General features: G+C 49.8%; 1 protein-coding gene across 1 annotated transcript; it reads right to left on the bottom strand.

The window, feature by feature from the left end:
- Positions 1–3,122: 3,122 nt before the first annotated feature.
- On the bottom strand, positions 3,123–35,985 carry IGFBPL1 (insulin like growth factor binding protein like 1). The gene is given in 8 exon segments (XM_043515474.1): positions 3,123–3,370; positions 4,603–4,755; positions 5,117–5,236; positions 6,618–6,725; positions 34,633–34,829; positions 35,185–35,222; positions 35,469–35,655; positions 35,658–35,985. Coding segments are annotated over 7 exon segments (1,092 nt in total). The 5' UTR covers positions 35,971–35,985; the 3' UTR covers positions 3,123–3,370; positions 4,603–4,626.
- Between the last annotated feature and the right edge of the window lie 24,963 nt (positions 35,986–60,948).

Raw genomic sequence — 60,948 nt, 5'->3', positions numbered from 1 at the left:
AAATGCATCCAATGCATCCGATGAAGTGAGCTGTAGCTCACGAAAGCTTATGCTCTAATAAATTTGTTAGTCTCTAAGGTGCCACAAGTACTCCTTTTCTTTTTGAGGATAATGACAGTGTGCTACTAACATATCAGGAGGTAGCTGTGTTAGTCTGTATCCACAAAAACAACGAGGAGTCCGGTGGCACCTTAAAGACGAACAGATTGATTTGGGCATAAGCTTCATGGGTAAAAACTGTACTTCTTCATATGCATGGAGTGAAAATTACAGATATAGGCATAAATATACTGGCACATGAAGAAAAGGGAACGGAGTTATCTTACTAATGGGTTCTCATTGCTAAAACACTACTCCCAGGGGAATGTGCTAGAGGTGCACAACTCATCCCCTGGCCCACACTGGAGCCCACCGGCCCGGGTACTTTTGGGTTGTGCCGTTCCACGGGTGGGAGCCACTGAATGCACTCTCACCCCCTGCAGGGACCGGTGCTGTGGGCCCCAGGCTGCGGGGCCAACCACATGCCCCAGAGCTATCTGGGCGGTGCGAGGCGAGGTCCGGCCTGGTCCCAACGCTGCACACCCAGCTTTGGAGCCACACGGCTCAGCCCAGGGGCCGGCGAGGATCGCCCCACCACACCTGCACAGCGTGCGGCTGGTCCATGGGAACAGGACCCGGATCCAAGAACGCAGCACAGTGCATGCGCATCCACCCACCCCCACGCCAAGGCCTAGAGCGTGTCCTTCCCCTTGCGCATGTGCCCTACAAACGCCCACAGCCCCGAGCGAGATCACGTGTGGTAGCAGGGAGGGCAGAGCGATCTCATGGCGGGTCCTGCCCCTGGCTCTAGGAGGCGAATCAGCCCGTGGCTGAGGCGGGATGGGGGGGTGCGTGGCCCGGGGCGGGATATGGGAGTGTGTGGCCCAGGATTGCCAACGTTTTAATTGCACAAAACCGAACACCCTGGCCCCGTCCCTTCTCCAGGGCCCCGCCCCCACTCACTCCAGCCCCCCTCCCTCACAGTCACTTGCTCTCCCCACCCTCACTCACTTTCACTGAAATAGGGCAGGGAGTTGGGGTATGGGAAGGGGGTGAGGGCTCCGGCTGGGGGTGCAGGCTCTGGAGTGGGGCTGGGGATGAGGGGTTTGGGGTGTGGGAGGGGACTCAGGGCTCGGGCATGGGGTTGCGGTGCAGGAGGAGGTTTGGGGTGTGGGCTCTGGCTGGGGTTGTAGGCTCTGGGTTGGGGCCAGGGATGAGGAGTTTGGGGTGTGGGCTCCAGAAGGCAGTTGGGATGTGGGAGGGGGCTGAAGCTGGGGTTGGAGTGTGGGGTCTGGGAGGGAGTTAGGATGCGGGAGGGGATTCTGATCTGGGCAGGGGGTTGATGTGCAGGAGGGGGCAGGTGCCACTTCTGGAACTCCCATTGGCTATGGTTCCAGCCAATGAGAGCTGTGGCGCTGGCGCTGGGGGGGGGGGCAGCACGCGGCACTTCCCTGATCACCCCTGCACCTAGGGGTCACAGGGACATGCTGGTCACTTCTGGGAGCTGCACGGGGCCAGGGCAGGCAGGGAACCTGCCTTAGCCACGCTGCGCTGCCAACCAGACTTTTAACGGCCCAGTCAGTGGCGCTGACGGAGCTGCCATGGTCCCCTTTTCAACCAGGCGTTCCGGCCGAAACCGGATGCCTGGTAACCCTAGCATGGCCCCATGGTGGAGGCACGGTGGGGGGTGCGTGGCCCTGAGGCAGGGTGTGCGGGGGTGCATGGGTGACCCAGTGGGAGGCTGGGCAAAGTAACCCCCTCCCCAGCTGCCACGTCCATAGTGGGGGATGTGCTCAGGTAAGAAAGGACCCTTCCTACCACAGCTGAGCCGTCAGAGCATCTTCTGGGCCCCCCCACTGGCTGGGCACAGCCCTTGCATGCACTCTTGCTAGCACTTGTCGTACCTGGTGTTTTTCTGAGAGGTTTTTCTCTAGGAACTTTAGCCTCCACTGAAAATAAAATTTTCTAGCTCTTATGATTGCAGAGAAAAGCTTTACGATGTGACATAAGTGCCCCCACAGCCTCAGAATCCAGCTGGCAAATGAGAAAGAGAATTACGATTTTTAAGTCAACCACGAGTTTCTGAACACTTGGGGTTGACAGTGCTGCTGTATGAGAGGATTTTTAAAACCCTGGCTAACGCAGACCAGAGTGACTTCCGTCCTTGTTCAGAGTCTCAGCATTCAGCCTGCGCATCCCTTATACTGGACTTTACTGATGCACAGCACAGATTTCATGCATCACATAAGTCTCACGTGGTGCATTACTCAAGTGCAGAACCTCTGCACAGGCTCAGTGTCACTCACTAGTGACTGGGCCACCTAGTGTTAATTCTTGAATGACTTGTGTGAGACAGAGAACACAAAGGGTTATCTGAAAAGGGTCAGGGGATGTGGCTGTTGCATAGGAACCTATCACTGCCTCTCTTATACCACAGGTATGTTGGGGTGGAGTCCATTTGCTCAGAATCTCTGCTTTGGTCAGAAGTGCAGTGAAACACATTATTTCTGCTGCCCTTGGCAGACTAGAGAATCACTGTGGTCTTTTCTTTCTCCATGCATCTGCAGAAGTGGGTTTTTTACCCCGAAAGCTTATGCCCAAATAAACGTGTTAGTCTTTAAGGTGCCACTGGTGCCACAGGTCCTTGTTGTTTTTGTGGATACAGACTAACACGGCTACCCCTCTGATACTTTTCTGGCCTTGGAATCTAATGAATCACTGCACCCCTCTCAGTAGACTGAGTACTGGGCTCATAAAATCAGGGCCCCGTATCTGTTTAGACATTGGAAGCCATCCATTTTGACTATAAACCTTCTTCAAAACATGGTGTTCTAGTTAGAGTCATGTTCTAGTGACTGTATGTACCCAAAAGCAACAATTGCCAAAGCTTCATTAAATGTTCAGCTTTTTTCCTAAGAAGTGGACAAAAAGAAGAAAGAAATTGTTATATTGCTATGATTTGTCTTTCGGGCCAAGGACTGACATGCCAGAAATTACACTAAATGGTCTCTTCCCTAATTGCTGCCCCTTACTGTTACAGTTGAACATGAACAATAAAAAGCAACCTTGGACAGTATATATATTTTTTAATGGTTTAAAAAATGTTTTATTGCTCATTTATTCCTGTTATAAACTACAGAATTTTAATATTAATCTAATTGATCTAAATGGGAAAATGTACAAAAAACATGTCATTAACCACATAACAAGAATATTAATGCAGTTTCCTAATTCTATAATATGAAATGGCAAAGGAAGCCATAATTGAGTTGTTTTTAGCCTGTGCTTGACAATCTTTGTTTCCCTGGAGTGAAGATTGAATCACTTCTCCCTAGAAGAGAAAACAAAGCACAGTTTGAGAGATTATTATCCAGGGATTTGTAATAACTTGTATAGAAAACTGAACTGTGATGGAGACATGGCCATGGCTGCAACTAGCACAAAATATATACCTTGCTTTGAATAATATATTTGCTAAACTGGATGTATCTTTTTTCATAACAACACTCTTTCAGCTAATACATAGGGATCTCTCCTAGAAATAAGCATTAATTTTCATGCACAGAGCTGCATTTCCAGGTCAATTCTGTACAAGACACTGATCACTGTTCACCCTCTTTGCTTCACAGCCTCGGCCTTGCTTAGAGTCACGTATTGGACACAATCACCACAACTGTGTTTACTCCAGTTATTCAAAGGTTCACTGAAATCCATGGAGTTGCACCAGTGTAGAAATTGGAGTAATGCAGTGGAGAATCATGCCCTTATACTAAAACTTCTGGGAACAATGAAGCTATCAGCGGAAGGACGTTTTTGGTTGTTTTATTTAAATCTGCGGCCACACACTTGTTTATCTGCTTGGTGTCTGCTCTCCTTTCTCTGGGTGAGATTCACCCTGGAGGTGCAAAGGGTCAGCACAAGGCATATGCACTGCTTAAATCCCATTTAGAGGACTTAAGTTGGATGAAAGTGTGGCACAGGTATTGTGCTGTCCCCCTGCCCTGGGGTGAATTGCATCCATTTACATGAGACGATATTACAGAGAAGAGATGATGACTGAGCTAAACTGGTCATAGAAGAGGGAAGTCGCTCTGTCTCCTTGGCATGTGACATTAGCATCATCTTTAGAATATGGTACCAAATGCTGGTTTTTGATCTGAAGATGTCAAGCATTCTGATCATGGACAGTATGTATTTACACTGCAGTCATTAAATGTTGAATTAAAAACAGCAATTATATTTATATGCTCATCTACCGAGAAATGTTCAGTGCAACAGTATCTGCTTTGAAAAAATCTAAGGTACTTAGCACATTGCAATGCCCTTCCTTTATCTTCCTACACTTCAGCATGGATTTAGTAAGGCAGACAGAAGAAAATTACTTATTCAAGATAATAGTGAGCCAATGTTTCAATCTCTAACCGACTCCAGGCTCCTCCAAATTCACTGTTTCTAGGCCATGCTTCCTCTACTTCTGTATTTTTAGACCAACAAGAGCAAGTGAATGCAAAAAAGAGTAACAGGCTTCTGTGGTACTGAAGTGGATTGTAATGTTAAACTTACCCTGCTATATCATGTCATCTGATTCTATGAAGTTAGTCCTCTTACTTTACTGTGCTCACTGACTTTAATATTCCCTTCTGCCTGTGTTTCTCCAACCATGTTGGTAGCATGACATTGGTAAACACCCTCATCTTCCTTCATCAGCGGGTTAATCTGACAAAATGAAAGGGGGAAAACATCACACTATCAACAAGTTAACAATAAGCACAAAAGGGCAGCCAATAAATCAATTCTTGATAAGAATGAAAAATCTAAAGGATTTTTAGATTTCCTCCTTCAAAACCAGGACTAAAATGTCTGGTTTAATTTCAGTCTGCTAGATTGTAGGAACTTTCATTCTATTTTAAATTCTGCCTCAATCACTCTTCTGAGTTTCTTCTCTTCAAATGTCTCCCCTAGAAACCATACCATCACGTGCTTGCAATGTACTGTATGTTCTGTATGGAAAACTTCCAAAATCTGCCTGCCCTCTCTTTCCCCACCTCTGCCCTCAGTACTGTTTGCTTTGTTGGACTTACCAAAACCCCCCGGTGCTCTCATGTTTAGAAGGACCACCACGAACTTGAACTGCCATGTTTACTCTGTCTCCAGGCAATTCTTCCAGGAGTTTAACTCCCTTGGGTGACTCTGTGACCTGTGGGGTTTTATGACATTGGCATACTGTTAATGTAGCTATGGAATACTTTAAAAGCATCATGCTCATCGGTGTGTTGCCTCTGCATTTGGCAGGTATGAGCTCAACCTGTTGCTGTTATACTAGCTTCTGCAATGTGCACCAGTGCTCCTCAGAGAGATGCCTATAACAGAAGAACACATACCATTATCGTTCACACTGAGCATCTCAGAGTGATGCTCTCACTGAGGGGAAGGAATATAGAGCAGAACCTCTTGCAGCTACTGGAGGAGCGAGAGGCAGATCCTAGTCAAGGACCAGGAGCCAACGTGAGGCAATGCCTCCCTCTACAGGTGGTATGCAGCTGGTTGTAGCCCTCCTTGCCCCAGCTTACTGGGGGCAGATTCTGACTTTTCTCTTTGCACACATCCAGTCAGTGCCACAACATGGGGCTCCTCTTACCCCTTCCACCTGGATCCTTAAGTAACTGGTGGGTGTGCAGGATGCAGGGTAGCTTCCCCATTCTCCCAACGTAGCACTTGGGATAGGAATTGCTGGGTGCTCCACAACCCTCTCTGTTTCGGTGCCTAACTTTAGGCACCCTAGTTTGAAGGTTTTGGCATAAGTGCCTAGCTGCCTTGTTCAAGGTCTATCCCTAGCTCCCAGGAGCTTAGCATCCCACTCCTCTGGCCATCCCCAAAACCCTAGCTCTCTGACCACCCCCTTTTAACCCCAGAGCTGGCTCCTTGGAGGTGGGGGAGAGAGATTTCCTCCCACAGCCAGAGTCCCTAGGCTGAGGCTCTTCCTTTCTGCCCCTGGTGCTGCTCTGAGGACTCCTTATACAGATGTCATCAGTCATGTTGTCAGACCAGCCTTCAGCCCAGAATCACCCCCCCAAGCCAGTCCAATATTCAACCTGAGCACTGAGTGGGGTTTGGGTTATTAATTCCCTTCCTCCCCCCAGGGATGTACTGAGGCCAGGCCCTTGGCTGCTGTAAGTCAGAGATGCTCTCCTGACCTAGTGGTTCTACGCTGATTTACAGCAGCCGAGGAGCTGGTCAAAACTGGTGAGACCAACACTTCAATTCTCAAAGCCCCTCAGGGAGGCAGATGTTCATAGCCCCTATTTGCGGATGGGGCATGCTAACACGCTGAGGGAATTACTGCCCTCTAGTCTCATTTTTAAGTAATGCCATTTTATTTGTGAATATAATAATCTGAAATCAGGTATGGCAAGAGAGCTAAAGAAATGGGCCAAATTCTCTCCTGGTGAAAACTGGTTCCAAAGCCTTAGAGACAGTTTACATTAACAGCGGATTTGGCCCCATGTCAGTTTCTCTGTCCTACACACGTCAGATTCGGTGTAACCTCTTGGCTAAAATGTAATCAGATTTTGGCATACCTTTCTCCATGTGATGATGGGAGTGGGAACCGCCTTCACTTCACAAGACAAGTACACTTGGGCACCAGTTATATTATGAATCTCTTTTGGTGGTACAACACACAGGAGCTGGAAATAACAAGAACATTTCAGTTTTAGTACTTTTACATGGGACCACTAATAGTTCTCAATTTTGTGTGCCAATTTTAAATGGAACAAACATACAGATTCCTCCATTCAGCCAGAGATGATTCAGTAGCAAAGATTTGGATTTGTCTCTAAACCAGAGGCAACAGAAATGGTTCTGAGCTTTTATTTTAAAAAGCTTTTAGCCCTTCTACCTGGGAAACTTGGCTTCATTATACAAATCAATGCACTGTTGTCTTACTCCATCTGCCACCAGATAAACTGAAACAGAGATGGAATTTAGCCCATTCCTTTTAGCTACATAGAATCATAGATAAGGCTATATTTTAGTCATGAGTATTTTTCGTAAAAGTCACGGATAGGTCATGGGCAATCAACAAAAATTCACGGCCCGTGACGTGTTCATGACTTTTACTATATACCCCTGACTAAAACTTGTGGGGGTGGGGCTCAGGTGACAGACCAGGGGGCTCTGCGGGTGCACAGTCTGGGGGGGGGCACAGTCTCGGGCTGGCAACGCGGGTGCTGAGGGGGCATGGCCCGGGGGGGGGGCGCAGCCTGAGGGTGGTGACATGGGTGCTGGGGGAAGGTGTGGCCTGGGGGGCAACCTGGGGGTGGCGATGCGGGTGCTGGTGGGGGGCTACCATGGGTGCTCGGGTGCGGCAGGGGGGCACCGCAGGTGCTGAGGGGGCAGGGTTGGTGGGGCTGGGGCAGGCCCCCTCACCGGCTCCAGAGCACCACGTGCTGCCTCCACTCAGCCCCAAGCCCCGGTTCTGTAGCTCCCATTGGCTGGCAACCACGGCCAATGGGAGCTGCGGGGGTGGTGCCTGCTGGCAGTGGTAGCACATGAAGCTAGGAGCCGAGGGAAGGGAGCCCCCGCCAGGTAAGCGCCACCACGCACCCAAACCCCCAGCCCTGAGCCCCGCCCCCCAAACTTCTGCTACTGGGAGAGGGGGGTCCTGAGACTGCCCCAGCAGCAGCTGGTGCACCTGGTCTGGGATCTGCCCGAGCTGCTCAGGCAGCCCCAGGGCCAGACACACCAGCCACTGCAGAAGCCAGGGAGGTCACAGAAAGTCACAAAATCCGTGACCTCCATGACAAACATGGAACCTTAATCATAGGACTGGAAGGGACCTCGAGAGGTCATCTAGCCCAGTCCCCGGCTCTCATGGCAGGACTAAGTATTATCTAGGCCACCCCTGACAGGTGCTTGTCCAACCTGCTCTTAAAAATCTCAAATGATGGAGATTCCACAACCTCCCTGGGCAATTTGTTCCAGTGCTTAAGCACCCCGACAGTTAAGAAGTTTTCCTAATGTCCAACCTAAATTGCTGCAATTTACGCCCATTACTTCTTGTCTTATCCTCAGAGGTTAAGAAGAACAATTTTTCTCCCTCCTCCTTGTAATAACCTTTTATGTACTTGAAAACTGCTATCCTGTCCCCTCTCAGTCTTCTCTTCTCCAGACTAAACAAACCCAGTTTTTTCAATTTTCCCATAGGTCATGTTTTCTAGACTTTTAATCATTTTTGTCGCTCCTCTCTGGATTCTCTCCAATTTGTCCACATCCTTCCTGAAATGTGGCACCCAGAACTGGACACAATAATCCAGTTGAGGCCTAAACAGCGCGGGTTAGAGCGGAAGAATTACTTCTAGTGTCTTGCTTACAACACTCCTGCTAATACATTCCAGAATGATGTTCGCTTTTTTTGCAACAGTGTCACACTGTTGACTCATATTTAGCTTATGGTCCACTATGACCCCCAGATCCCTTTCCGCAGTACTCCTTCCTAGGCAGTCATTTCTCATTTTGAATGTGTGCAACTGATTGTTCCTTCCTAAGTGGAGTACTTCGCATTTGTCCTTATTGAATTTCATCCTATTTACTTCAGATCATTTCTCCAGTTTGTCCAGATCATTTTGAATTTTAATCCTATGCTCCAAAGCACTTGCAACCCCTCCCATCTGGGTATCATCCACAAACTTTATAGGTGTACTCTGTATGCCATTATCTAAATCATTTATGTAGATATTGAACAGAACCGGACCCAGAACTGATCCCTGTGGGACCCCACTTGTTATGCCCTTCCAGCATGACTGTGAACCACTGATAACTGCTCTCTGGGAACAATTTTCCAACCAGTTTTGCATCCACCTTATAGTAGCTCCATGTAGGTTGCATTTCCCTAGTTTGTTTGTTCCAGTCCTGCAGTGAGGTGTATGTGAGCAGAAGTCAATGGGACATACACCTTGTTGCAGGATCAGGGCCGTAAATGCCTAGTTGTGACCACTGAACAGCTACTGTATTCCTATGAAGGAAGTACGATGTCAGACAAACTATACCAAACCCTGAAACTCAGTTACACATAATAAAAGGGAACCATCTGGAAATGGAAAGAATGCATTTCTGATGTTAGGATATCCTGGAGATGGCACAGTTAAGGCTGCATCCAGATTTCTGTTATTAGTCCATTTTCTACCCCTTTAATTGGAGCAACTGACTTGTTTACAGATTGTATGCAGTGCAGTTGTAGCCATGGCAGCCCCAGGATATTAGAGAGACAAGGTAGATGAGGTAATATCTTTTATTGGACTAATTTCTGTTGGTGAGAGAGAGAATTACCTCATCCATCTTGTTTGCAGAATGAATGCTTAAAAGAGGCTAGAAGAATATAAGAGATTTTGGTAAATTTAGGATTACAGAGTTCTATACGCGACATAATCCAAATTTACTTAGGTTTTCAAAATATTCCTGTTCAAACTAATGGCCATCTTGCAGGAGAATTTGGCCCACGTTTTTTGAGCATAGCAGTGATCATGCAGTGCCACATTTCAGATAGTGCTATAGGCCTTTAAACACTCTCACACAGGACTATGCTCCCAGAGGGGGCATGTGAAAAAAAAGCTATTTAATGAATTTTGTTGTTGTGGACTGTATCCTGAAAGAGGTTACTGTCAGTGAAATTGGCATTCAGAGCTCTCAGTTACCTAACACTCTACTTTGATCCTGCAAAGTCACAAGCTTAATTTTGAAACCAACGGGCTTACACATGTGTAAAATTAAATATTCAGGCAAATCTTTGCAGGATTATGACCTAAGGGCTGTACAGCCATTAGCATTGCAAACTTATTTATTTGGCTTTTTAAAACACAGTCATGACAAATCTCTTATCATGGGCAGCAGCATCTTAAACACAAGCCATTGACAAAATGTCACAATGCCAACAAATGTGCAATATAAACAAGAGTATTTCAGAACTACATTTCTAATTAAAACTATCTAACAATTCTTTTGAATGGCCATGAAACAAAGGACAAAGATTTATATCTTTTGAGAGAAGAGAGGAAGGGACTTACAACACAAGGCCTTAGAGAGGTTCAGGTGTTTTAGTTTCATCATATTTCCCATTTTTCTTTCAGCTTTGTGATCAGTATCTATAGCAACATTTATGAATAATAGTAGTCTTCCTCAGAGGGTGCAACCTTGCCAAATTAAGCCAATTTTCCACGAGCATTTACTGCCTCTACAAAGCAAGATAATTTAGAAACAGTCACCCTGGATTCCCCACCAGGAACACTTCTCCTCCTCAGAAGACAATTAGCCCAGGAGGAAATCCTTGGGCTCTGTCAATATCCAGGAACTCACTGTCACTCCAGTTATGATTTCTAATATTGCCTGCCAAATTAAAGCTCAGATCTCCAGAGTTCACATCATGGGATCCCATTGTGCGGACCCATCACGCTTGGCACCTGATACTACTTTTGATCTCTATTCAGTATATGGACGCATGCAGAATATTGAATACTGTGTGAACTCAGCTGGTGTGAACATAGACTATTTTTTCCCTTTGGCAGCTGGCATAGGACACATCACTCTTTGGAAAACAAAAGAAAAGGACAAAAGACCATCTGTTCCAAGGTATTCCATCTTTAAAATTACCGCTGACAAATGAATATTTGCTTTTTTTTATGCTTTTTTGCATTTACTTAATTGAGTCTGTAAGAAGATAAAGCATCCTATACAGAATGTAAAGTAATTCCCTTTGGATTGAAAGATTAATACCTGCTGAGTCCCTTCTGTTTCCAAGTGTTCTGATGCTCTAATAACTTAATGGCACACATCTGCTTTAAGATACTTTTCTCTTTGGATGTAAATTGAAGCTTTTGGGGAGAAAAGTTGCAGATTATAGAACTGAATCGGGAGAATTATGATAAGTGATTTCTGATACACTGTGACTTTCAGGATTAATTGCCAGCAGTCCATTGCGTAGCTGATGTACTGCACCTAATGCCTGCTTTTAGTTCACCAGCGTTTATAAAAGATTTTCAATATGCAAGTGTCAAGGCAGGAAAGGTTACTGTTTTAAAATCCTTCTCAGTGCAACACTTTAGTTGTTTCCTCATCAATGAGTTCTTATTTATGCCTCACGTAGGCAAGAAAAAAATAACCAAAAAGTAGCCACTAAGTCGCGTGCAAATTATGATCCAATATTCTAAAAACATGCCTGTGATGGGTTGGACCCCCCATCTAGGATGCCACCTGATGTGCTAGGGTCTCACTGGTTCTGCCTGTTCCACCAGCCTGGGTTTCCTCACCCTGTCTTAGCTGTGCCAGGCCCTCAAGCCTTCTCCAGCACACACACAGGTAGAGACACACTCAGCTGCAAATGGACACCGTGACACTGAGATCAGCTCTTTGTTGAAAGAATCAGCTCGGGATTCACCCACCACACACGTGCACACCTCCTTTGGGGTATAAACCCAAAATAATATTGTCCTGTGCTGTAGAGAAATCTATATAAGGTAAGCTCATAAATTCGTCCCTTCCTCAATGTGGAAGAAGATATGCACAACTTCTCCCCCCCCCCTCCAGTTATAATTGCACAAGTTGGGTTTTATAATAAACAAAAACAAGTTTATTAACTACAAAAGGCAGATTTTAAGTGATTCTAAGGGAAAGCAAACAGAACAAAGAAGATTACTAAGCCAATAAAACAAAATGCATACTAAGCTTAAGATCTTAAAGAGACTGGTTTCAACAAGCATTTCTCACCCTAAATGTTGCTTTTAGGCAGGATGCAGAAATCCTTGAAAGTTAGCTACCCTGCTTGCAGCTTAAATTTTCAGACACCATATTCACAGATCAGATCCCTTTTCTATCCTGGGCTTCAACTCTTTCTTCCTAATGGCCCATCCAGGCTGATGGCCTGCTGTCTGGTGGATGTTTCCCAAGTACACACAGAGTTGTAATTGTTACATAGCCAGTATTCCTAGCTTTAGATACAGAAATGATACATGCATACAAATTGGATAATCATATTCAGTAATCATAACCTTTCCAATGATATCTCGCATGGCCCATATTGTATAAAACATATCTTAGTTATGCCGTATTCATATCATAAGCATATTTCTACAAAGAATTCAGGGTGTAAAGTCACAGCAAGAAAAAATAACCAAAAAGTAGCCACTAAATCATGTGCAAATTATGATCCAATATTCTAAAATCATGCCAATGAACATATATTTAGGATGTGCTGTTGTATCCTGTGCCTTTATTTAAGCAAAAGAAGACAGGCACAGACACACTGAATCATAGAAATATAGGGCTGGACGGGACTTCAAGACGTCATCTGGGGCACACTGCCACGCTGGGCAGAATTTAATTATGCACTTTGGTGTAAGACCAGTGATGTTCTGCTCCTTACAGAACCCTGGATATGTACTTGAGTGGCTCCCCATGCTGCTACGACTTCACAGCCATTGTTATTTGTACTAGCCGGATCCAAGGTAGCTGGGGTATGTCTATAGGTGCGGCAGTCACACCTCTGACTGCAGTGTAAAGATACTCTGTATCTTTCTGCCTCCAGCTCCAGCTGTAAAAAGGAAGGAAGAATTCCCCTCTGTTATGGGGTAGTCACAAAGTACCCCAGGTTCTCAGATATAGAAATGAGCACCATGGAAAGTCCTATACAACATTAAACACCAATGGCAGTTCAGCACGTGCACCTGAGGGCAGAATAAGGCCATCAGATGATAGCAGAGACAAGCTTTTCATGGGACTGGGAGGAGAATACTGAATACAGCTTGTTCGCTCAGACACCAATTCTTTGAAAGATGGAATGAAAAATATTAAAAAATTGTGCTGTCTTTGAGCATATCCAAGAGCTGTTAGTTGGGCAAAGCTTTGGACGGATGTTTCAATAGGGAAATGGCAAGCCCAATAGCAAGGGTTTTTAATGAATCTATAAACTCAGGGGTTGTATCCTATGCCTGGAGAATTGCAAATATAGTACAGTACCTATATTTAAGAAAGGGGGAAAAAGTGATCTGCGAAAATACAGGGCCATTAATTTGACCTCAGTTGTATGGAAGGTCAGAACAAATTTTGAAAGAGAGACTAATTAAAGACATAGAAGTAAACAGTAATTGGGATACAATACAACATGGTTGAACAAAAGGTAGATCGTTCCAGACTAACTTGAGAGAAGATAAATAGTTTTCTATACACAGAAAAAGCAGATGAACTAATCTCCCTGGATTTCAGGAAGGCATTTGATACAGTTCCACATGGGAAATTATTAGTTAAATTGGAGAAGATGGGGATTAATATGAGAATCAAAAGGTGAATAAGGAACTGGTTAAAGGGGAGACTACAGTGGGTCATGCTGAAAGGTGACTGTCTGGCTGGAGGAGGAGATTACCAGTAGAGTTCCTCTGGGATCGGTCTTGGGACCAGTCTTATTTAATGTTTTCACTCATGACCTTGGCACAAAAGGTGGGAATGTGCTAATAAAATTAGTGAATGACCTACTGCTGGGAGGTATTGTCAATATGGAGGCGGAATGGAATATTATACAAGAAGATTTGGGAAAATCTTGAAAAATGAAGTGATAGAAATGGGATGAAATTTAACAGAGCAAAATGCAAGGTCATGCACTCAAGGACTAACAAGCATTTTTGCTATAAGCGGGGGACATATCAGTTGGAAGTGACAGAAGAGGAGAAAGACCTGGTGTATTAGTCTATCACAGGATGACTATAAGCTGCCAATGTGATGTGGCCATGAAAAAGGCTAATGCAGTCCTAGGATGCATCAGGCGAAGTATTTCCAGTAGAGAGAGGGAAGCGTTAGTACCATTGTACACGGCACAGGTGAGACCTCATCTGGCAAACTGTGTGCAGTTCTGGTCTCCCATGTTTTTAAGAAAGATGATTTCAAATTGGACTGAAACAGATTGCTGAGAAGGGCTACAAGGATGATCAGAGGAATGAGAGAACCTGCCTTAAAAGTAGGTTTCAGAGTAGCACCCGTGTTAGTCTGTATCCGCAAAAAGAAAACGAGGACTTGTGGCACCTTAGAGACTAACAAATCTATTTGAGCATAAGCTTTCGTGAGCTATGGCTTACTTCATCGGATGCATTCAGTGGAAAATACAGTGGGGAGATTTATATACACAGAGAACATGAAACAATGGGTGTTACCATACACACTGTAATGAGAGTGATCACTTAAGGGGAGCTATTACCAGCAGGAGAGAGGGAGGGAGAGGGGGGGAAACCTTTTGTAGTGATAATCAAGGTGGGCCATTTCCAGCAGTTGACAAGAACATCTGAGGAACACTGGGGGTGGGAATAAACATGGGGAAATAGTTTTACTTTGTGTAATGACCCATCCACTCCCAGTCTCTATTCAAGCCTAAGTTAATTGTATCCAGTTTGCAAATTAATTCCAATTCAGCAGTCTCTCATTGGAGTCTGTTTTTGAAGTTTTTTTGTTGAAGAATTGCAAATTTTAGGTCTGTAATCGAGTGACCAAAGAGATGGAAGTGTTCTCCAACTGGTTTTTGAATGTTATAATTCTTGACGTCTGATTTGTGTCCATTTATTCTTTTACGTAGAAACTGTCCAATTTGACCAATGTACCTGGCAGAGGGGCATTGCTGGCACATATCACATTGGTAGATGCACAGGTGAACGAGCCTCTGATAGTGTGTCTGATGCGATTAGGCCCTATGATAGTGTCCCCTGAATAGATATGTGGACACAGTTGGCAACGGGCTTTGTTGCAAGGATAAAAGTAGAGATTTAAAGAGCTTGGCTTGTTTAGCCTAACCAAAACAAGGCTGAGGGGAGATATGATTGCTTTCTATCAATACATCACAGGGATAAATATCAGCCAGGGAGAGGAGTTATTTAAGTTAAAGGCCAATGTTGGCACTAAATCAAATGGATGTAAACTGGCTATTAATAAGTTCAGGCTTGAAATTAGATGAAAATTTCTAACCAGCAGATGAGTGAAATTCTGGAACCGCCTTCCCAAGGGAGCTTTGGGTACAAAAAGTTGCAAGACTGAACTTGATAAGTGTATGGATGGGATGGGATGATGAGGTTGCCTACAATTGCATATGGCCCATCCGTGAATGCTTTTAGCAAATATCTCCAAAGGCTGGAGATGGGGCACTAAACTGGGAGGACTCCAAGTTACTAGAAAGAATTCTTTGCCAAGTGTCTGGATGGTATATCTTGCCCACATGCTCAGGGTCCAACTGATCGCCATATTGGGGGTCAGGAAAAATTTCCCCCCAGGTCAGATTGGCAGAGACCCTGGGGGGGGTCACCTTCCTCTGCAGCCTGGGGCAGGGGTCACTTGCTGGTTTGAACTAGAGTAAATGGTGGATTTTCTGTCACTTGAAGTCTTTAAATCAAGATTTGAGGACTTCAGTAACTCAGCCGAGGTCAGGGGTCTGTTACAGGCGTGAGTGGGTGAGGTTCTGTGGCCTGTGATATGCAGATCAGACTAGATAATCATGATGGTCCCTTCTGGCCTTTAAGTCTATGAGGGGATTTTTATGTTAATAGCAGCAGCTGCTATAATCTCTGGATATGGTGATGACGGTTTTATCATGAAACATAAAAAAAAAAATCATGGAAAACCTAAGAGTTTTGTCAAGTTCAAGATATCGTTAAGCTATAATATATAAATCTGGAAAAATAAACCGATTTGTACATAATCAGACACATGAATAAAAAGGCAAATGCTAATGATCTATGCTAATCGGTATTGAAATTACAGTTCTAATGCCATACATGAAGCAACTTAATTCAGCTAACTGCAAAGCTGCATTGGAAACTGAATAGCATTTGAATTGCTCTCATGTGTAAAGGGTTTCTCTTTGTCTCTTTATCCCCTTGTTACTTAAACTTCTGCAGTAACAAAACCTGAGCTGAAAGGCTTCGTGGCTGACCAAGTGTCTTGGTACACTTATGAAGTGCTTTGGGACAAACAGTCAGTTTGGAATCCAAAACACTTGGTACTTCTGTTTGGCCCAGTACCGTCACTGAGTTTGCCCAACACAACTCTCTTAGACATTTACTACAGTCTATTTTAATCTCACTTGTCCTTCCCTTAGGATTACTTCAGAGAGTCGCTGCGGAGACAAGCCGGCTGGAAGAATGTAACCATACAGGACATTAGCGCACACCTTATTGTCACAATGCCCCCAAGAAGCAGGTCCCTGAGGACGAGCATCTGGCTTAACTCAGCCTGGGCACAACTGCAGATGTGCTGGTCGGAAAGAGGGAAACACTTTCAAGAAGTAGCCAAGACGCTGTTCTCCTCTTCCACTGAACACGGACAGACCACAGTCACCAACGTAGCGTGAGGGCTTGGGGTCCTATCTAACTCGTTACTGAGCCCATGTGATCAGAGAGCATCTGTGACTAAAAATGCCTTCTTCCATCTCCAGCTCGCTAGGAAACATCACCTCTTCCTGCCAGACAAGGACCCGCCCACAGCAATCCATCGCTGGCTAGGCTGGATGCCTGTAATTTGCTGTACCTGACACTGAAGATGAAAGCAATGCAAAGGCTCCAGCAGATTAAAACAATGCAGCTGTCCACTTCCTGCATGGGCTAGGCCATTATGAGCCCTAAAGTACCTCTGTGGCCCCACGTTGTTTCCACTGCCAGCATGTCCTGAACATCGGAGTCATTAGTGGACCAGGTCCCAGTTTCATTATAGAGGCTGCATTTCTATCTATGGAATGCCAAGACAACATCACTCCTCTGGGAAAATGTAGATCAGAGAACCCAGGATGAAGCACGTGAGAACCAGAGATAAGGGGCTCACAGCTGAGAGGATCTATCTGTGACAGCAGCTTCAAAAGAGATTCGCTCAATGCAGAGTCTGGCCATCTTCAGGAAAAGCTGCCAGGCCTTCCCCTTTGATAAAGCCTTCACACCATAACCAGAATGATTCAAAACTCAACACAACCTCAAACAACGCCCACATAAACAAAGGCAGACAGGCAGAAAACTCCAGGAATTAAAGAGTGAGGATGCAGATACTGTGCTGACAGGTGCTAATGCAAACGGTCTAAGAAAGAGACAGACTGAGATCTGTTCTGGAATGAGCAGCTTAATGCAGAAATTCTCCCATACTGCAAGCTACACTAAAACCCAAAGGTTATTTGGGCCTTGAGGATGAACCTCTAAATATTTTCAATCAAAATAAAGCAATGTGGCATGTCCCACATCCCTTGCAACACAGAATCTCAGCAGTTCAGAACAGAAAAGGAGAAAAGACACCCAAAAGATATTTCCAGTTCACATTCAAACAGCTTCTTTAAAGGCAACATTAAATTCTTGGATAACAATATTTCCTATCAGATCCTTGCCTGAAACAGATTATTTCAAATAATTCTGACTCTCCCTAACACCTCTGCACATCTGATAAATGAACATCTGGAAACTGTTTAGCATCATCAGTACTATCCCACCTTCATAGCAACTACTTAATTACGGATGAGCTGGCACTTCCATTTCTAACCCCTATTTTCATGCCAAAAGGAGCTATTGTTTCAAGCAGACAGTGGAGATGAAATTTGCAATACAGGCTTCCTTTCCCCAAAGGGGGCTGCTCAACTTGTGTTACACACCTTGAGAGCTCAGCTGCTTCCAGACACCCCCATAGCTACAGTGCTTTTATCATTCTGTGCTTGGCTGGCAGGCTGGGGCCATTCCTGGTGGATGTGAACCTTGCTATGCTTATCTAAACCTGCCTCATGTCCACTGAATGACTTCAATGCAGTATATTTGGAGCTACACCTGAACCACTCAGAAACTTCAGCGAGTACAGAATGGAGTCTTTCGGCAGCTTATTGAGCAGTGCCTCTCTCAAGAAGCATATTTAACGGTGTGTCACAGCCAACCCCGAATGCAGTGCTGCAAACAATTCTAGGTGATGGTATTGACCTACTGTGACATTCCCCAGGGTACAATCTGGACTGTTGAACAGCAGCGTCCCCTTAAGCCACCAGCCTGGGATGTCTTTTATAAAGCTTTGCTAGTGAACAGCAAACCCCTCCAGATTCTGCTCACACGCAGCCCCTAGCTGAATACATGAGTGCTATGCCCAGCCACCCATGAACTATATACAGGGCGACACCCGCATATCCCTCAGTCCCAGCCTGGCTCCCCAGAAATGTGCATCTTGTACTGTTCAGCAGCCCACTAGACCGTACAAACTCATAGTTAGTCATTCTAACACTGGGTAATGAATATGCCTGGTTTTCTGACCTGCTCTGTGGCCTTCATGACAAAATGCAAAAAACATCCATTTCTCCAGGTGTCTGATGCAAAAAACTGTCTTTTTCTCTACTGACGTTGAACTGATGGTGACACTTAGTTTGAGGGCTTGAGAAAAGTCGTATGTTGTCAGTTTGAACTCTCTGTGTGATATTATTGTGTTCTTTATATATGGTTGGTGTCTTCATTAGGTACACTGGATATAATTAAATAAATAAACATTGCCATGGACTGTGATCCTCTCACTTCTCGAACTATGGGGACTAGGCAGCACCTATGCAAAAGGCCTTCAAGCAAAAGAGGCTGATGTAACACAAGTTTTGTATTTCAGATTTCAGTAGTGACTGTCTCCGGCCACAGGCCCTGAACTTCAGAGTCACCAGTGGCCAGCAGGACACTTTCCTTGGCATACGGGAGGATGGGAGGTGGCCCTAGGCCATCAATTTGTGCAGCACCCTGATTTCTCAGAATAGCCAGTCTCCATCTGTTAGATCTTCGCAAAGGAGATTAACGGGAGACTCGGATGTACACAAGCAGTACAAAACTGGGTGCATCTGTGCGGCACAGCAGGGGTTAATCAAGGTCAGCCAAATCAGGCAAGTGTGGAAAGAGGAGAGGCAGGATCTGAGGTGTCCCCATCTTTCCGTGCTCCTAAACACCAGGGTCTATGCTTGAGACTCCATGCAGTTTCCAGGCAGAGTGCTAGCTGCTAATTCTGTCATCTTGTTGCATGGCCCTTGTTACCAGCATGGATATTGAAACCAGCACAGTTGTGTCTTGGTGCCAGTTCCTGTGGCATGCCTCTAGTATTTTACAGGACTGTGCCACAAGCTACTAACCCACCTGGGCCCACCGCACATGAGAGATGAGCAGAACTGGGCAAAAAAATTTCAGTAAATAGTACATTTGCTAATAATGCATTTTTCAGGGCATCAGAACTATTTGTAATTCAGGAATATTTTCAGCCAGAATAACTTGGAGAACCCCTATCTTTTGAAATGTCAGTCCATTCTGACATTGCATTTTGAATCAACATTTCATTTCAAAATTACGTTCAAAACATTTCTTTTGACTTGAATAACTTTTTTGGTTTTGGTTTTTTGTTTCAGCAAGAAAAATTCAGTTTTGCTTTGAAACAAACCACACTGCGGGCCGGGAGGGGAGGACATTTTTCAGTCTGGCTACTGAACCAAACTATCAAGTATTTGCTCAGCTCTAGTGAAGACACAGCGACTTCAGCTATCTCTTCTATCGGCAGAATGTAGTGTGCAGCTGCCAGTCTCCAGTGACCTAGATTTCCTCTCTGTTCCTATATGGAAGAGTTCCATGATTTTCTCTCCAGTTGAGAGTTCTCTCCTTTTCCATTTCCAGAGAGGCTTTAATTAAACTTGCTAAAGGCTCCTGGTTCCTTTTCACTTCCTCAATGCCAGTCGTCAGTCTTCACATGTTCCAGTCATGGGCGGCAGATGACTAGCCCCTTCAGGGAGGCTAGCCCCTGGCCCTGCCCCTTCCACCTGAGGCTCTGCTCCCCTGCCTGCCAGAGCCCCGAACCCGCTCCCCGGCTGGTCCGTCCCAGCCATCCGCCCCGGGCTGCCACTGCCCCAACCCAGTCTCTGGCTGCCAGCTGGAGCTGAGCCCCTGCCGGCTTCAGGGGAGGGGGGAGCAAGGGCAGGGCCATGGCCTGGGTTAGGGGAGACTTAGCCCCCTGCCCATGGTTTCAGTTTCTTGATAATTTGTTCTAGCATTATCCAGATTCCCTCTAATATTTCTCCTGTCTAGCACGGGGGGAATTTAGGTTTGGTTGTATCCTTTGCATCCATCAACCCAGATCCTCAGACGATGTAAACAGGTATAGTTCTGTTAAGTTAACTAGGTCATGACATTAGAATGATAGCAACCTCCCTGGACCACAGAGCCCCAAATCACGGAATGCATTTAATGTTTTACATTAGCTCTTTTACTTATTACCCTTACTTTAAAAATATATGTATTTAACCTCTGGGGTCAAGTCCTTCCATTCCACACTTGTGTTCTTCCAATAAAGCATTTATACTCTTCATTCTGCACATGGTTTTAGTACTTGCTTGTGTTTTCTTTCTAACATAGATTCCTCTTTATTCATGCATGCAATGATCCTATCACCCTTTGTGTCATTTTTTGCTGGAGGGTGTGCATAATATTCATTCATTTCCTGTTTGGCTGTCAGGGCCTTTGCATTAAAAGCAAATGTGCTTTCCTCAGACACTCCGACACACCCTGCACTTCTCACTTATTTCCAAGGTGCAACATCATTGTTTAGTCCATTACAGTTCTAACTAGACAAACACCACATAACCGAGAGCCAACAACTTCAGGGTGCATTGTCACCTTTGCAGCATGAAGGTGTGGGTCCCATGACTCACAGCGTTACTGGTGCAGTGTAATGCACTGACACAATCACACATCAGGACTTTACTCTGCGATTATTCTGTGGCTTTCGGTGACTGCATTTGATAAACGGCTCTTCAGGATTGAAGCTGATTGGAAATTTCAACTACCTCAAAGCTAGATTTATGGCTGCTTTGCATTTGCTAGAGTGGTGCAACCAAAACTGCCAGGAGGTTATGGTGAACCGGCCGCTTTCCACCCCATCACTGTGACTCAGGGCTGGTCTACACTATGGGGAAGGGGTCAATCTAAGTTATGCAACTTCAGCTACATGAATAACGTATAATGAATAATGCATCCGATGAAGTGAGCTGTAGCTCATGAAAGCTTATGCTCTAATAATTTGTTAGTCTCTAAGGTGCCACAAGTACTCCTTTTCTTTTTGCGAATACAGACTAACACGGCTGCTACTCTGAAACCTGTCACGTAGCTGAAGTCGACGTACTTAGATCTACTCACCGAGGTGTCTTCACTGTGGTCTGTCTACGGGAGATGCTCTCCTGTTGACTGCTTATGCTTTTCGTTGAGTTGGAGTACTGGAGTCAATGCTAGAGAGATCGGCAGTCAATTTATCGCATCTACACTAGACACGATAAATTGACCCCCACTGGATCGATCGCTGCCCATTGATCCATCCAGTAGTGTAGACAAGCCCCTAGACTCTTTAAAATGACAAGTCTTCAGATTTTTGAGGTATTGCAATCATGAAACATTTGTGAAGACTTCACAGACAGGTGGGAATACCTTGACTTTGTTTAAGCAAGTTAAACAGGCAGAATGTGAACCCCCATGCTCATTATCAGAATAAAGAGGGATACAGAAAGAAACAAAATCCTGTATTTCTAAAAACATTTCAACACCAATGCCAGTTTGCCTGTATCCTACGATAGCATTCCCTCTACTACACCACTAGAATTCTGTCTTTAAGGCAGTCTTTTGCATTAGATCACAGAGTGTAGTTGCAACTAATCTTACTTAACTACTCAACAGAATGAAACAGATAGCTGTCCATCAAGATTGTCAGTTACTATAATGGCCAGCAAGTTTAGGTTGAGTTTAGGTTGTCTTTTCAAATGTCCATTTATAGAAAGCTGCCTTTGCAAAAATATTGACATTTTTCTGTCTTCAATTTAAGTTTACACTGCTTCCCTGTGACACCCTGTACCCCATGTTCACCACTTCTATATGGTTATGATATATTTTGTACAAGTATGCCTTGTGAGGTATCATTTGAAAACTCATAATCGACTGAATGTTTTTGCCCAGTTGAAATGTGTGTAACATCATTGCATGTAAAATTATGTGATTTTGCTATATGATTATACTGAAAGATGTTGTTTTTTCTGGGTAACACCCACAAACCATTTTCTCAGAGACAAAGGCACACTAGCATGCCAGCAAAGTGCTAAAGAGCCACTTAACTGGCCAACCACCAGGAGGGGAGATGATATAAACAAAGAATTTACATTTCATCCCAGAAATTCTTCAAACCTCACACATATGGAGGGAGACTGTTTGTCTGCACTCCAGTGTAGGGTAATCCTCGAAGAGGGGAGTGGGATATAGAATGGGAGACAGTGACTTCCACCTCACCTTTCCCCTCCATCTCTACTCACGGCAGCGAGATCCCTTGAAAGACAAAAGAAGCATCACTGAACTGGGGGAATGGTCCTATCTTGCAGGTTTTCCAGACAGTACAGACTCCTGTAAGCTTGTAGTGAGAAAAACTCCTTTTTTGCTTTTAAACCTATTAGCCTTGGTAAAGTTTAGGAATTAGCTTGTGTGTTTATCTTTTTATTTCTTTTGTAACCAATCCTGACTTATATGCACATATACTTGTAAGCACTTAAAACCTATCTTTCTCTAGTTAACACTTGTTTTATTGTTTTATGTAAACCAGTGTGTTTTGGTTGAAGTGTTTGGAAATCTCTGCTTAGGGCAACAGAGCTGATGCACAATCATTACCCAGTGTTGGAATGATGAACTATCTATGAGCTTGTACTGTCCAGTGGGCTACAGAGCAGTACAAGACACATTTCTGGGGGAGGCAAGGCTGGGACTGAGGGATATGCGGGTGTCACCTTGTATCTATTCATGGATGGCTGGGCATAGCATTCATGTACTCAGCTGGGAGTGACTTTACATGCTAGTGGCTGTGAGTGAGAAGAGCCTGGAGGGGTTGCTGTTCACCAGTAAAGCAGAGTAAAATGCATCTCAGGCTGGAGAGCTAAGGGGAAACAGCAGTTCCATGTCACATTCCTAATTTAATGCAAACGGAAGTATCAGATTTTACATACAGTTAGCTACAACTACTCTGCATAAAAATAGAACCATGAGCCGTTCCTGGGATATTTATGGAAATGATAGCATTTAACAGTTAACAAGTCCTACAGGAGATGTGCAGAACAGTGCTCTGCTTAACGCCAGAGCGAAAAAAGCTCTGTTACAGAAATCTTCTGTGGGACCTGTTAGCAGTGAAAAGCCCAAACCAATCAAAATTCACACCAACCAACTCAAAATCAGGTTAAAACTCCATCCTTAACTCACCCTGTGTGCCTTGCAGGATACGTGGAAATTAAGGTCACTCCTCATCTCAGACCACAGCCATATCTGTGTGCAATGGAGAAATGAAGGATTGCGGGCCAGTGAGTTAAATCAATTCTTTTGAGCTTTGTAGAGTGGATGTCGTTCCCAAACACGAGCTAGCATGCCAGAGCTTAGCCTGGAGTCATTTCATGGGAACTGACCCATTCTAAAACTAGGATGTTATAATGGAAACACTGCACAACCTCAGCTGAAGATGTTCTATGTGATGTATAGTCACAAGTGAGCTGTGAATATCAGTGCTGGATTCCACAGTACTCTTTTCACCCGTTCCTTTGAGTCCCCTTAATAAAAGGGCTAGGTTATAAAGAATTATACCCAAAGAATGTAAGTCCTATAACAATGCACTACATTACTGAGTGGCAAAGGCCCTCTTGATTTCTGCCATCTCCCAGCAGATCAAACCTGTGTCAGGAACAAATCTGCCCCATAGGCTATTTTTACTTCTAGCGACTGACAAAGTTTACTCCCAATTGTGACCATGGCATTGGTTCCAGCTAGCAGTGTCCCAGGGCAGGCGGAAAATGCTGACTATTTTGGGTAGCAGTGTCTCTTTAAGGATATACATGCAATGCCAAAAGTGGCTATGAATAATGTTATTAAAGCATTGTTGAGCTGCCCGTACTAAGCAGGGATTATTCTAACCGCTCCTGGGTGAACGTGAACCCATGCTCACATCCACAAGAATCCCTTCCTTAATTTCCATCCTATGAATGCTGAGATTTTGGGGGTGGTGTGGGGGAGGGCATTTCTCAAGCTCCCCAGGCGCATTGTTCTCTCCACTTTATGTGACACATTCAAGAAGCTTTACATGCAGATGCCGAGGTATGAAAGAATTTCTGAAGATTTCCATAGGCTGAATTGCCACGGAGCGCTTAGCATAACAAAGCGCTCTTGTCTAGTAAACCCAGCAGCCAACACATTGATCTAATAAAGACTTTAGAACAAGAGTTTAAAGAAACACTCACAAATAGCTGAGAAATGATAAATCCTGAATGACCTTAATGTGGCAGCAGAGTAATGCGGCATGACAGCCGTAACGTTTTAAACACTAGCATCTAATCCACTTCCAACCTTTAAAAATATAGACAGTCAGGAAGTCCTGATCTGCAAAAGCACAGGACACCTGCGGCTCCTACTGACTTCCCTGGGGCTGGGCTGTTCAGCATGTCTGATCACTCTTCATTTAGGGCCAGGTTTACTAACCCAAAGACCAATATTCCACACCTCGAAGTTAGGCTCTAAGGGCCAAACCCTCAACAGTATTTGGGCATCTAATTCCCATTGAAATCAATGGGCATCTCAATATCTTGGAAGATCTGGGCATTAGTTTCCCTATTTAGGATCCTGAATACATGGCCTGATTTCAGTTTAAAGCCAGAGGGGACCATTATGACCATCTAGCCCAACCTCCTGCTTAGCCCAGGCCAGAGAACCTCACTTAGTGATTCCTGGTTCAAGGCCATAGCTGGTGCCGGAGCCAGAGTCTCTTTTAGAAAGTCGCCCACACTTTATTTACTGTCAGAGGCAATGAGCCCCCACAGCTCCCAATGATGCCAAAAGGATCCAATCACCCCCTCCCACAGGGAAATTCCTGCTGGAAACACTGAGGTTCACTCCAGAAGTTACCCCCATTCTCCACCCTGGAGGAGGAGTTTCAGACCTCGCACGTGGGCTGGGGCTCGGAATCCTCACCAGGGCAAGGCTCCGTGGGAAACCATTCTGTGCTGCCATGTACCCTAGAACCGTGCGGTGGGGAGCAGTATGTGCTAACAGGGCTTTTCCATCCAGCTGTCATTGGCTCCCCATTCCCTGCTTGGGCCCTGCCCTTCCCCTCCCATTGCCCAGCGGGGTACAGGGCACGGAGGGGTACTGACACTGCCTTTAAGAGTATTAACTCCAGCACGGATTTCCTAATGGAAATCTCCCAGGTGAGGGGGAAGGGCCATGCCACAAACCACCAGCAAATTCTTAGAGCATTTCAGAGCCCAGGACCCTGGATTAACCTCCACTGCACCAGATCAGCCTCTCCACATCTAGGTGACACACATCAGTGGTGGCAGAAGGATCAGAAATAGCATCCAAGCAACAATAACTATCTTTGGATATCACTGCCTGTGGCTGCTTCCTTTCCACATGCTCGCTCGGTCCTAGCACTGAGCCAAGTACTTTAAAGCAGCCTCCAGTTGCTTTGGTTTGCAGAGTCCTCTCGTTCGGAGCTAGGCATGACTTGCTGGGAGACCATGCCATGTTCACCTGGATTCTGCAAACACACCTGCTTGGCCAAGGCTCATGCCCCCTTTGTGTACAACAGCTCAGTCAGGATGACATATGAGCAGGAGCACCCCAGGATTTCACTGTCACTTGCTACCATTTGGGGTGAATGTCGTGGAAGCTGCCTGGTTTTGTACAGCTGCATTCCATGCTCTGCTTCCTAATGGCATGAGGGTCCCCGGGCATCCCTGGTCCAAGTTCATGCACTAAATAAAGTCAAAATGCTCCCTGTCCTCTTTCAATCTGAAGTCTCCAATCCCCACTGCAGAGGGCTGGGCTATACAACTTTAATATCCGCATTCACGTCAGATTTTGGCATGGAATTACCTACTCTGATAATTTTATTTTTAAGGGAAGAGTGCAAATGGAGTTTGATAATTCCCAGCTACTAAGTATCTGGCTTGGCCCCTCTCGTACCCAAGGCTTAGAGGCTATAACTTGCCAAGTCACACATTTTCAAAGCCCGCTTTGTAAAGCCCCGCAAGGAGCCTGCTCTCCAGCTTACCCACACAGGACACACAGAGCTTTCCATCCGAAGGGCTTGAGTGAAAAACCGAATGGAGCTGTTTCTCTCTCGTGGAGATGTATGGCTGATCCCACCCTACCTGGATGTGATCCTTAGAGCCAAGGAGACTAAACCCCAAAGGTGATGCTTAGATCTCTAAACCACCCCTGCCTGGCCATTCCTAACCTAAACTGTATGCTGCTCTGGGTACCTGCTCTTTCCCCAGGAGATGCCTCTACCCACCTGCCCCTACCTCCCATAGTAAGTTAATTGATGTACCCTGTGTGTCTCCCATACCCCCTCCAAGCTCTGTGTGAGGCTGCAGACCTAGGTTAGAGAGCGGAATGTTTGGTCTCCTGTATGCAGCGATGCTGAGACAGGAGTGGTCTGGGTCCAGAGGGACTTCGTCCTTCCATGCTTCTCCTTGATGCCCAGAGATTTTCCCTCCCTGGGAGATGATTGATTCTTGGAGGAGGGATGCCTTGGTGGGCTGGGGGGGAGAAGAAGAGCACTAGAGCATCATGACAAGGAAAATGGATTCACTTGGGGTGGGTAATAGTGAGGGCAGAAGGAATTTTTTCTGTGCAACCTTTCACAAATGACCCTTCTCCAGAGCTCAGAGTGGGGTGTCTCTCTCTGGGACTGCTAACTAATCTTTGCTTGTTCATCCTTTGTGATATCCAGCCAGGGAGAAAGTAATTTACATTTCTTACCGGTATGGTCCAATCGCAACCCACTTCTACATACTGCATGGATCCCTCCCATTGCATGCCTTAGATATAGAAAATTAAGTTACTACTACTACTACCAATACTGTCTGTAATAAAACTTTAATATTGGAATAAGCCTGAAAAAGTGAAAACTCACTGTCACATTTTTCTCCTTGTTCTCCCTCCTCCTCCAATCCGGCTGCTGATGCAGCTAGGCTCCGCGCTCCCCCCACCCCACCCCATCACGCACTCAGCAGGGGCTGTAGTGACTCCCCCCGCTTGCAGCAGGGAGACCGGCTGAGGGAGAAGCCTACCCAGGACTCCTGCGCCCTCATAAGAACAGTTTAAACTCAGCTGTTCCCTCCGTGGTTCAGACCGCAGGATTAGGGGCCATTTCTGGCATCCTTGTTAATTTCACTCACAGTTGTTGGGTGGGGGGGGGTGGGCCAGGGGGCAAGGGTGCTGCACCATGCCCGCCAGTGTCCTGCTTTCCCTAGACCCTTCCCTATTTCCTAGCAAGTCAGATATCAAGGATTGTTTAATCTCCCTTCCAGGCACATAAAAGGGTGCAGGGGGCACACCCATGGGTGGCGAGTAGTAGGGGAAGGTAGGGGTGAATGAAGGACAACTAGAAGCCTTCATGAAATATACAAGATGCTTAGAGAAAGTTTTGTCAGTTTCACCCTCCGCACTCTGTAGGACACTGACAAACAAAGAGATCTGAGATCCCGCCCCTGTGTCCTAAGGACATTTCAGGTGTTTAATTCACTATATAAAGAGGGTAGAATGAAACTACTATTTCTTTCAAAGCAGGCACAATAGTTTCCCTGAATATCCAGTTTTCCCCTCCAATCCTTTTATAGTTTTGTCTATCGGACTATTTGCTTTCCCTGTGAATCTTTAATTGCTTTAGCAAAATTGCTTTGCCCAAAATAAACCCCGATCATCATGACACATCTTCCCACCGTGTTCTCCATGGTTTTTTTTGTTTTTTTTTTTTAAACAGTAACATTTCAAAGGATCTGCAAGCATCACAGACCATGATCCTCTGCTGGGGAGGGAATGGGATAGATTTGAACTTGGAAATGGTTCCTGATTTTGATTATATTTTTTGTGTGTTATACTATTGGAGATCGCCTCATCCAGGGGGCAGAAAATAATTGCCCCTGCCTTGTCACCCCCCCCACCCCCAACAACTGAGAGTGAAATTAACAAGGATGCCAGAAATGGCCCCTAATCCCGCGATCTGAACCGCGGAGGGAACAGCTGAGTTTAAACTGTTCTTATGCAGGCGCAGGAGTCCTGGGTAGGCTTCTCCCTCAGCTGGTCTCCCTGCTGCAAGCTAGGGGGGAACCGCTGCAGCTGCTGAGTGCGGGGCGGAGGGGGAAACGCGGAGCCTAGCCGCATCCGCAGCCTGCGTGGAGAGGAGAGGGAGAGCAACAAACAAATGTGACAATGAGTTTTCCCTCGCCAAGCTTTTATTAGCTCTGACTTTAAGCTCCTTGTTGTGCAGCCAAAAGAGGTGAAAGTAAGCCGGCACTGACTGCTCCACTTTCTTGCCGGTACGTTGTCCCGGCCCATACCGGCTTACTTTCACCTCTGTATCCAGCTGAATTGCCATGTCACAAAAACAGAGACACCAACTTTCAACTCTTGGCCTCTGTTATCCATCTTGTAACTGGGGGCAAATGAATGTACAGTAACTCCGCACTTAAAGTCGTCCCAGTTAACGTTGTTACATTGCTGATCAAGCAGGGAACATGCTCGTTTAAAATTGCGCAATGCTCCCTTCTAACGTTGTTTGGCAGCCGCCTGCTTTGTCCACTGCTTGCAGGAAGAGCAGCCTGTTGCAGCGAGCTGGTGGGGGCTTGGAACCAGGGTGGGCCGGCAGCCCCCCTATCAGCTCCCCGCTCCCCTAAGTCCCCTGTGCGTCAGCTGCCCAGCAGGCTACCAATTGCCAGCAGTTCAGCTGCTCCTGCCCTCTGCGTTGGAGCTGCTCCCCAGGACTCCTGCTTGCTGTGCGGGGGGGGGCTAATGTCAGGGTGTCCTCCTCCCCCCTGCTCCTATCCCCTGCTTACTCCATCTCCATAGAGGCGGGGGGACAGGACATGACAGGGCTCAGGACGGAGGGAACTTCCTGGCCACAGCTGCTCTCTCAACTTCCTGATATATTTAAAAAGGCAGTGTACTCAGAGTGGGGTCAGCGCACTAAAGGGGCAATGCGCATCTCTCTCTCTCTCACACAGAGTGTGTGTCTCTGTCTCTGTCTGCCTCTCTCTGTCTCTCCTCCCTCCACTCGTGCTGCCTTGTAGAACATGAGGCTCCATTAACAACAATGAGTTAACCCTTGAGGGCTCAGCCGAGTGCTAGTTCATCATTTAGCAGTAAGGTATTCCCTGGGAAATATCCCTCCCTCTGACTCCACCACCTCAACCAAGCTTCACAATCATCATTGCTGTGTACAGTATTAAATTGTTTGTTTCAAACTTATTTTGTGTATATATACATATATATAAAATAGTTTTTTGTCTGGTGAAAAAATTTCCCTGGAACCTAACCCCCCCATTTACATTAATTCTTATGGGGAAATTGGATTTGCTTAACATTGTTTTGCTTAAAGTCGCATTTTTCAGGAACATAACTACAACGTTAAGCAAGGAGTTACTGTATCTGAGGCAGGAGGCCGAAATAAGGACTGTAAAATGCTGTTAAAGTCCAAGGGATTAAAGTCAGTCAGTAGTTGAGGTAAGACTAGAACTCAGGACCTAATGATTGGCTTTGTTTACAGCTTGCTAGTTCTTTGCTTTCTTCCCTTTTGTAGTCTTAAATTGTTGAAGTGGATGCTTGTACTTGTTTCTTTAGATTCCTCAGTATTTAGTGGCATTTCAGATTTTACAGATTTTCTTCTAATACGTTTCATCCTTAAAATGCTCATCTGTGCTGACAAGGACAAGCCCGGGGCCTCACTAACACCCTTAGCGTAAGGCCAACGCAAATTCTCACACAAAATTGACATGCAAATAACTCATGCTGTAGTCGCAACTGACAGCACCTTCCCATATAACAAACTTCCACAAGTCAAAAAAGCTGAAATGCTCTGATCAAGTTCTAGTGCTCCATAAGGTTAGAAGCACAAGTTGTACTGACTCTGACCCGCAAACCCTGGTGGAGGAATACAGCCTGCTCAAAGCATTTCAGCTTTCGTGAGGAAAACATGGGCAGCGTCCATTTCTGTGTTTGCATTGAACAAACGTGCAATCCCTCCCCGCTTTATATTACTCAAAATAGCCAGAGGGATTTTTCTCAAATACTTCTAAAAGGCACAAGTAAAATACTCACTTTCAGGCACAGACCTACCATGAAAAACATCTGCCCCAAAGTTGACTATTTTGTAAAAGTTTAAGTAACAAAGTTTTAATGGAATCTGATTTGCAACCTTAGCTACGGCGAGTGTGACCTGTACTTGTTATTGCATATTACAGTACTAAAACAGATCACGAGGAAAGAATATTCTAGAGACAAATCCAAGCTCACTGGGATCTACCGGTACAAGACAAATTTATGAATATCAAATTGTGCTCACATTGGCACTGGATTTAGCAGAGTTTTTGCCTAATCTCTCACTGGCTGAGTCAGTGAGAGGATTAAAGGGAGTATGAAAAGCGCTGCAAGAGATGAAAGGAGATCAGGCATTTATTCTTGAAATATTCAGAGCATTGTAAAGAACACTCTGGGTGATGGTGGCTCAAAGGCTTCTTTTAGGACTGTTCCATCTGACGGGAGATTCCTTGCTGTAAGAGTGCAGCCTCCTCCACAGGATTGTACAAGAACCTGGGCTTGTCTCTGGAAAAGGGTATAAAGCCTTTGAATCAATGTGATTGTTCCCAACTAAAGTGTTGATGAAAAGGCAGGGAGCGAGCTAAGGAAGCACCGTTTGTGTACGCCCAGGGGTCCAAACCTTCAATAACTCAGTGTTCCCCGCTACAATTCAGGATGTTTAAAAGCGAGAGCGGGAAGTGTATTTTAAACAGATCTCCATGCGCACCATTCTGTCTCAGAAATGTTCCAGCTACACAATGAGAATCAAAATCACATTTAATTCAGGAGCCCTTTCCCTCTATGGGCTTCAGGGATGCTCATTAAAAATAACAACTCAAAGGGATGGTTTGATTACAAATAGGAAAGGAAGCAGCTGGTATCCAGGCTTACCCAGTCTGCATACAACCCATCTCCCAGGGGAACTGTTAAAAATGATCCCTCTGATTACAGCTGAATAAATTAGTGCCCTAGGTCATACTATAACGAGGTACTCACGTATACTGAAATGCCCCCTCCTTGTTGCATTTTCATCATGGAAACAAAAGGAGGAAGATGCAACAAAATGTTGCCCGATGCTAACAGCTACCATTCAGTAATGAGGTGGTTGTGACACAAATCTGCCAGTGGAAGGAAGTGCAAAGGCTGACAGTCTTATGCTATGTTTCAGAGTAGCAGCCGTGTTAGTCTGTATTCGCAAAAAGAAAAGGAGTACTTGTGGCACCTTAGAGACTAACAAATTTATTAGAGCATAAGCTCTCGTGAGCTACAGCTCACTTCATCGGATGCATCCAATGAAGTGAGCTGTAGCTCACGAAAGCTTATGCTCTAATAAATTTGTTAGTCTCTAAGGTGCCACAAGTACTCCTTTTCTTTTAGTCTTATGCTATGCCAGTCTGTTGTGGACAGGGAGACTGGCATAGCATAAGGGATGCTCAGAATTGCTTGGCTTTTGTCTTGCACATAGGGGCTGAAACTAAGGGTGCTGCTGCACTCACTGACTTAAAGTGAAAAGAAAAGGAGTACTTGTGGCACCTTAGAGACTAACAAATTTATTAGAGCATAAGCTTTCGTGAGCTACAGCTCACTTCATCGGATGCGAAAACAGACTAACACGGCTGCTACTCTGAAACCTGACTTAAAGTGGTTTCCATCATATATAGCTTTTACAGTTTGGTGCAATGGCTCGCAGCATTCATACTACACCAATTGTTTCTGCAATCAGATCCGCAGACAGACTCTGGCGCCCATGCGGTGACCTTGCTTAATATTTGCTCCTAAACTACAACAACATTAAGGCCCCGATCCTGCAGTTGGCTCCTTGCAGGCAGGCCAGCCTCTTCAACGCCACATGGGCCACACACAACCTTACAGGGCCTTAATGTTATTATATGGATAGGAGCAAATCCTGCATCTCGCCCCATCCTCTAACCGTCTGCAGGGCAGAAGGCTCAATATGCAGGAGGATGACATGTAGGGAGCCTGCAAAGGGAGTTCTGCAGCTCCTGGGTGCAGAATCCAAAGGGCTCCATCCCCAGCAATGGGCAGGGGTGTTTGGGAGGCAGAATGGGGCATGCCCAGTGAATCTGCAACTACACAATATAGGGGAATTGCACTTGTCTCTGAGGTTAGTGCAACACTGAGACTGCAGGAGCAGGTGGGGAGCAGTTTTGTTGGGGCTGTGGGGGGACAGCAGAGTGCATTTCTGGCAGAGATCCCCTGTGCTTTTGGCTTTGTGCAGGGTTTAGGATTTGATTCACTGGGGTGAATTTAGTTTTCTGGGAGAGGAAGGGAGAATTATCCTAGGCATTACTTTCATGGAAAGTTTTACGTTTTGAGTATATACAGATTTAACTGTACATTAAGAATCTGCTAAGAAAAGATTCCCCTGTGTCAAGTTTTAAGGGCTGAAATCTCCTGGCCAATCTAAACTCCTTTTCGAAATACCGAATGTGCTTAGAGCGTCATAAGATTAGTAACTCACCACAGTTCATTTATATCAAAATTTTCAGTTACTTAAGTACAAAAAAAAAAAAAAAGGCTCTAAACCTGGTAAACTTCTATTGTTTTTTTCTTAAACACTAAAGGAACTTTGAAGTAGCCAAAATGGTTCTGTTTTTCTTTTAAATCCACGGCAATTATTTGTTCTTAGCATGCCAAATTCCAGTTCCCAGTCAATTTTTATTACCAAGTTATCAACTCTGAAAATGCAGGTTAATTACGGAAACATTAACAGAGTTAACTGTCCAAACAAGCTGATTATATGAAGGCAGAGAGCCATTTTAAAAAAAATGTTAGAAGCGAGCATGTCTAATCTGGAATTCCATTCGTTAACGCTCTAGGTAATGTCTCTACAGTTCTCATCACTTAAAGGCTCAAAACCAACCTTTGCCTTTCGGAGGCATTAGTTGTATTATTAGTTTATTTGAAGAATAAGTTACAGTCAAGGAACAGAATAATCCTGAAAGCGCCTTTGGAGAAAAGGAGTTTGAGAGATATGATTATTATACCCCTCCAGTGAACCATTTCAAAAAGAAAAACCCAGAAAATTAATTTTTAGGAATGCCGCTTGCAAGACAGACCAGAGAATTAGCACTAGAGTTACAGAACTTCAAAATTCTGGATTATGACATTGTCACAGAATGAACCAGCACCTAACCTTAACTCATTCATTGCCAGACCATATAACTGATACTTCTAGATTATATAGTCTCAGCTGGCCTTTTCAGTATTATTTTCTCACTCTGGCCCCGATTCAGAAAAGCACTTAAGCACATGCTTATCTTTGAGTACACGAGTGAGTCCCATTTGATGTGCTTAAAGTTAAACACGTGGTGAAGTGCTCTGCTGGATCAGGCCATGAGTGCTCAGCACCTTGCAGGATCTAACCCAGAACACTGAATTGACAAGTAGCATTATTACTTTTTGGTAAATGTCTCTGGCCAGTTCAGAAGTGCAGTGCTGCCTTTCTCTCCGTTAATGGCTGTGGGAAGGCAGGAGAGTTGAAAACACAGAGTGAATGGGCTCCGTTCACCAATACAGAATTCCTGCTCTAGGCTCCCTGTGTTGGAAACGCCTTCCAGAGCAAAGGCTGCTCCGGGTATGCCATCTCTAACTCTCACCCCACTGCGGGGACCCAGAGCGGGGTGACTAGCAGGGGCACTGGCCTGGGAGGGGCAGCAGGATCCCAATGCTTCACAGAGCCAGCGGTTGGAGCTTTATGCTGGGATTTAAAGCTGCCCCCCTCTGGCAGGACCTCAGAGACCCTTGGACGCAGGGGAAAACACAATGCACCCCCTGCAGCCACAGGGTGAATCAAGGCCCCCCCCCATCAGTTTATAAGGCTGTATCCATAACCACTTCTCCCACCACTAGCCCCGTGGAGTATTGTCACAGCACTCCCTGGCCCTTCCAGCCTCAACCCGCCCACCTCAGTCTCCCCTCAGACCTCCTCTAGCTATTACTCCCTGGGGAGGAAGGCTTCTCCTGCTCCCCCATGGGTATCTTGAGGAGAGGAGCGTATTTCCCCTTGATGACCCACCAAACCCATCCACAGTCTGCAGCTCTTGTCCTGCTCCCCCAACATGCTGCAGGGCCAATCCCTGCCACCCCCCCCCAGCTAACCTACAATTAAAACAACTCCTACAAGGGAGACTGGAACCTGCAACCTCCACAGCCTCAAACAAATCCACAGCAGTCTGGCCCTCACACACAGCTCAGGTTGGGGGCCAGAAGTGCATGGGACGGGGACAAGGAGCCAGCCGGCCAGCTACTGTAAGGCTCGCACCATGCTGTAGGGCATCACAACGGTGACAGTCAAATGCATCCGATGAAGTGAGCTGTAGCTCAGGAAAGCTTATGCTCTAATAAACGTGTTAGCCCCTAAGGCGCCACAAGTCCTCCTTTTCTTTTAGTCAATTCTTAAGACCGCATTAGCACATGTGAGGCATCCTGCCCAGCTCACCTTGCCAAGGGACGGCACAAACATGGCCAAATTCTCCCCCCCCCCCCGACTCCACCTGGCCCCCTGTGCAAGACTGGGCTCACCCACGTGCCTGCGCTCACGCCCACGCTTCGCCCCCTCGCCCGGGGGCTGAAAAGTGCATCTGCAAAACTCCCTCGCGCGAATGGGGTTTTGCGGGTGCAAAGGCGCACACGGATCTTAGCCTTGTTCACAGGCGCGGGTCCCTCCAGCGGGCACCCAAACAAGCGGCGGCTGGGGACTGACATGGCGCTTCCCAGGCCAGGCCGGCTTAAGCCTGCACTAAATAACCCGGCAGCAATGCAAACATCCAAGCAGCCGCCGCGGGAAGGGGACCTTCCTCTGCAAAGTGCCTTGAGATCGGTGCGGTGTCTCCTTACAACCGCAAAGGGAGCCGGGTCCCGCACAAGGACTGACAGACACCCCCGCGCCCCAGGGTTTCCAGGCAGCGTCCAGGAGGGGAGCAGGGCACAACCGCCCGGGCAGCCGGCGCATTTGATCCCAACCCCGAGGCAAGGGCTTTGGCCGCCCAACCTGCGCCGGTGGGTCCAAGCCAGCGCCAGCCGCGGCACCTGGCAGCGAGACCCGGCTCTGAGCGCAGGAGCCCCCCGGACCCAGCCCCCCATCCCCGGGCAGGGGAGAGCGGGCGCCCCGCTGGACCCAGCCCCGGGCAGGGGAGAGCGGGCGCCCCCCGGACCCAGCGCCGCCCCCCATCCCCGGGCAGGGGAGAGCGGGCGCCCCGCTGGACCCAGCCCCGGGCAGGGGAGAGCGGGCGCCCCCGGACCCAGCCAAGCCCCGCCCGCCCGGCCCCGGCTCACCCCCGGCAGTCGCCGTCGTGCGCCTTGCGGACGCGCCGGGCAGGGCGCAGGCGCTGGGGGCCCCCCGGACCCAGCCAAGCCCCGCCGCCCGGCCCCGGCTCACCCAGCCGGCAGTCGCCGTCGTGCGCCTTGCGGACGCGCCGGGGCAGGGCGCAGGCGCTGGGGTAGGAGCGCCCGTCCGAGCCGCCGCCGCCCCGTCCTCCTTGCACACGCAGGCGGCCGGTGCCTCGGGCGCCCCCGCGCCCCGCGCCTGGCTCACGCACACCAGCCCCGGGCCGCAGCGGGGCCCCCGCGGGCCCCCGGCGCCCGCCCGCCGCAGCGCTCGCCCTCGCGCCCAGGCAGCGCGGGCAGCAGCGCACTCGTCCCGCGCCGCCAGCTCGGGCGCCGGGCAGCGCGCCGGGGGGCAGCGCTCGGGCCGGCAGGGCCCGCACCCGCCGCCCGCGCCCCGCCGCGCCGCCAGCGCCAGCAGCAGCAGCAGCAGCCGCCAGCCGGGCCGGGCCATGGCGCGGGGCAGGGGGCGCTCGGCCGCCGCTGGACAGCGCAGCCAGGCAGTGCCCGGGGCGCCCCCTTCCCGGCGGAGACCCCCCAAGCCAGCCGCCTCGCCCCGCCCCCTGCCACCCCAAGCCAGCCCCTGCTCCCGCGCGCCCCGCCCCTGCCACCCCAACCCAGCCCCAGTTCCCTCCCGCCACCCCAGCCCCTCGCCCGCCCCCTGCCCCCCCAACCCAGCCCCAGTTCCCTCCCGCCACCCCAGCCCTCGCCCGCCCCCTGCCACCCCCAACCCACCCCCAGTTCCCCTCCCGCCACCCGCCAACCCAGCCCTCTGCTCCCCCCGCCACCCCCCTGCCACCCCCATCTCAGCCCCTTTCCCCCCCGCCAACCCAGCTCCCCGCGCCCCACCCCCTGCCACCCCAACCCAGCCCCAGTTCCATCCCGCCACCCCCGCCCTCGCCCCCCCCCTGCCACCCCCCAACAGCCCCATTCCCTCCCGCCACCCGCCAACCCAGCCCTCTGCTCCCCCCGCCCCACCCCTGCCACCCCAACTCAGCCCCTGTTCCCACCCGCCAACCAGCCCCCTGCCCCCCGCCCCGCCCCCTGCCCCCCCAAGCCAGCCCCTGCTCCCCGCGCCCCGCCCCTGCCACCCCAACCCAGCCCCCAGTTCCCTCCCGCCACCCCAGCCCCTCGCCCCGCCCCCTGCACCCCCCAACCCAGCCCCCAGTTCCCTCCGCCACCCGCCAACCCAGCCCTCTGCTCCCCCCGCCCCACCCCCTGCCACCCCAACTCAGCCCCCTGTTCCCACCCGCCAACCCAGCCCCCCTGCTCCCCCGCCCGCCCCCTGCCACCCCAAGCCAGCCCCCTGCTCCCCGCGCCCCGCCCCTGCCACCCCAACCCAGCCCCCAGTTCCCTCCCGCCACCCAGCCCCTCGCCCCGCCCCTGCCACCCCCCCACCCAGCCCCCATTTCCTCCCGCCACCCGCCAACCCAGCCCTCTGCTCCCCCCGCCCCACCCCCTGCCACCCCCAACTCAGCCCCCTGTTCCCACCGCCAACCCAGCCCTGCTCCCCCCGCCCCACCCCCTGCCCACCCAACCCCAGCCCCCAGTTCCCTCCGCCCAGCCCCTCTCCCCGCCCCCTGCCACCCCCCCCCCAACCCAGCACCAGTTCCCTCCCGCCACCCGCCACCAGCCCTCTGCTCCCCCCGCCCCACCCCTGCCACCCATTCAGCCCTGTTTCCCCCCCGCCAACCCAGCTCCCCGCGCCCCCACCCTGCCACCCCAACCCAGCCCCAGTTCCCTCCGCCACCCAACCAGCCTCGCCCCGCCCCTGCCCCACCCAACCCAGCCCCCAGTTCCCTCCGCCCACCCCAGCCCTCGCCCCCTGCCCCCCAACCAGCCCCCTGCTCCCCGCGCCCTCCCCCTGCCCCACCCAGCCCCCAGTTCCTCCCGACCCACCCCCGCCCCCGCCCCCTGCCCCCACCCCAGCCCCCAGTTCCCTCCCGCCACCACAGCCTCGCCGCCCCATGCCACCCCCAACCCAGCCCCCAGTTCCCTCCCGCCACCCCAGCCCCTCGCCCCGCCCCTGCCCCCCCAACCCAGCCCCCTGCTCCCCGCGCCCCGCCCTGCCCCCCAACCCAGCCCCAGTCCCTCCCGCCACCCAGCCCTCGCCCCGCCCCTGCCCCCCCAACCCAGCCCCCAGTTCCCTCCCGCCACCCCAGCCCTCGCCCCGCCCCCTGCCCCCCCAACCCAGCCCCCAGTTCCCCCCGCCCCCCGCCAACCCAGCCCTCTGCTCCCCCCCGCCCCACCCCTGCCACCCCATCTCAGCCCCTGTTCCCCCCCGCCAACCCAGCTCCCCGCGCCCACCCCTGCCACCCCAACCCAGCCCCCAGTTCCCTCCCGCCACCCCAGCCCCTCGCCCCGCCCCCTGCCACCCCCCAACCCAGCCCCCAGTTCCCTCCCGCCACCCGCCAACCCAGCCCTCTGCTCCCCCCGCCCCACCCCCCTGCCACCCCCAACTCAGCCCTGTTCCCACCCGCCAACCCAGCCCCCTGCTCCCCGCCCCGCCCCGCCCCTGCCACCCCCAAGCCCCCCCTGCCTCCCCCCCTCCAGCTGCCACCCCAAACCCAGCCCCAGTTCCCTCCCGCCACCCCAGCCCCTCGCCCCGCCCCCTGCCACCCCCCAACCCAGCCCCCAGTTCCCTCCCGCCACCCGCCAACCCAGCCCTCTGCTCCCCCCGCCCCACCCCCTGCCACCCCCAACTCAGCCCCCTGTTCCCACCCGCCAACCCAGCCCCCTGCTCCCCCCGCCCCGCCCCCTGCCACCCCCAAGCCAGCCCCCTGCTCCCCGCGCCCCGCCCCCTGCCACCCCAACCCAGCCCCCAGTTCCCTCCCGCCACCCCAGCCCCTCGCCCCGCCCCCTGCCACCCCCCAACCCAGCCCCCAGTTCCCTCCCGCCACCCGCCAACCCAGCCCTCTGCTCCCCCCGCCCACCCCCTGCCACCCCCAACTCAGCCCCCTGTTCCCACCCGCCAACCCAGCCCTCTGCTCCCCCCGCCCCACCCCCTGCCACCCCAACCCAGCCCCCAGTTCCCTCCCGCCACCCCAGCCCCTCGCCCCGCCCCCTGCCACCCCCCAACCCAGCCCCCAGTTCCCTCCCGCCACCCGCCAACCCAGCCCTCAGCTCCCCCCGCCCACACCCCTGCCACCCCCATCTCAGCCCCCTGTTCCCCCCCCGCCAACCCAGCTCCCCGCGCCCCACCCCCTGCCACCCCACCCAGCCCCCAGTTCCCTCCCGCCACCCCAGCCCCTCGCCCCGCCCCTGCCCCCCCCCAACCCAGCCCCAGTTCCCTCCCGCCACCCCAGCCCCTCGCCCCGCCCCCTGCCCCCCCAACCCAGCCCCCTGCTCCCCGCGCCCCGCCCCCTGCCCCCCAACCCAGCCCCCAGTTCCCTCCCGCCACCCCAGCCCCTCGCCCCGCCCCTGCCCCCCAACCCAGCCCCCAGTTCCCTCCCGCCACCCCAGCCCCTCGCCCCGCCCCCTGCCACCCCCCAACCCAGCCCCCAGTTCCCTCCCGCCACCCCAGCCCCTCGCCCCGCCCCCTGCCCCCCAACCCAGCCCCCTGCTCCCCGCGCCCCGCCCCTGCCCCCCCAACCCAGCCCCCAGTTCCCTCCCGCCACCCCAGCCCCTCGCCCCGCCCCCTGCCCCCCAACCCAGCCCCCAGTTCCCTCCCGCCACCCAGCCCCTCGCCCCGCCCCCCTGCCCCCCAACCCAGCCCCCAGTTCCCTCCCGCCACCCCAGCCCCTCGCCCCGCCCCTGCCCCCCAACCCAGCCCCTGCCCCGAGCCCCGCCCCCTGCCACCCCAACCCAGCCCCCAGTTCCCTCCCGCCACCCGCCAACCCAGCCCTCTGCTCCCCCCGCCCCACCCCCTGCCACCCCCAACTCAGCCCCCTGTTCCCACCCGCCAACCCAGCCCCCTGCTCCCCCCGCCCGCCCCCTGCCACCCCCAAGCCAGCCCCCCGCGCCCCGCCCCTGCCACCCCAACCCAGCCCCCAGTTCCCTCTCGCCACCCCAGCCCCTCGCCCCGCCCCCTGCCACCCCCCAACCAGCCCCCTGCCCCCCCAGCCCTGCCCCCCCGCCCCCTGCCACCCCCAACCCAGCCCCCAGTTCCCTCCCGCCACCCCAGCCCTCGCCCCGCCGCCCCCTGCCACCCCCCAACCCAGCCCCCTGCTCCCTCCTGCCACCCCAACCCTGCTCCCCCCCAATCCAGCCCCTACTCCCCCACCCCGGCTGGGACAGCCCCCGCCCCCTGCCACCCCCAACCCAGCCCCCTGCTCCCCGCGCCCCGCCCCCTGCCACCCCAACCCAGCCCCCAGTTCCCTCCCGCCACCCGCCAACCCAGCCCTCTGCTCCCCCCGCCCCACCCCCTTCCACCCCCAACTCAGCCCCCTGTTCCCACCCGCCAACCCAGCCCCCTCCACCCCAAGCCAGCCCCCTGCTCCCCGCGCCCCGCCCCCTGCCACCCCAACCCAGCCCCCAGTTCCCTCCCGCCACCCGCCAACCCAGCCCTCTGCTCCCCCGCCCCACCCCCTGCCACCCCCAACTCAGCCCCTGTTCCCACCCGCCAACCCAGCCCTCTGCTCCCCCCGCCCCACCCCCTGCCACCCCCCATCTCAGCCCCCTGTTCCCCCCCGCCCAACCCAGCCCCGCGCCCCCACCCCCTGCCACCCCAACCCAGCCCCCAGTTCCCTCCCGCCACAGCCCCTCGCCCCGCCCCGCCCCCTGCTACCCCCAACCCAGCCCCCCTGCTCCCCCAACCCCCTGCCCCCCCCAACCCGCCCCCTGCTCCCTCCTGCCACCCCCAACCCTGCTCCCCCCCAATCCAGCCCCCTACTCCCCCCACCCGGCTGGGACAGCCCCCGCCCCTGCCACCCATCAACCCAGCCCCCTGCTCCCCGCGCCCCGCCCCCTGCCACCCCAACCCAGCCCCCAGTTCCCTCCCGCCACCCGCCAACCCAGCCCTCTGCTCCCCCGCCCCACCCCTGCCACCTCCCCAACCCAGCCCCCTGCTCCCCCCGCCCCGCCCCCTGCCACCCCCAACCCAGCCCCCTACTCCCCCGCCACCCGCCAACCCAGCCCCCTGCTGCCCCCGCCCCGCCCCTGCCACCCCCAACCCAGCCCCCAGTTCCCTCCCGCCACCTCAGCCTCTCGCCCCGCCGCCCTGCCACCCCCCAACCCAGGCCCCTGCCCCCCCTGCCCCAGCCCCCTGCTCCCCCCGCCCCCTGCCACCCCCCAACCCAGCCCCCTGCTCCCTCCTGCCACCCCCAACCCTGCTCCCCCCCAATCCAGCCCCCTACTCCCCCCACCCCGGCTGGGACAGCCCCTGCCACCCATCAACACAGCCCCCTGCTCCCCCTGCCCCGGTTGGGACAGCCCCCGCCCCCTGCTCCCCCGACAGCCCAGCCCCTGCCCCTGCCCCGGCTGGTACAGCCCCTGACCCCCGAGACTGCCCCCTGCCCCCCTCTGCTACAGCCCAGCCCCCCCTCCAAGCTCCCTGCTTCCCCCAACCCAGGCAGAGACAGCCCAGCCCCTTGTTCCTCACCCCCCAAACCTGGATAGAGACAGCCCACCCCCTCCCTCCCCAGCCCACTCTCCCAACCCTGGGCAGGGACAGCCTAGCCCTTCCTCCCCCCACACACATCCTGGTCCTCTGGCCCCCCTTCCTCAGCCCAGCCCCTGTCCCCCCCGCCCCGACCCGTCAGGGAACCCCGCCCCCTGTGTTTCTGTGTGTTCCCTGTCTTCCTGTTCTCGTTGGCCCTTCTGGAGCACTTTACAGGCATGGCTGTGTTGAACAGGTGTGGACCGATGTACAGGGTACATCATAGGACTGGAAGGGATCTCGAGAGGTCACTTTGTCCAGTCCCCGGCACTCAAGGCAGGACTAAGTATTATCTAGACCATCCCTGACAGGTGTTTGTCTAACCTGCTCTTAAAAATCCCCAATGACGGAGATTCCACTAGCTCCCTAAGCGATTTATTCCAGTGCTTCATCACCCTGACAGGAAGTTTTTCCTAATGTCCACCCTAAATCGCCCTTGCTGCAATTTAAGCCCATTGCTTCTTGTCCTGTCCTCAGAGGTTAAGAACATGAGTTTGTTTGTTCCATGTACCATTCGTTGCTTGGGCCACGGAGTCCATACGCAGTCCAAGGGCACCTGCAGCTATAGGCACGTTACACACGGTGTGAACGATAGGCAGGGCGGGCGCCAAGTCATCAGCACTGGGCCCTGCTCACACTGCCCATGCAGCTTCAGCCCTGCAGCCCCTCTGCCCGGACGGGGGCAGGCAGCGCAGGGCCTACATGCAGTGAGTGGCATTGCAGCCTGGTGCACAGCGGGAGGGGTCAGTCCCTCTCAGCTTTGGCCCAGAAGCCCTGCTGTCCTCATGGGGTAGCCACAGGATCCAACCTGACCAAGCAAGGAGGCGGGCAATCAGGCAACTGCTGTGGGACTGGCTCCTGCACCAGGGCTCCCCCCCAGGAGGCCTGCCTGGCCTCACCCACTTCCAGCAGCCTGTCTCCCCTCTGCTCTGCCACACCGGGACTCGCTCAGCAACAGCTAGAAGTGCAGGGAGCTGCAGCAAGCTGGCCGGGAGAAAGGCGGCAGGGAGCCCTGGGGTGTACCGTGAGAATTACTTCTGGGGGAGCCCCAGCTGCAGGACACGGCAGCATGTGGAGCTGGAGCCTGGTGTTCATGACAACTAGCTGCTTCTGCTGTGCTCCGTCCTCCTACCTCAACTTGCCGTCTGCCCCAGGAACGGCGCCTCATGCTGGGGTGGCTCCTTGGCTCTCTGACACCTTCTCCTCCGCCTTGGCCAAAATATCCTGCATCATTTCAGTGCTGATTCTCTCCCTTCCGCCATGCTGGGTGACAGTCCACTCCCCCGCCGGCTCCTGTCTCAGCCCAGCAAAGGGGGATGGGCCTGCCGTGGTCCTTGTCGGACCAGGAGGAAGAAGGATTCCTCCCCTTTTCTAGGGGCTGTCTCTCTTCAAGGTCACAGGATGATACTTGTTATGATTTGGTTTTATTTTATTCCAACTTTATTCACTGGCTTCTTCAGAAGCCCCCGCTAGCCAAGACACATTATTTTAATTTGGGTATGTCCGTTTTATCATACTTCCTCAATCTCATTTCCCCAGGGCCGGCTCTAGGCTTTTTGCTGCCCCAAAGTCCGATAGCGCAACTGCCCAAGCCAAAAAAAAAAAAAAAAAAGGGGGGGGGGTAGCCAGAATGCCGCCCCTAGGATTGTGCCGCCCCAAGCACGTGCTTGTTTTGCTGGTGCCTAGAGCCGGTCCTGCATTTCCGCCCCAGGGGCCGTTCCTATGAGGGGCCTTGTTACTAACTTTGGCTTTACAGTCCTTTCATAGAATCCTAGAATATCAGGGTTGGAAGGGACCTCAGGAGGTCATCTAGTCCAACCTCCTACTCAATGCAGGACCAATCGCCAACTAAATCATCCCAGCCAGGGCTTGGTCAAGCCTGACCTTAAAAACCTCAAAGGAAGGAGATTCCACCACCTCCCTAGGTAACGCATTCCTGTGCTTCACCACCCTCGTAGTGAAAAAGTTTTTCCTAATATCCAACCTAAACCTTCCCCACTGCAACTTGAGACCATTACTCCTCATTCTATCATCTACCACCACTGAGAACAGTCTAGATTCATCCTCTTTGGAACCCCCTTCGAGGTAGTTGAAAGCAGCTATCAAATCCCCCCTCATTCTTCTCGTCCATAGACTAAACAGTCCCAGTTCCCTCAGCCTCTCCTCATAAGTCATGTGTTCCAGTCCCCTAATCATTTTTGTTGCCCTCCGCTGGACGTTTTCTAATTTTTCCACATCCTTCTTGTAGTGTGGGGCCCGAAACTGGACACAGTACTCCAGATGAGGCCTCAACAATGTCGAATAGAGGGGAAGGATCATGTCCCTCGATCTGCTGGCAATGTCCCTACTTATACATCCCAAAATGACATTGGCCTTCTTGGCAACAAGGGCTCACTGTTGACTCATATCCAGCTTCTCATCCACTGTAACCCCCAGGTTCTTTTCTGCAGAACTGCTGCCAAGCCATTCTGTCCCTAGTCTGTAGGGAAAAACAATAGGTCTTTGAAGATGCTAATTTTTCACCTTCCTGAGAAGCCTTCCTGGGGACGCTGCAAACAGCCTCTGAGTTGTGGCTGCAGGGACATGTGACCAGGTCATCTGGTTCTGGACTCCATGACAATACTAGTATTTTTTCCGCTGACCGGGGGTGGGAATCAAACTGGGAGACAAAGGATTCCCGCTATATGCAAAAACTATTTAAGACAGGAGAGTGACATCATTGTGGTTCATTCTTCACTCCCCGCCCAAGAAAGAAACTGCTTTAACACCAGAGTGTTTAACACAAGAGTGTTTAACACCAACACTCTTGAACAAAGAGACAGCACTAGGGAAGAAGGACTGAGCCCAGGTTGGAGGATGTCTGGCCTGTGAAAGGAATAACTGGAGTTTTAAGCAGCAAGCAAGTGCAGCTTGCCTTCAAAATCTCTGCAATGTGCCTAAATCGACATGTAGGGTGAGAATCTGCTATTTATAACCAGTTTCTTTAGCATATTATGCTTAGATTGCGTGTTTATTTGCTGGGTAATCTGCTTTGATCTCTTTGCTATCCCTTATAATCACTTAAAAATCTATCTTTTGTAGTTAATAAACTTGTTTGAGTTTTCTCTAAATCCAGTGTGTGTGGAAATCATAACTCGGGACAGAAAACTGTGCGTATTCCTCTCCACATTGAGGGAGGAGGCGAATTTTATGGGCTTACACTGTACAGATCTCTGTGCAGTGCAAGATGGTAAAATTTTGAGGTTTATCCTTTAGAGGGGGGTGTGCACATGAGTCCTGGGCAATTCCTTAGCTGAGCCTTCCTATGCAGAGCTGATTTCAGTGTCTATGGGTTTCTGTGGGGGGCTCTGGGGTTTCTGCAGGGGCTCTGGGCTCCAGCCCTGCTTGGGGGCACCCATGGAGCTGCAGGCTGGGACTTTAGCCCCCCACTGCCAATGCCTCCCTCTCCACCCAGAAGTATGCGATTAATGCGTTAAAAAAATTAACGTGTTAATTTTTTTCTCTTAATCACAGGCATTAGCTGCAATTAATTGACAGCCCTATTCCATACCATTCTTGATTTTATAGACCTCTATCATATCCCTTATCTCTTATCCTTAGTTTGCTTAAGAGCCTTTGAAGGACTTTGTCAAAGGCTTTCTGAAAGTCTAAGTATACTGTATCACCCTTGTCCACATTTGTTGACCCCTTGAGAGAATTCTAATGGAAATCATGCCTCACTGATCTATTTACAAAAGCTGTGTTGACTGTTCCCTAACAAATCGTGTTCATCTATGTGTCTAATAATTCTGTTCTTTACTATCATTCCACCAGTTTGCCCAGTACTTAGTCAGGCTTACCGGCCTGTAATTGCCACGATCTCCTCTGGAGTCTTTTTAAAAAATTGTCATCACATTAGCTATCCTCCAGTCATCTGGTACAGAGTCTGATTTAAATGATAGGTGACCTACCACAGTTAGTAGTTCTGCATTTCACATTTGAGCTCCTTCAGAACTCTTGGGTGAATACTATCGGTCCTGGTGACTTATTACTGTTTAATTTATCTATTTTTCCAAAACCTCCTCTATTGACACCTCAATCTGGGACAGTTCCTCCAATTTGTCACATAAAAAGAATGGCTCATGGACCATTGTGATCATCTAGTCTGACCTCCTGTATAACAGATCCTATGGAACTACACCCAAAATTTTCTACAGTGTATCATTTAGAAAGCCATCCAATCTTGATTAAAAAATTGCCAGTGATGGAGAATCCACTATGACCCTGGGCAAGTTGTTCTAGTGGTTTATTACTCTCATCATTAAAGATTTACGTCTCATTTCTGGCATCAATTTGTCTAGCTTCACCTTCTCGCCATTGGATCACATTACACCTTTCTTTGCTAAACTGAAGAGCCCTGTAACTGCACATCCTCATCTACCGTGCCCTATCAGGCCTGGACATGTTGCAGTGAGCTTCCCTTCTCACACCCCTGTGGTGGCCACTTTCTCAGCCACAGTGACCACCTCCAGCTGGTCTCTTCCCCAGACTCCCTCACTAGGTGTTCTGTGGTTCAGCCGTCTGGCCCCCTCACACAGTGGTTTGGTCCCTTTCTGAGGATACCAAAGGTCCAACTCAAAATCCAAATAAAATATCCATACTAATAATCCTTCTGCCCCTCATGGGCTTCACTAAAGTCCCCTGTTTCTTGGCCCCTTTTCCTGGCCCCTGCAGAGCTTTTCCCAGCTTGTGTATTCTTCAACAGGATTCTCCTACCGCCTCCCTTTCCTGGGGATTCCAACAGCTTTCCCGAGGAGTCTCCCTGCTGCAGAGCTTCTCTTATAACTAAGCCCCTTCGTTTTCAGTTTAAACCGAAAAATTCCCCAGGTTTTACAAAAAGTATTATTCTGTTTTTTTCTGATTTTCCCTCTACTTTTGAATCATTCAACTATATAAGAATAACTTGTTTTATTAGGAAAATACAATGCATGGCATGAGATATATGTTTTACAATAATACATTAGTCTGTGTGGATATGCAAAGCTGCCTGTTGAAGTAAGGCTATGTGTTAGTCTAGAAGATAAACCCAATAAACAAACAGGCATGCAAGCTCTGAAGTGTGTGCGCATCTGAACATACTGATGAATCTCACGCTCACCACGTACAGGTTTCAAGCTGTTAGCAGATAACAGTTTAAAGATTTGACACACTAAAATGGGAAGAAAACTAAAATCTGTTTCAGAAGAAAAGGAAGTATTCAAAATTAAAAAAAAAACAGGAGAAAAGGATGAAGTTGAGTGTACGCGCTGCAAATGGGGTGATCCAATTATTACATGTAAATATGTATAGGCTAATAGTTCTAAGCCTACAACAGTAAACTGTTTATTAAGATGAAAAGTTATATTTGGGGATTAGAGATGTATTGTTTTCTTAAACTCAGCGGTGGTGTTGTGTTTTGAGTTCTGCTCTAGTTCTGCAGCAAACCACATTGATGAACGGAATTCAAAGCATTAATCTACTGAATACTTTCCCCCCGTCTTTCCGTCCACCAAAATAAGCCCCGATATTTACCCAGAAAAATGATTAAAATAGCATTTGGCACGGATTTTCACCTGTTTTTGTTGTTGTAGTAATAAACGCTGATACATTCCCTGGAAAAATTAAATAAAAACTGAAAACGAAGGGCCCTACTTATAACTAATAGCTCATCTGCCCTATCCCAGCCTATTCCCTTAGTCAGGAACCTGCTCTGCTCTCTGGGGGTGCCTCAGCCTGCCTTCCTCAGGCTCTTCCCAGAGGAAACCTCCCCTCGTTCCTCCCTCCAGACCTATCAGGTTTTCCTTGAGCAGGTCCTGCAGGAGGGTGCTCCCTGCCCACCCCTCATCTCTGGCCCTCTGGACCTTTTCATCAGGCCTCTGCCCCATGAGTCCCCCCTCCCCGGGCCCCCTCCCCTCTGTAACCCAAGCTGGCTACGTGACCTGCAGGCAGTTCACTCCTGAACCATGCCTAGGAAACAGCTATACACGCTCGTGCTCTACACATTTCATTTCCTCACCCTCATGTCCTACCCCAAAACTATGTGTCGGGACCTTTTACCACCTGTGGAGGGTGAGGAACCCCAGTGGGCCAGCCTGTATTCCACCTTAATCCCACGGCCCGCCGGGGATATCAGTTGGTGGCTCCTTCATGGAGCTGTGAGCACGGGTGCGTGCCTGGCACGGTTCACTCCCGTCCCCGACGCCTGTCACTTTTGCGATGTGAGGGAGACCCTGGCACATGCCAATTTGGAATGCACCAGGTTTCAGCCCCTTTTCCTGCTCCTCCAGAACTTCCTTTTGAGGTTCTGGCTGCACTTTTACCCACACCTTTTCATATATACCCCCAAAGTCCATGGCCCCACCAAGACGTGAAACTTCCTCGTCAGCCTCCTCTTGCCCCTGGCCAAAGTGACCATCTACAACACCAGGAGGAGGATGTTGGATGGGGAGGTGCTCTGTGACTGTGGGGCCTATTTCCGCTCCTCCCGGGTCTCACGCATCCGGGTAGAGTTCCTCTGGGTGGTGTCCGCTGGCTCCCTAGACACCTTTGAGAAGCAGTGGGCGTTGTCCAGGTTCTCTGCTCAGTGTCCCCCTCTAGATTCCTAATTTTGAAACTATGACCCTCACTCCCATCCTTGTTTAATCATTTGTTGTCCCACGTGATCAGTTGAACCCTGGGTTTAGTGGCTCCTTCCCGAAGGCTGGGGAAGGGGCCTTCTGATAAGGGTGGGCTCTCACCTGCCCCTTTCCCAGAATTCAATAGGTATTTCTCCCTCCAGAGTCTTCCTTCCTCTAGTGAGGGCTTGGCTCTATTTAAATAGTGCTCTACTGCTTCGCCACCGCAGCTGAGGTCAGGGCCTAATCAAGCCCCATTACACCCGGCTGGGGTTACTCATTAGCCCTTATGTTCTCAGCTCATCTGTGAGGCTGCAGGATATCTGCTAAGCCCTGCTGCCTCAAAGGGCTGGCCAGCCTGGGACAAGCCCATTATTAGGCTGCGTGGAGGGAGCTAATTAGGAGGGAGCTCACCTGTGAGGGAACACACTGGGCTTCTAGAAATAAGGCCGGTAAAAAGGCAGTAGGAGAAAGCCTGCAGTCCCTCACCCTGAGGTAAGGGAGAAGCAGTGTAATAGGAATGGTGGGTGAAAGCAGTCAGGTGGTGTAGATACTGACTGTTTGCTACAGGCCTCTGAACTGGAGCCTGGAGCCGAGGGCAGACCTGGGTTCCCCTGCCCTCCAGCGCAGAGTGGTATTGTTCAGGGCAGTGGATATGAAGACTACAGGAGTGACAACATCAGGGCAGTAGGTGCAAGGGCTGCCTGTGGAGAGGGACCTTGAAAGGCCACCCCGGAAGGGGAAACTGCTGAGTGATCTGGCCGGCCAAGTCACAGAAAGGAAGCAAGAGCTCTTGAAGCAAGAGGGGCTACAGGGGGAGAAAGAACCAGAGTGATGGAGTGTAACCATAGGCCTTGCAGAGCTAATCCCCAGACCACCAGGAGGCAGTGCCGTCCAGTGGTGAGTAGAGCCCCCTGTGTATGTGTGGCCTACCTTCTTAGCTCCCCAGGCAGTCTTTGAGGTGCTTGACTTGCTCCTGCTGGTCCAGCGGCTCACCAGGGGTGCCGGACTCTCCGAGCTGCTTGTGTGCACATGCTTGTTTCTCGTGCCCCTATTGAGGTCCTAGGTCTTGCTCTCATCACACCACAGGTGACCAGATTCTTGGCCAGCTAGCAGCTCTTATTAGTGAGAGGTGTCACAAACACAGAGGAGGGTTAACTCTGTTTTCAGCTGAGCGGGTCATGTGGCAAGGAAGGGTTAAATGCCAAGCAGCAGTACTTGAACCAGGAGATTGCTCCCAGTTCTTGGGAGTTGCATGGAAAATTGGGGGCTAGTAGGGCTGGCACATGCAGGCCTAGGGGATCGTGGGATAGTATTGGCGGACTCCTTGAACATCAGCCCGGTGACCTGAGCTTCTGCTACATCTATGCCGCAAAGTGAGTGGGTTTGGACCTGCACCACAGAATGACACAGACCCATACAGCCGGGTGAGTCTGCAGGCCCATGTCCCCTGAGAGGCTTTGTCTGGACAGTAGTGAGGTTTGGGTTTAAGCCTGACTTGGAGCCCAGGTTTTCAATGCCCTTAGGCATATGCCATTTCCCTGCATTACAAGGGATGTGACAATCCACCTTTATAAGGGAGTGTGGTACTTTACCTCCCCTTCAACATACTTCTGCAGCTGGGTACTGGTATAATGGCTGGAACTCTAGGCCCCTCACTCCAGAAATATGTCTCTGCTCTTTGAGCTAAAGAAAACTGTGCTAACAGCAGAGGTGACGGTAAGCTGGTCCGGACTGGTGTACTGGCAAGAGCCAGTACACAGCTGACTGTACTGGCAGGGGGCAGCTTCCCCAGGCAGGCGATTCTTCAAAAACTGGTGGAGTATGGGGTTTCAAGAACATTTAACTCTGTGGAAAGCTTGAAGGGGTAGGATCAAGCCTCTTCTAAGCTAAAGGGAGACAAGAAATATTAGACAAATAATTCATGTCAGGATCAGATGTGCCAAACCTGTGAAAAAAACACAGAAATTGGGCTTAATTGGTGTGCGAGTTGCTTGTTGGCGAGTTTTTTGTCTTGTAGCTTGTTGGGCTTGTTGCTGCTATTTTTTTTTTTTTCGGCTCCTGGCGAGCAGGGGTGAGAGAGAGAGTGTGTCGGGGTGTGCAGCTGGCCCATCGTAGTCCCAGACTGCATGCCTGGGGGATCTAGTCACATAGAGTGTTTGGGGTTCTTAGGGATTGGCTTGTTTTGGTCTTGTTTAGAAATGGGATTAGCTTGATTTTTTTTAATATAATATTTTTTGCATATTGTGAAAGTCAGGGTGCTTATTTACCGCGTGAAAGTTGGCAACTGTGGTCAGGATCCTTTCTTTGATCAGTTTTCTTTGAACTTTGCAGAAACATTCCCCTCTGTATTCAGAGTAAATATAATAATCCTCTGGACAATTCAATGCTCTGATGCAAAGTTATAGTGGGATGAAGGTAGAGCTTTGAACAGGAAACTGGTGGCCTATTTAAATAGGGAGAGGTCTCCTTTGCTATTAACATATGTTGTATAATTCAGTTGCATTGTGGTTCCACTCCTTGTCCCACTGAATCAATGGGACTTGAAGGCATCCAGGGTCAGGCCACAAATGAGGCGAGGATGAGGGGTGGAAGTGGATGCTACAGACAAGATGCTGCAGCACCGAGTTTGGATGTCTATTTCTGGCAAAGGTTATCCATGTCTATTCAAAACTATATCTCAGTCCTACTGATAGAAACAGCCTCCAAAATACCCTTTCTTATTTCTGAATTTCTCTCTTTGCTTCATTCAAGTCATTGCAGATACTGCCTGCTTGGCACATTAGCTAATGGAAAAATACATGATTCACTTGGACAAATTGGATGTCTTCAAGTTACCAGGGCCTGATGGAATGCACCCTAGAATATTCAAGGAGCTGACTGAGGAGATATCCAAACCATTAGCAATTATCTTTGAAAAGTCATGGAAGATGGGAGAGATTCCAGAATGGAAAAGGGGCAAATATCGTGCCCATCTATAAAAAGGGAAATAAGGACAATATGGGGAATTACAGACAAATCACCTTAACTTCTGTACCCAGAAAGATAATGGAGCAAATAATTAAGCAATCAATTTGCAAATAAGGTGATAAGTAACAGTCAGCATGGATTTGTGAACAAGTCATGTCAAACCAACCTGATAGCTTTCTTTGACAAGATAACAAACCTTGTGGATGCGGGGGGGAGTGGTAGACGTAGTATAGCTTGACTTTAGTAAAGTTTTTGATACTGTCTCGCACGACCGTCTCATAAATAAACTAGGGAAATCCAAACTAGATGGAGCTGCTATAAGGTGGATGCAAAACTGGTTGGAAAACTATTACAAAAGGTTTTCTCCCCCCCCCCCCCCCCCCGCTGGTAATAGCTCATCTTAAGTGATCACTCTCCTTACAGTGTGTATAACACCATTGTTTCATGTTCTCTGTGTATATAATCATCTCCCCACTGTATTTTCCACTGAATGCATCTGATGAAGTGAGCTGTAGCTGACGAAAGCTTATGCTCAAATAAATTTGTTAGTCTCTAAGGTGCCACAAGTCCTTCTTTTCTTTTTGCAAATACAGACTAACATGGTTGCTACTCTGAAACCTCCCAGAGATCAGTGGCTCACACTCCTGCTGGAAGGGCATAATGAGTGGGGTCCCACAGGGATCTGTTCTGGGTCCGGTTCTGTTCAATATCTTCATCAATGATTTAGATAATGGCATAGAGAGTACCCTTATAAAGTTTGTGGACAATACCAAGCTGGAGGGGTTGCAAGTGCTTTGGAGGATAGGATTATAATTCAAAATGGTCTGAAGTAAACAGGATGAAATTCAATAAGGACAAATGCAAAGTACTCCACCTAGGAAGGAACAGTCAGTAGCATACATACAAAATGGGAAATGACTGCCTAGGAAGGAGTACTGTGGAAAGGGATCTGGGAGACATAGAGGATCACAAGCTAAATATGAGTCAGTGTAAGGCTGTTGCAAAAAAAGCAAACATCATTCTGGGATGTATTACCAGAAGTGTTGTAAGCAAGACATGAGAAGTAATTCTTTTGTTCTACTCAATGCTGATTAGGCCTTAACGGGAATACTGTGTCCAGTTTTGGGCACCACATTTCAGGAAGGATGGGGACAAATTGGAGAGAGTCCAGAGAAGCATGACAAAAATGATTAAAAATCTAGAAAACATGACTTATGAGGGAAGATTGAAAAAACTGGGTTTGTTTTAAGTGGTTAACCCAACTTCTGGAAAAGAGAAGACTGAGAGGGGACATAAGTTTTCAAGTATGTGACAGGTTGTTACAAGGAGAAGGAAGAAAAAATGTTGTACGTAACCTTTGAGGGTAGGACAAGAAGCAATGGGCTTAAATTGCAGCAAAGGAGGTTAGGTTGGACATTAGGAAACTTCCTAACTGTCAGGGTGGTTAAGCACTCGAATAAATTGCCTAGGGAGGCTGTGGAATCTCCACCGCTGGAGATTTTTAAGAGCAGGTGTCACGGAGTCCCCGGAGATGCTCTGGAAGCGCTACCCACGAAGCCAGTCAGGACTCTGGGGAATTCTCCTTTCTGTGAGCAGCCTATCTTCAGGACACACAGCTCACACAACTTCCACCTTCCTGGGTCTGACCTTGGAGCGTTCAGCATCCTGTGCCCCTCCGGGCACTTCCTACAGCGAGTCCGCCCAAGCGGGGTCCTGGGGAAGCCAGAGGGCCCTGCACCTCAACTTTGCAGTCAGACGTGACTCTCAGCCAGCCAGTAAGACAGAAGGTTTGTTAGACGACAGGAACATGGCCTAAAACAGAGCTTGTAGGTACAGAGAACAGGACCCCTCAGCTGAGGCCATTTTGGGGGGCAGTGAGCCAGACAACCCCATCTGCACTTCGCTCCATGTCCCCAGCCAGCCCCAAACTGAAACTCTCTCCAGCCCCTCCTCCTCTGGGCTTTGTCCCTTTGCCAGGCCAGGAGGTCACCAGATTCCTTTGTTCTCCAACCCTTTAGCTCTCACCTTACAGAGGGGAAGGGCTAGGCCATCAGTTGCCAGGAAACAGGGTGTTGGCCATTCTCTATGTCCAGACCCCTGCACACACCTGCCCTCTAGGGCTCTGCAACGATCATACAGCCTTATCCCTCCACCTAGATACTTAAGAATTGCATAGGGGAAACTGAGGTACCCCCACAATATTCAGAGGAATCATTAAGAACAGTCCCGCTTTGTCACATCAGGTTAGACAAACACCTGTCAGGGATGGTCTAGATAATACTTAGTCCTGCCATGAGTGCAGGGGACTGGACTAGATGACCTCTCGAGCTCCATTCCAGTCCTATGATTCTATGGCCTCGTGGATTCAGCAGCTTGCGTTGTACTGTATTAGCCAGCAGATTCCCACCACTAGCAGCCGGGCTGGGATTAATATTTAGACCTTGTACTTCTAAGGTGGTGGACAGGGTACCCTGGACCAAATAAAGGTATCCAGCCACGGATTTAGCAGAGCCCGAACTATTCATCTCTTCTTATTCTTAACGTCCTGGCTCTGGGTGTTGGCATGTCTGCCATTAATTGTCGTTTCAGTGAGCAATGTGTCTTGTAGAGCTCCTCTTCGCCTGCCTTAGCGCACCAATACTGAATTCCTTATTCATCTAAAACTCCCCATCAGGAATGCAGTGTCAGGTCCTCTGGTGCAGCTGGAACTGTGACACAATGTATTCATTACAACTATGCTGTGCTGCAAACCAACCGTCAATCTGGAAATCGGTGTAAGGACTGGAGGGGCGGAGTCACGACTAACTTTGAGCAGCATCAAGCCCTCACAAAGGACCCCAGGGTTGGGCCCTCAGGTGGCACTTGTGGAATGCAATGATCTGCCTTTAGCCTGGTTAGAATTAGCCAGGTATGAATGGGCACAAGGGAGTCGAAGCCTCTTCTCCCAAGTGGAAGAGGTTCTTCACAGTGCACCAAGGCTGACTCCTGGTCTCTCAAGTTTCAAACCCTGAGGTAATAACTAAGGGTGGAGTAGGTTTTCCTCTGAAACCAGGGCAGCAATTGCACAAATCCTTTCCAGTTAAGGAGACTTAAAGACGGCTTCTTTGAATATTTTATAGTGTCTGTTTCTCGGTGTCTGAGTACAGAAAAGTGACACAAATTCTGTGTCACTGTTCACTTGGGGTCAATTCACGCTCTGCAGACAGCTGGGCAAGTCAGTATCTCACATAAGCCACACTTAAACCCTCAAAACAGGACTTGTATGGTGCTTAGGCTTTGTGCAGCCCCTGCAAAGGTGGCTGGCTCACCTGAGGAAATAACTTCCATTACAAAGTTCTGCACAGGCTGTTTGGTGTGTGTGTGTGTGTGGGGGGGGGGTTTGTTGTTGTGGTGGTGGGAAGCTATTTTGGGCTCTAGTCTACAGTACACCCCCAGCTCCTGGCAGGAGCATTACTTACACAAACAGTCTCTCTGAAATCAATGGGATTACTCCAGCATGTAAGTGCTCACCAGCAAGAGTGAGGAATGCATGGTCTCCTGCTAAACACTTCTGTATATTGAAAGTGAGGGTTGAGCCTTAGCCAGCAAGTGCCACAGAAAGCAAAACAGACCAATGGACACAATCTGTGGAGATAGCGATTCACACGCTCTCATTACTTAGCCCTGGTCTACACTAGGCATTGAGGTCAAATTTAGCAGTGTTAAATCGATTTTAACCCTGCACCCGTACACATGACAAAGCACTTTTTTTTCCAACTTAAAGGGCTCTTAAAATCAATGTCCTTACTCCACCCCCGACAAGGGGATTAGCACTGAAATCGGTTTTGCTGGGTTGAACTTAGGGTACTGTGGACGCAATTAGACTGTATTGGCCTCCGGGAGCTATCCCAGAGTGTTCCATTGTGACCACTCTGGACAGCACTCTCAACTCAGATGCACTGACCAGGTAGACAGGAAAAGGCCCACAAACTTTTGAATTTCAATTTCCTGTTTGGCCAGTGTGGCAAGCTGCAGGTGACCATGAATAGCTCATCAGCAGAGGTGACTATGATGGAGTCCCAGAATCGCAAAGAGCTCCAGCATGGACCGAACGGGAGGTACAGGATCTGATCGCTGTATGGGGAGAGGAATCCGTGCTATGTTCCAGTTTTCAGAATGCCAAAACATTTGTCAATCTCCCAGGTCGTGAAGGACGGAGGCCATAACAGGGACCCGAAGCAGTGCCTTCTGAAAATTAAGGAGCTGAGGCAAGCCTACCAGAAAACCAGAGAGGCAAATGGCCGCTCCAGGTCAGAGCCCCAAACATGCCACTTCTATGATGAGCTGCGTGCCATTTTAGGGGGTTCAGCCACCACTACCCCAGCAGTGGTGTTTGACTCCTTCAATGGAGATGGAGGCAGCACGGAAGCAGGTTTTGGGGACGAGGAAGATGATAGCTCACAGCAAACAAGTGGAGAAACCAGTTTTCCTGACAGCCAGGAACTGTTTCTCACCCTGGACCTGGAGCCAGTACCCCCCGAACCTACCCAAGGCTGCCTCCCAGACCCGCCAGGCGGAGAAGGAACCTCTGGTGAGTGTACCTTTTTAAAATACTATAAAAGGTTTAAAAGCCAGCATGTTTAATTTTTTTTTTTTTTTTTTTTTTTTTTTGCCTTGGCATTCGTGGCTCTCCTGGATATACTCCCTTGGCAAAGGGAGCCTTTGCAAAAGGTTTCTGGGGAGGGCAGCCTTATTCCATCCACCATGGTAGGATACTTTACCACTCCAGGCCAGTAGCATGTACTCTTCAATGCTTTGTTCTACAGTGATTCCTGTGTATGTTTGCTGGCGTTCAAACAACATCCGTTCTTTATCTCTCTGTGTTTATCCTCAGGAGAGTGGTATCATTCCAGGTCACCTGGTTGAAATAGGGTGCTTTTCTTAAGGGGACATTCAGAGGTGCTCATTCTTGCTGGGCTGTTTGCCTATGGCTGAACAGAAATGTGCCACGCATTGAGGGGAGGCAAAATGCGACCTTGTAACGAAAGCACATGTTATGTATGTAATTTTCACGGTAAACCTTGCTGTTAACGAGTGTACCCATTGTTCTATAAAATTATTCTTTTTTTTTAAATACCACTGTCCCTTTTTTTTTCTTTCTCTCCACTAGCTGCATGTGTTTCAAGGATCACAGGATCTTCTCCTTCCCAGAGGCTAGTGAAGATTAGAAGGCAAAAAAAATGCACTCACGATTAAATGTTCTGAGCTCATGCTGTCCTCCCACACTGACAGAGCACAGACGAATGCATGGAGGCAGACAAAGTCAGAGTGCAGAAAAGCACAAAATGACCGGGAGGAGAGGTGGCAGGCTGAACAGAGGCCTGAAGCTGAAGGGTGGTGGCAGCGTGATGAGAGGAGGCAGGATTCAATGCTGAGACTGCTGGAGGATCAAATTAATATGCTCCAGCGTATGGCTGAGCTGCAGGAAAGGCAGCAGGAGCACAGACCACCGCTACAGCCCCTGTGTAACTAACTGCCCTCCTCCCCAAGTTCCACAGCCTCCTTACCCAGGCACCCAAGAACGCCGGGGGGGGGGGGGCCTCCAGCCACTCCACCCCAGAGGATTGCCCAAGTAACAGAAGGCTGGCATTCAATAAGTTTTAAACTTTTAAAGTGCTGTGTGGCCTTGTCCTTCCCTCCTCCACCACCCCTCCCAGGCTACCTTGGCAGTTATCCCCCTATTTGTGTGAATTAATAAAGAATGCATGAATGTGAAGTAACAATGACTTTATTGCCTCTGCAAGCGGTGATCGAAGGGAGGTGGGGAGGGTGGCTAGCTTACAGGGAAGTAGAGTGAATCAAGAGGCGGGGGCTTTCATCAAGGAGAAAGAAACAGAACTTTCACACCGTAGCCTGACCAGTCATGAAACTGGTTTTCAAAGCTTCTCTGATGCGCACCGCACCCTCCTGTGCTCTTCTAACCACCCTGGTGTCTGGCTGTGCGTAACTAGCAGCCAGGCGATTTGCCTCAACCTCCCACCCCACCATAAATGTCTCCCCCTTACTCTCCACAATATCTGTGAGAGTCACACAGCAAGCAGTAATAAGAGTGGGAATATTGGTTTCGCTGAGGTCTAACCGAGTCAGTAAACTGCGCCAGTGCGCTTTTAAACATCCAAATGCACATTCTACCGCTGTTCTGCACTTGCTCAGCCTGTAGTTGAACAGCTCCTGACTACTCTCCAGACTGTCTATGTATGGCTTCATGAGCCATGGCATTAAGTGGTAGGCTGGGTCCCCAAGGATAACTATAGGCATTTCACCATCCCAAAACGGTTATTTTCTGGTCTGGGAAGAAAGTCCCTTCCTGCAGCTTTTGAAACAGACCAGAGTTCCTGAAGATGCGACTGTCATGTATCTTTCCCGGCCATCGCATGTTGGTGAAACGTCCCTTGTGATCCACCAGTGCTTGCAGCACTATTGAAAAGTACCCCTTGCGGTTTATGTACTCATTGGCTTGGTGCTCCGGTGCCAAGATAGGGATATGGGTTCCATCTATGGCCCCACCACAGTTAGGGAATCCCATTGCAGCAAAGCTATCCACTACGATCTGCACATTTTCCAGGGTCACTACCCTTGATATCAGCAGATCTTTGATTGCATTGGCTACTTGTATCACAGCAGCCCCCACAGTAGATTTGCCCACTCCAAGTTGATTCCCGACTGACCGGTAGCTGTCTGGCGTTGCAAGCTTCCCCAGGGCTATTGCCACTCACTTCTCAACTGTGAGGGCTGCTCTCATCTTGGTATTCTTGCGCCTCAGGGCAGGGGAAAGTAAGTCACAAAGTTTCATGAAAGTGCCCTTACGCATGCAAAAGTTTTGCAGCCACTGGGAATCGTCCCAGACCCACAACGCTATGCGGTCCCACCAGTCTGTGCTTGTTTCCCGGGCCCAGAATCGGGTTCCACCGCATAAGCCTGCCCCATTAGCACCATGATGCCCATGTTGCCAGGGCACGTGCTTTGAGAGAAGTCTGTGTCCATGTCCTCATCACTCTCATAACCACGCTGATGTCACCTACTCGCCTGGTTTCGCTTTGCCAGATTCTGGTGTCGCATGTACTGCTGGATAATGCATGTGGTGTTTAATGTGCTCGGAATGGCCAAAGTGATCTGAGCGGGCTCCATGCTTGCCGTGGTATGGCGTCTGCACAGAAAAAAGGCGTGGAATGATTGTCTGCTGTTGCCCTGACAGAGGGAGGGGCAACTGATGACTTGGCTTACAGGGAATTAAAATCAACAAAGGGGGTGGCTTTACGAGAAATTGAATGGCCGCCTCAAGGATAGAACTCAAAACTGGGTTTAGCAGGCCGTTGATTTCACAGAGGGAGGGAGGAGAAAATGAATACAAAACAAATCTGGTCTATTTCTTGTTTTGAGCCACTTCATCTATCTTTATACATGTTGCTGACAGCAGACTGTGCAGTACGACCGCTAGCCATCGTCACCTCCTGGGTGCTCGGCAAAGACGGTGCAGTATGATTGCTGGCCATCATCTTCTGCTGGCTGCAGATTAAAAGACAGTGCACTACCGGTAGGACTCAATCGCCATGAGACAAAACAAGGGAAATGACCTGGTTGAGTCACTCCCATGTTTGCCTAGGTGCCTGGTTAAAAGAGCACCCAGGACTACGTCGATGATGGCTACCAGTCATACTGCACTGTCTGCTGCCAAAAGTCAATAAACTGCTGCTGTGTAGCAATGCATTACCACGTCTGCCAGCACCCAGGAGACCTAGGGTGATGGTGAGCTGAGCGGGCTCCATGCTTGCCGTGATATGGCGTCTGCAAAGGTAACTCAAGAAAAAAGGCACAAAATGATTGTCTGCCCTTGCTTTTACGGAGGAAGGGAGGGAGGGAACGGGGGCCTGATGATATGTACCCAGAACTACCCGTGACAATGTTTTAGCCTCATCAGGCACTGGGATGTCTACCCAGAATTCAAATGGGCGGTGGAGACTGCGGGAGCTGTGGGATAGCTACCCACAGTGCAACACGCTGGAAGTCAACAGTTGCCTTGGTACTGTGGACACACTCCGCCGACTACATGCACTTAGAGCATTTGTGTGGGGATACACACACTCAACTGTATAAAAACGCTTTCTACAAAACCGACTTCTATAAATTCGACCTAATTTTGTAGTGTAGACATACCCTTATATATATATACCCCTCACTATCCCCTTTAAAAAAAAAAACTGTTAAAAGAACATTATGGTGAAAAGCCAAGCACTCAAATATTAAATACCAAGAACTAAAATTTCCTACGTCCCCTATGCGCATCTGCATTACGATAAGTCTTAATTCCTTGATCCTATACTGTACTGCTTTTCCCACAGGAGCCCTGTGTCAGGGCCGGGTGGTGGGTGGCCTGTGGGCACGGGGAGCGCTGCTCAGTATCTGGACCAAAGAGTCGAAGATCATTCTGGGGCCAGGCCAGGCCTAAACCTCAGAGTCTAAGTCTGTTATCAAATTAAGAGTTTGAGGTGAGAATTGATGTCAGGCCAGGGTCTTGCCCCAGGGTTAGCAATGGTCCTAAGCCAAAGACGCTAAATCAGGGTAAGCATCAGGAGCTGGGCCATGGTGGAGAGTCTGGGATCCAGGTGAATCACAGAAAGCAGGGTCTGAGGCAGAAGCACTCCAGAAGTCTTCATTGCTTAGACAACTTCCAGAAATGGCTTCCTAGTTTATATGGACAGTGCCAGCCAATCATGGAATCACAGAGCTGTTACTCATGCCCCTTAGGGTGGGACTTACAGCAGAGTTTAGCCTCTCAGTATTTCTCAGCAGCAGCCCTAGATGGCCCCTGGTGAGGATGAAGAAGCAGCACCTGCCTCAGTCCCTGGTTCTAGGCCCATGGGTTCTTACACCCTGCCTCATTCAGTGCAGAGGCTGGGTTTTCTCGGGGGCTGAACTATGGCTTTGCAGTGAAGGAGACTGTTTGTAGGACCCTGCATCATCGCTAACTGTGTGTGCCTCTTTCCCTGGGTGCCCAGCTTGAAATCCTGGGGCCTGATTTGTAGAAGTAACAAGTGCTCACTGCTGCCAAGCCAATGGGAGCTGTGTGCTGAACATGGAAAGTGCTGCATGACGCTAAGTACTCTGAAAAAAGAAAAGGAGTACTTGTGGCACCTTAGAGACTAACAAATTTATTAGAGCATAAGCTTTCGTGAGCTACAGCTCACTTCATTGGATGCATTTGGTGGAAAAAACAGAGAGTGCATCCGATGAAGTGAGCTGTAGCTCATGAAAGCTTATGCTCTAATAAATTTGTTAGTCTCTAAGGTGCCACAAGTACTCCTTTTCTTTTTGAGAATACAGACTAACACGGCTGCTACTCTGATACTCTGAAAAAGCCACTCCTAGGCATTTCAAGCTGGGCTCCCAGAATTAGTGGTACTTTTGAACTTAATCTCTTTGTGCCTTACTTCCCCATCTGTAAAATGGGGATAATATGACCCTCTCACCTCACAGGTGTGTTACAAAAATACATTAATATTTGTGAAGCACTCAGACACTGTGTTTGGCACCATAGAAAAGCTCCTGAGGAACTTAGATTCTGTGTTCAGAGCAGCATTTGAATAGTGTGCAGTAAATAAGGCTGGAAGCCAACCATTGAATAATGTGAGCAGCTGTTCAATATTTTGTCTCCTCAGAGTCAGCAGTGACCATCCTGTGCACTGAATGAGGCTCTGGTGGAAAAAACTGCATGTCTGCTGTTAATGTGTGTGGTTTAATTTTTTTTTTTTTTTTTTTAAACTGGCACTGCTAAGTTGAGTACAAGCTAAGTTTTACATTCTAGAAGGATACTATTTGTGTCAGCAGTGTGGACTCCATGTGGATATGAGTCAGCAGTGTGCCCTTGTTGCCAAGAAGACCAATGGCATATTGGGCTGTATTAGTAGGAGCATTGCCAGCAGATTGAGGGAAGTGATTATTCCCCTCTATTCAGCACTGATGAGGCCACATCTGGAGTATTGCGTCCAGTTTTGTTCCCCCCACTACAGAAGAGATGTGGTAAATTGGAGAGAGTTCAGCGGAGGGCAACGGAAATGATTAGGGGGTCGTGGCACATGAATTACAAGGAGAACCTGAGGGAACTGGACTTGTTTAGTCTGCAGAAGAGAAGAGTGAGGGGGGATTTGATACCTGAAGGGGGGTTCCAAAGAGGATGGAGCTCAGCTGTTCTCAGTGG

The sequence above is a fragment of the Dermochelys coriacea genome, chromosome 5 (assembly GCF_009764565.3).
Source record: "Dermochelys coriacea isolate rDerCor1 chromosome 5, rDerCor1.pri.v4, whole genome shotgun sequence".
Classification (NCBI taxonomy): domain Eukaryota; kingdom Metazoa; phylum Chordata; order Testudines; family Dermochelyidae; genus Dermochelys; species Dermochelys coriacea.
Note: the sequence above shows the minus strand (reverse complement) of the source record. Positions and strands in the feature narration are given on the sequence as shown.